Below are 72,089 nucleotides of genomic sequence, written 5' to 3' on the forward strand. Positions count from 1 at the left end.
GGATGGCCAGAGATGGAGTTGGGGCTGCATGCAGGAAGAGCCCCTGCTGGTCTTCTGGAAGAACGTGCGGAGGCGCGGGGGCTTGAGCTCAACGAAGGTGCTCGAGGCAGGGATCCAAGGGCGTGGTCCCGGAGGTGGTGAAGAACAGCGACGGGAGGAGGCCTAGGTTTTAGGGATTGGTCTAGGATTGTCCACTGTTTATGGTGAGTGGGTTAGGTTTAGGTTATTTGGACCCTCTGATTTAAATGGACGGACGATAAAAATAGGCTAGGGGAGTCCAAAGAAAAAACCAAAGATATTTGGAGGATGTTTGGGGATGATCCGGACCCATCGGTCATGACTGGACGGTTGGGGTTCGGTGAAGTTTTTGGACACGGGCGAGGGGTCCATGCACGGTGCATGGAAGGGTTAGGCAGACACGGTAAACTGTGTGGTTGGACTAAGAAAAGTCAACGGAGACCGCGAGGAGAAGCTCCAACTATGAATGGATGCAAGTTTTATGAAAATATGCAAATGATGCAATGATGTATGCAACAAATAAATAAATCACACGGCAAAACGTGAAATACATGGAAGGCCTCTGGAGCGTCGGTCTCGGGCTGTCACAGCTCCACCCACAAAGGGTCCACAAAGATCCAACCTTGTCTATCCCACCATGGCCATTGTCCACGAAGGACTTGCCTCACTCAGGTAGATCTTCACGAAGTAGGCGATCTTCTTGCCCTTACAAACTTCTTGGTTCAACTCCACATCATGTTGGTGGCTCCCAAGCGACACCTAACCAATCTAGGAGACACCACTCTCCAAAAGGTAATAGACGGTGTGATGATGATGAACTCCTTTGTCTTGTGCTTCAAATGATAGTCTCCCCAACACTCAACTCTCTCTCACAGATTTGGTTATGGTGGAAGAAGGATTTGAGTGGAAAACAACTTGGGGGAGGCTAGGCGTATTTCAGTTCTAGATACATCCAGTTTTATCCATTCCTGCGACATGTAATCCGAACAGAGGGAGTATGATGTAAGAGCTAGGGATACGATAGGACAATAGTGTAAAAAACACTACCTGAATGTAAAACTGTATGCTAGCGGAACACATTACGGGAAAACACTAAGGCAACATATGCGTGTATGATTGGGAAACTAAGATTGCATTGCAAGAGACCACTAGTACAAAACTTCAATGTAAAAAAAGAACATGGTATGGTAGACAGATGAAGTACATACTGATGAATAATAATGCATAAGATATTGAGAAGCATGATGTCCAAACTAAGCAGATGGCATTGCGATAGAGTAGAATGACAGTACTTGAATTTGAAAACATGTTATCATTAATGGAATAGGTATTGAAAAACAGGAAAGCATGCCATATTTACATGCATGATCAGCAGGCGAAGCACAAGGCATTGCAACATAGTAGATGCACTCCGGGACATTATATGCATGTTGTACCCATATCAAGGGCCAAGTTAGAGCAAGGACCTTATGGGGTGAATAGGGTTCGTCATCTTTCTGCAAGTCTTGTGAAGAACTGCCTTTACATGTTCCATCATATTGGGTATCATTGACATCAAGTTTGTTGGCCGTTACATTGCTCCGTGAGGTTCTTGTGGATAAATCAGTGTGTGCAATTATATCTGACATGCATGGAAGACAACTAGTAGTTAGATTTATGTAATTTGTGCCTGTAGGAGACAACATAAATAGTAGGATTGGGGTTAACTAGCAGCAACAGGTCTCAGAAACTAAAGGGAGAACACATATGAAAGCTACAGAATATGTATCATTTGTACTGGAGATTAACTAGATGGCACACAAAAGTATTAAGGAACAACATAGGTTATACTAGAAGTGGTATAATACTATAATCACCAGCCTGTGGGATAGCATTGGCTGATGGATGATAACTATGGAACAATGTTACCTAAAGAACAAGTCTCTTAGGTGACCTATGGAACAAAGTTAACTCCTGAACAAGACCCATAAGAGATCAGCATGAATATACAGTGAAATGTGATAATCTATTTTCAACGCTTAGATGAATAACAAAGCCATAAATGTTGCACACAAGTAAGATGAGGGTAAAACCTATCTGGCCTCCATCCTGCAGTTGTTGTGGTTGTCCATATCGGGCACGCGCATTCGATGTAGGGAACTGTTGAGTGGGGACTATAGCTCCCTTAGGGTGCATGCTTCACTTTTTGGAGCAGCTGTGGTTAGTCGGAAACGATGTGGCTGAAGATGTAGAAAACACATAATGTTAAGAACGACACATCTCTCTGATCTGAAGAAATACCCTAAGAGATCAACAGCAAGGTACAAGAGTGGTCACATGTTTGTTGACTGAAGACTAAATTGGCACGATTTTCTTTTCTTTTGGTACTGTCCGATCTACGCTGGACGGCTTGATGGCCATCTTGTGCCTCCTAGCTGACACTATACAAAATCTTCCCCGAAGAGCCAGCAACCACCGGCAGAGCAGCCTGCCTCCGCTATCCGTGGCCCCGACCAAAACCCCGCTCCCCGCCCCATCGCACTGTCGTGGTTGTGCCGCCCCCGGGCCAATCCACAAAGACTCGTCGTCATCCAGATCCGACGGCGGCAGTACCTTCAACCCATGCAACTCTAAGATAGCCATTTAAGCACTGCTTCCCCGACGAACTTGCGCCGCCGCACCCTTATGTTAGACACCAGCCAACCGGCAGCCTGGGAGTTCCGCTGGCTCGAGGTGTGCTGCTTCCCATTGGGAATTGGTTGGCCCAGAATAAAAATTCAGACAACTGACGCCTAAATAAAGTGATTTGGGATGAGGGTGCGACTTATCTAATGGCCCGGTGTAGTAGGCAGCTCCAGCTGCCTAGTCAGTGAGGCTGGCGCGGTTGCGGTGGCTACCGGCGGCAGGGAAGTAGAGATGTCGTGATGGTCGACGGCTTTCGGGAAGCAGCGTCGGGGCTCTAGACAGGTCCAAAGTTGGAGCCGCTCCGGTGCCATGAACAATGGTGGGGGTGAATGGGCACACGGCAGCTCCGGCAGCACAGAGTAAGAGGCACACGGCCCAGTGCACGACGGCAAATGGACAGTGTCTCTGGGATTAGAGAGGAGGGCGGCTGTGAACTTGGTGCGGTGGGGGTGCCGTGGAGGAGGGGCTGAGGTTTTGCTGCTCGGGAGAAGGGAGCTTCCGGGGAGAAGGTGGTTTGGCGTCCACGAGGTATGAATGGGGAATTGGGAGGGGGAACCATGTCTTACGGATGCATTCGTCTGAAATGTGGGGGGAGTTGCAGTTCTACCCCTGCCTTTAGGCTTCTCGACTTCGGTCTGTGTACTGAGGGTCGAGGATAGTAGAGTAACTTTGCTTCTCCCAAATAGTGGGCGCGAGCGATTTCGTGCGAGGAGGGCGTGTTTTGAAATATACTAGGCACGAGTGATTTCGGGCGTGTTTTGAAATATAGTGGGCAAGAGCGATTTCGGGCGAGGAGGGCGCGTTTTGAAATATAGTGGGTGCGAGCGATTTCGGCGAGGAGAGCGTGTTTTGAAATAGTGGGCGTGAGCTATTTTGGCCTAGGAGAGGGTGTTTTGCCAACCATGGTTTATGAATTATTCGGCATATGTCATTTCGCCCGAGGAGAAGGCGCGCTTGGATGAAGTTACGAACCTACCTTCGATGTTCAACGGGCCAATCGATGCGTGTCCCACATAGGCCGGTAATTTCGCGTCTCCCATTTATTTGCTGGGGCGAATTCCACTGAGCAGAGGGTGTTTAACGATTTGTTCAAATTTTGGGAGAACGAGCATCCACGTCTACCTTACCAAGTCGATTCAAATCAAATTTTGAAATATTAGCTTGCCACTTCTTTTTTAGATGGAGATATGATGCTCAGGAGTAATGTATTTTTACATGCTCGTTGCTAGCGATTTACTATATGACAAATAGTTGACCCACTCAAAAATGGGAATCAAACCCAAAATGAAATATCTTGATTCAATTAAATAGCTCATTCACCAGGTCAAAATAGTGAACTAAATCCAAAATTAAACACCTCAATCGAGTAGCGTGTTGTACAGTATTATAGTACTCCATGAACATGCTGAGAGTCAAATTAATGAACTTGTTTGATATACGCATATCTCCGTCCATGTGTGGATTGCGGACAACATGTTCTCCAATTTAAATATTTGAATGCAAGTTTATGTCGAAACATGGTTTATATCAGTCTTTGATGCATAAAATGTGACCACCCCTCTCCCGGACTCCTTCTCTCTCTCTCTCTCTCTCTCTCCGACAATTTCAATTCTGTCGCACGCATCCAGCACACAAACCTTGTTGTTCCCTCTCCCTCTCTCTCTGTCTCTATCTCTCTCTTTGTGTGTATGTGGGGGGGGGGGTCTTTCTAGTTCGCATGCATATATACTCCATCTATAGGTCTCTCTCGCACACTATGTATTCTCTAGTCCAAGCTAAATATCCTGGGTGCACTCATCATATGCACACAAATTCCTTGGCTTGTTCCTTGTAACTCTCTCACGCACCACTCTGTCATCTCAGAGCTCTTCCCTCTCTCTCTCTCTCTCTCAAACTCTCCATCTACCTGGGTCACACATACACATGTATATCTCACTCGTACTCGATAGACCCATCTAAAACTTTATTTCTCTCCCTCATTCTCTCTCCATCTCTCACACACACACACACACAATCTCATGCCTAGCCAAGTATGATGGTCTCTCACTCAAATGTAGGCACACGCAGTCCCCCCCTATATGTCTATGACTAGCTAATCTTAGTCTCCATCACAATCATTATGCATGGTCTATCTCGATTTCTCTCGGGGCATCTTTCTATCTCGCACGCACCTCCCTCGATTTCCCACCCATATAAGTCCCCTCACGATCTCTAGGGGATCTCTCTATCACAAACACACCCTCTCTCCCGCCCCATGCATCCATGTTCTCCATGTGTCCCTCTGGACCTTTGTTCCTTGTTGGCCAGACCTCTATTGGACATGTGCTATAGGGGTGTCTCTCTCCATTGCAAACAATCACGCACTAGCTATCTTTGTGTATCTCCTCACCTCTCTTTTCTATCTCGGAGATGCATGCGTGATATGTTTGCATAAGAAACGAAAAAACACACTCTCTCTAATTTATCATTTGTTGTCCCTTTCTCTTTCACACACATACTCTTTTTGCACACTCACTCATTCTCCTTCACACGCACTTCATATCTCTCGACTTAGGCACTCTCTTCGGTGCATAGCATATAGATTTATTGAAAAGTCAAACATAACAAAGTTTGACCATGTACGTGGAGAAAAACATTTACATCTAGAATTGCAAACATATACCATTAGATGCATCATGAGATGTAGTTTCATATGATGTATCTTTGGTATTGTAGATATAAATAACATTTGTGTAAACCTGATCAATGTGTCCAAAGTTCGACTTCTAAAAAAATATACATGCACTGCATTATCGATCCAATGGAATATCTCTTCCCCCCTCTCAGCTATCTGATGCACCACTCAGCCTTATTGGGGCTCCTCTATGTCTCTCAAACTTTATATCTCCCTGGTTCACACACACAAATGTCTCGCTCGCGCTACATATAGACCCATCCAACACTCTCCGCCCTTGTTCTCTCTCTATGCGACACGCACACCCCTAAGTAACATAATCCCTCACTCCATCATAGGCGCACACACTCCCCCCTAAGTATGATTATCTCTCACTAGCCATCAGGAACACACGTATTGTCTCCTTCCATCCATACGTCTATCTCAATATCTCTCGGGGTATCTTCTATCATGCACATACCTTGTCACTCGATCTCCCACCTATGTAGTACCATCACGATCTCCAAGGGATCTCTCTATCACAAACATACACTCTCTCCTCCCCATGTTTGCATTTTCTCCCTACGTCCCTCTCGACCTCTCTCCCTTGCTTGTCAGACCCCTATTAGCCACGTGCTAGGGGTCTTTCTATCTCGGTTGCAAACAACGACACACTATCTCCTCACCTTGCTTCCGTTGTCGAAGATGCATGTGTGATATGTTTGCATAAGACACAGACGCCTTTTCTCTACTTTTATCGTGTGTTGTCCATGTCTCTTTCACACACACACACATACTTTTTTCACTGACTCTTTCTATTTCACACACACACTCTCTCTCACTCTCTCTCTAGTTAGGGACTCTCTCACGTCCATAAGCATATGGATGTTTTGAAAAGTCAAACCTCGGAAAAGTTTGACCAGGTATTTGTGGAGAAAAACATTTACATCTGGAATGATCATTAGATTCATCACAACATGTACTTACTTCATACCAAGGTTGTCAGAATCGCGATTTTGAATTGGATCGGAGCTCTGATGGTAGAATCCTAAATCGTAGAATCTTCACTACCAATATCATAGAAATGTAGATTTTATGAACTAAAATCGTAGAATCAGATGGGTAAGTTTGAATCGTAAAGTCGTAGAATCGTATAACAGAATCGCGATTCTAACAACTATCATTTATCTTTGGTATTGTAGATATAAGTAATTTCTTTATAAACTTATTCAAATTTTCAAAAGTTTGACTTTAAAAAAAATGTTGGCACTACATTATCGAATGGAGGGAGTAGCTCTTTCTCTCCCTCTGCTATCTCTCATGGGCCATCCCTCTCACTCGAACTCTCTATACCAACAGATTATACGCTCACCATGTCAGCGTATAGCACCGTATATTGTTTAGTTGATCGGTCAACCAGTCCACATGCTGCCTTGTCAGCTCGTGTTCTCTATCTTCATGTGCTGGCCCATGTGGCAGTGGGTGAAAATATGTAAACTAGAGGCCCATCTGACATGCGGTGAAGTAAACAAAGTTGAAATCACTCGGGGTAGCACCCCGCACTGTAGTAAATTGAGGGAGCATTGAGGACACACTTCTTCCCCGTGAAGGACACACTCGCGCTCAATTCACCACTGCGCGGCGGCATGCACAGAAGGACGCACTTGCGCACACCTAGCAGGCCAGCACACAACACAGACCAGCACACATGTACACTAGCGTCACCGCTGGTTAAGATGGACGGTGAGGCAGCCAACAAGCGGAGGTGGCTGAAGCCAAAACCGCATCAGGTGAGCCCGGACTTCATCAGCAGCCTCCCCGACGACATTCTACTCGTCATCATCGGCCTCCTCCCGACCAAATCTGCCGTGCGGACCGCCCTGCTCTCCCGGTGGTGGCGCCCCCTCTGGCGCCACGTCCCCCTCAACCTCATCGTCGACAGCTCCCTTTGCGATGGGGGTTGCAAATGGATGGCCGCAGTCTCCAAGATCCTTTCATCGCACCATGGGCTAGCCAGACACCGTGACATCCGCATGTTTAGTACCAACTGCAAGGTCCAAGCCAAGTTCGATGAGTGGTTCTTATCCCCCTCCCTAGACCAGCTCAAGGAGCTCAGCTTTGAAGTTGGACGATGTCGCTCTCTGCCACGCTCTGCCTCACGCCAATGTTGTGCCGTGCCAGCTTCAACTCCTGTTGTCTTCCCCAGAGTAATGTCGTGCCTGCCCTTCTTCTCCCTCAACTCAAGCAGCTAGACCTCTTCGACATTGGCTTCTCGAAGCAGGCTATGGGGCACCTGCTCTACAGCTGTACTGCGCTCGAGTACCTTCGTCTTCAGGAGATCCACGGGTTCATTTGCCTCCACATCGCCTCGATGAATCTCCGATGGATTTTTGTGTCTTGCTGGCCCCGCAACAAGACATCAATTGGGAAGAGATCACTCTAGCTGTTCCATGTTATGGTCATTGAGGGTGCGCCTTTCCTTGAGAGATTGCTTGTATCTGATCTAGAAGGTCCAACAAAAATCATGGGCATTGATGCGCCGAAACTGACAGCATTGGTGTACTCGTCTGTCAGATTCTCCCAACTCTTTATTGGATCCGTAATCGTTCAGTTACAACACTCAACTTCTTATCCGTCTTCTTGAAATTCACATTTTTAAATTTCTTCTTGATGTATTTACGACCGTCGTCCAGAAAATGATTCCCACAAGCTTGACCCAGTCTATGCGCATAGTGAAGATCTTGGTAATAAAATCTATCGGCCCCAATCTGGATCAAGTTGTTGGATTCCTTGCATGCTTTTCGTGCACGGAGAATCTACTCATCAAGGTGAAACTTCTTTCATATTAGTAAACAGTAATCACAACGTAGCTCAATTTTTGAGTAATTTTCCCAAATTACGATGACAAGTGTAGTGTTCAAAATTGCATCTACGCACTGCACCGAAAGAAATGTTTTTAGTATTTTTTCTCACGTGATCACCTGCATCATTTTTTTCTTGTACTACTATAGTAGCCTAGGCTAGTCATAGTGGAAAGTAACTTAGACTAGTAACTCTATGGTTACCCTAAGAGCAAGTACTACCTCCGCCCTGTTTACTCTTCCTATTTTGTAGTATCAAAATTTGACCATGGATTTAACTGACAAAATGTTAATGCATGTCACTAAAAATTATATCGTTGTATTCATATTTGAACATAATTTCAAATGGTATAATTTTTGGTGACATGCATTGGCATTTTCATAGGTAAATATATGTTCAAAATTTTACACTAAATATGAGGTAGTACAAAAGTGGGCTATAACGACCCTCCACTATGTAGGACAAAACACGTGCCAAATTCACTTGTGATGCATTTGGCATCGATGCCCCTCCATTGCTCACCTGGTGCCCCAATTTGGGTCACCTACTTTGCTCCTGGTGCCAAATTAACTCACGCAATGAAAAAACACTTGCGTGGGATAGAGAGAGGACTGAGGCAATAAAAAAACTTGTTTGGGAGAGTGAGAGGCTGGTGTAGTTGGTTTGATTGATTTGTTTATACATGTGGGTCTGTGTGCACAGCGGTGACAACTCTCTTACATCGCGACAAATGCCCAAGCTCTTCATGTGCTCCTAGGTAAATGAGAGGAAGGAGAGAGAGAGAGAGAGAGAGAGGAGAGAGAGAGTGAAAAATATCACTAGCCAGCCAACCCATTCATATGAGCGAATGATATTGCACCTCTTGATGACATGGCAATCTTATACAGCCAGCTTCTCTAATATGTTCTCTTCTTTTGTAGATAAAAAAATACTTGAAAGTGAAAAATGTGCTCCACTATAACAATCTCATCGAATGACTTGACCTCCATCTCATAGAAATTGATTTGATCGACTACCGAGGTAGCACATCTGAGACTAAATTGGCCAGGTTATTTGTTCTGGAGGCAAGTGTGCTCAAGGTAATGAGGTTTGGCGTTCTCTGGCGCAACAATGAATGGCGTGCTGATCACCGCAAGCGTCTAAGCCTAAATGACAAAGTCTCCGCAGAAGCTGATTTTTTTTTTTTGAAACATCAAGTGGCCAGGGACTCAAAAATCTATTTGCCCATTAGTGACTTGTCAGGGCAGTGGATTTTAGTTTGTACGATAATGCTGCATCCACCTAAAGTAATGAAAGTTCTTACGTAAATTTCCTAGTAATTTCCTCTTCGTAGGTGCAGCATTACTCCTAACATTTGTAATATCAGTTTGAAACTTGTAATATTGTCGTGTCATATTCCTACGTTTTCAAAATCCTTCGAATCAAAGAGGTCCTGAGTTGGTGATGATGTTGTGCCTGCCATCTTTCACCAATTGCCGTCGGATCTATATCTGACGCATACAAACCAAACTTCTCCAGTTTTGCAAAAAGATGCCCGAACTTATTCCCTATTTACAAACAACTCCTTGTCTCTCACAATCAGCCTTATCTCCTCCCCACCACTTCTAGAAGGCCATGGAAAAATCTGGCGCGATGGCCGCTGTCGGCGCCGTCCACCCCCAATCTTGGTGTTCCGTGCAATGCACGGGCATCTACGCACAAGAAATTATGTCGAACACAGCTAGTTGTAAGCAGGCTAGCTCTACAGCCATGATGATAGTGACTGCGGATGGTGAGGCTGACTATGGTATGCCGAACATGGCGACCATACTCAGGTGTCATCTCTGGCGCAGGGTCTTGTCACTTCACTGTGAGGAGCAGCACGTAACAATTTGACCAACGGGCAGTATAGTGCTACTAGTACATTCGTAGTACTACTACTAGTACTAGCACCACCATATGGATTTAGTAGTATTACCACGTCCATCTGGATTTAGTATTTGACTAGCAATATATAGTAATGCATGTTACAAAAAATGTACTACTCCCTCTGTAAATAAATACATGGTGTATTGTTTTATTCCTATCAGCGAGATAACTTAATGTCTTTTTGCTAATTAATAGGATTACATGCAATGAACTAACCAGTTCATGTCATGTTTGGTAGTCTCATGTCATTGAAAGCATGCACGGCCCACAACTCTCATTGGTTGACATGTCACGAAATAAGAAATGAGGAGGGAGTTAATGTACCATGCCTAAGTGTTTTGGGATTACACAACATTTTTTGTTACATGCATTAACATTTTATTAGTTAAATCAATGGTCAAAACTTGGCGCAAAATGCAAATGGGACCAATAAACCAGTAAACATCAACGTTCTCGTGTGGCCCCAACTAGAGGTCCGATGAGATGACTCTACTGCACCGGCACTGAGGGGGACGTGGCTTCATTGACTTACTGCACCTGCCTTTGGTTGTATGACACGTGGGCCCAACAGGTGGCTGGCCCTCCTATCATGCAGCCAAAGGCAGGTGCAGTAGAGGGCCGAGAAGTAGATAGCCAACACGCATGTGAATTCAACATTGTCTGCACTTCTCATATAAAGGCTCCTCACCAGTCCAATCTACGAAATCCACCACACCTACGCACCCTAACCAAGGGCAAGAGTGATCACTCCAATCAGAAGATCAGTTGACTAGAAGTTAGACCCATGGAGGCGATGAGCGCGAGCATCAGCCGGCTACGCGAGATGGTCCATGACGCCGGCCTGCAGCCTAGCATCGAGGAACGTCTCTAGGTCGTGCTTGAGGCCACCAGGGTGAGAGGCCGCTTGGACGATAGCTTCGTCTCCTTGTTCGACAAGGTCCTCGTCGTCTTCCTCGACAAGTTCACCGTCGTCAAGAAGCTCACGGACGACCTTGACATACGCCTCCAGCCCACGCACCCAGGCTCTGTGATGCCCGCCACCCTCAATGGCCTCTATGGTGACAACCTCTTCGACGCACTGGTGGCCCTGCGACTGCCCGCCATCGCACCGGAGAATGTCCACCTCAAGGTCGCGCTCGCCACGCAGCGCCTGGCGCAGCAAGGCACCGTCGACATAATCACCCATGTCTACGCACAAATCGTCCACAAGTACTACTACGTGCCAGAGGAGGACGATTGGTCGCTAGCCTTCTTGACCCGCAGGGCAACTTTGGACGGCATTGTTTAGAAACACGTTGAGCTCGCCGCGAATGCCGCTGCTCCTCACACGTTGGTTGGTGACCCGACGCACTAGGGCATGAGGATGTCGTTGATGGATCCGTATGTATCTTTATCTTTCCGTGAAATCCATGTAGTAGTATATGGTACAACTATTAATTATCTTACCTTTCGCATCAACTTCATAATTTTTCTATGTACTCCATGCATGAACCGGGCCAGAATCTAACCTCTCATTAGTCTAGGGAAAATTGTTATTTCTATCTATCGGTCGCGCCATGGAGCAGAAACAAATTTTACAAGTAACAAGTTCAAAAGGAAAATCTTGCCGTGTTCGCGTCGCACCCCGCTGCCCACACGGTTGGTCTAGCATGCCGCTCAAGGGGGGATGCGTGTTGTGTTGCATTTTTACTTACAAGTGGGACCCCAGTTGAGAAAACCAACTATCAGCTAACCCCCAGCCCGCCAAGCGCGCGATGGCCGAGAAAACAGAAGGGAGAAGAGATGGTTGTAGCATGTACTCCAAGAAAATTGGTGTCGGATGGGACTCATGTGGGTGGCGTCTACCGTACTGCTAGACGTGAATGCTAGTTATGGCCCATGCCACCACACTATATCGAGCCTATGGCCCGGTTTGGATCCCTAAGTTAGAGTTAGTTCTAGTTAGTTGGGGCTCAAATAACCCAAAAGTATCCAAACATGATGGGTTAGTTTGTGTTAGTTGGATCTAAACCAACCAAAAAACTAGACCACACTAGAGGAGCTTATTTGGGTGAGTTCCCCTGGGCCCAGTAGAAAAAATAGTACAAAAAGTTACCCCTCCCATCCAAACAGGGTCCAAAGTAGTCAAATGATTGAGAAAGAATATTTATTATCAATCTAACCTTACCATCCAAACATCTCTTTGGTTAGAGTTAGTTCAGGGTTATTTCAGGGTTAGAATCTAACTCTAACTTCTAACTGAGTTAGAGTATGCAAACAGGGCCTATATCGAGGTGTTGGTTACGTACAACAAATTTCTTGGAGTCCATGCTCAGCCCTCCTCTATCTCTCTTCTCAGCCAGCTAGCAGACATGTGGAGCCCATTGTATGTTTACTCACATGCGGTCCCACATGTCAGTGAAAATGCAAGAGGACCTATTGAACCTGCACATCTTTCACCTCGACGTGCTGGGGATGAAGCACAAATCCAATAAAGATCTTCGGTGGCCACTTTTGGAGTTACTCAAGAGTAGTAAGATTCTATTAAAGTTTAACCCAAGATGCACATCACGTGGCTTCAACTAGCACTCCATTTTCTTGCATGACACGACCTGGATGCTGGATGTCCCACATGTCGGCAAAAGGAGGCATACCGGAGGAGTAGGAAACACGGCAAGCCGTGTGCGTAAATCATACTATGTACAAGCCCACCTCACGCAGTCACGCTATCACCATATTTCTCGTCCTCCATGCGACACCTAACCATTGGTTGGCTCTATGTGATGTGGCAACTTCATAGTACTACAAATGCTGGCTATACTACTACGGCACTAACACTCCAAGAAGTGAGTTGAAAACCATTTATAAATTGAGTTTATGACATGCATATGCAAATGTAGCATTCATTACATACAACAAGTCATCAACACACAACGACAACAAGGATACATGTTGGATTATAGATTAGTTCCAACAAAACATTCTAGTAAATACTAAAGTTTTCATCACACAACAAATAACAAGCAATGAAATGAACTTCAGCTCAACCACTCCTTGGCGTTGGAAACGCTTGCTTTGACCTAGAAGAGTTTGTCTCGGAAGGGCCAGCTACTGTCAATCTCGAGACCAACGCGGGACTGATCATCCAGGCTGAAGCGGCCTATTTCATGACCCATATTGTGATAGCCACGGTGGGGAAGCATAGAAATGTCCGAGGTATAGATACAATTGATTCTCATAAATGGTAGTAATGTTGTGTCAACAGCAGCTTGATCTCCTTTCACAATGATTGGATAGTTTTGTCCAAGGAAGAGTGAGTTCCCTCCAAGAGTATCAATACTAAACCAAGGAGAAGGTGTTGGCGCTAGCATAGTAGTATCCATCCCGAATACCCTGCAACGGATGTTGGAATAGGTCCGGAGAGTGCGACCATGGGAGACAAGACCTACTTCCTTAGTCACATCATCAGTGCCCTGTTTACAGACAAGAAGAGGTGATCCATTGGAATAAGTTGCCAGGCGCCACTGAGCATATGGGTCCTCATGCTCGTGATCATCATCGTCGTCATCTCCCCCTTGGTTATAAATTTTTTCAAGTATAAGTGGTGGAATGTTCACAGGACCATGGAAACACAAGAAGGTTAATTAGTAAAGGGAGACTAGCTAACCCACATGCACATGGATGGAACTGTCAGATTTCGGGTTACGGCAAAACCCTTGAGGTTCGAACTCTGGGGTGCTGTAACACCCCGTATGTAACTTGCCATATTTGTATTCCAACTCTTGCCATTTCCGGCACTAAGTTATTTCCTCGTTGTCGGGTTTTTGTCTTCGTGTTGTTTTGTCGTTGTCATGCATCTCATATCATGTCATCATGTGCATTGCATTTGCATACGTGTTTGTCTCTTGCATCCGAGCATTTTCCTCGTTGTCCGTTTTGCATTCCGGTGCTCCTATGTCCTCCGGTGCCCCTTTCTACCTGTTTTCGTGTGCGGGTATTAAACATTTTCGGATTGGACCGAGACTTGTCATGCGGCCTTGGTTTACTACCGGTAGAATGCCTATCAAGTTTCGTGCCATTTGGTCTTCGTTTGATACTCCAACGGTTAACCGAGGTACCGAAAAGGCCTCGTGAGTGTTGCAGCCCAACACCCCTCCAAAGTGGCCCAAAACCCACCTAAATCTCCTCCATCACATAGGCCGTTCGATCAAGATCACATGGCCGCAAACCATGCTCAATTTGGAGCCTCCTAGCTCCCACTACCTCTATATAAAGGTCCCTCTCCCCCGAAATCCGGATCCCTAACCTAGCTTCCCCCTACTCGCGTCGCCCGACGAAGTCCGCCAGGTCGGACATGACCGACCTGCCCCCGCCGCCGCCACATGTCGCGACACGACTCGCCCGCGCCCCGCGCCCACATCGCCAGCCCGAAGAGCCCTGGCCGGGCCCTCCCGAGGCCCATCCGGCCGAGCCCTGCGCCACTCCTCTCCATCGCATGTGCCGCCACCGAGCCGTCCACCGCACCTTCGCCGGCCACCGCACCTCCCCAACGCCGGAGACCGCCGCCGTCGTCTCCGGCTCGCCACGCGCCGCCCCGCGGACGTCTTCCCGGACGCCGACGCCACCGCCTTGCCGTCCGGCCTTCTCCTCGCTGCCCCTCGACGCCCTCGCCAAGTTTGGCAACCTCGGGTCTCCTCTCCGGTGAACAGTACCCCGGCGGCGAACCTCGAAGATCATGCTTGATCCAGATCTGGGATTCGGATCGGTTGACTTTTTGACCTAATCTCAGATAATTTTAGCATTTTTCCGCATATCATAACTATGCAACCGTTGCTCTGATTCGTACGTGTAGCATATCGAAATGTTCATCTCGACGAGTACTTCATTTCATCTCATTGCATCATATTCATTTGAGCTTATCTTGATGCCATAAATGCTGTTGAAAGACGGCTATGTGATGTTAGTTTCAGATCCGTATCAGCAAATGCACTTTTGTCATTTTTGCCATGATTAATGTGTGCCTCCTATGATCTTGAGCTCTACATGTGATTGGAAGTATGCCATGCCATCTTTACAGAGGTGTATGCCATGTATTTTTGTGATCTCTATGGTGACTAGCACAAGCATGCAAAGTAGCTCTAGTAATGTTGCTGATTTCAGGGACTCAGAAATATTCTAACTCATTGCCCTGTTTATATTTTTATGCCATGTATTCATGTTGCTACCGAGTGATTAGTGCCTCTTTTGAGCATGATCAGTAAGGATGTTTTCTAGACATTGTTGTGCTCTATCCATCCATGTCTTTGTTTGCAATTATGTAGCACCCTATCTTGAGTCAATCGAGCTCTACTTTTTCTATAAAATGTTCCTGGCAGAATGTTTACATGTTAAGCATTTTTGTCGAGCTTGTTGTAGTTCATCCTTGCATGATATGATGTTGTTCTTGCAATGTTTAGCTTCTATGCCATGTCTACTTGCTGGGTGTATGCTTATTTTATCATGCAATGCCTTGTGGTGAGGGCATCGAGCTCGTAAACATGCTTACTTGATATCTATTTTGCCATGTTCTAGTTTTCTACAAAGTCTGAATTTGTTAACGAAAATTGTGATGTTCACATTGTTGCCATTGTATTTTCTGATCCCTTTTGGCTTATGGTCAGTAAGGGACTTTTGTTGTATGTTTTGAGTAGCTTCATTCCATGCCCTGCTTTGCCATGATATGTTCCTGTAGCATGTAGTTGTCGTGCTCTAAACATTGCTTCCTGATGTTAAATTCCTGGCATGTTTGTTTGAACGTGTAATCTTTTGCACTTTTGCCATGCTTGTTTGAACCTGCTATTGAGTGAATTAGCCGTAGCTCAGTGTTCATCTTTTGTCAAGCCTCTTGAGTGGATCCCTGCCATGTATTTTGTTGCTATGTTAGAGTGTTTTAGCATGTTGTTCTTGATGCATTTAGATGGCCTCGTGCTGATAATCGCAGACTCGTGCCATATTTGTTTTGCTTATCATTTCCAAAAAGTGCATCCGTTTCTAGTGATCTTTATATCGATTTTGACCGAAATCAACTCCTCTTTCCAGTGGCACTCTTGGTTTTCCATGTTGAGGCCAGGTTCAATCATTCCTTTCTGAATCATGCATATGCATCGCATATCACATCTCGCATATCATGCCATGTTTTGCATCATGTTGTTTGTGCATTGCACGTGGTTGATTGTTGTCTTCCTTTGCTTGTTGTTCTTTCTTGGGTAGAGCCGGGAGACGAGTACGTGATCGAGGAGCCCGTTGAGTATGCTTACGAGGATCAAGCTAACGTCAACTCAGAGAACTTTGTAGGCAAGATGACCATAGCCTCGAAATCACTTCTATCTTTGCTTGCTAGATGCTCGCTCTTTTGCTATGCCTATGCTATGATACCTACCACTTGCTTATCATGCCTCCCATATTGCCATGTCAAACCTCTAACTCACCTTGTCCTAGCAAACTGTTGTTTGGCTACGTTACCGCTTTGCTCAGCCCCTCTTATAGCATTGCTAGTTGCAGGTGAAGAGCAAGAAACCAGGTCACTACATCAATGTCCTTCGCAACCTCTTCAACCGCTTCAAGAGAAACGACAATGAGAATGTTCATCTCGCGTTTGATCGCCTCACTAACATCACCAATGAGCTTCAAGCTCTCGGCGCCACTGAGATCACCAAGCATGAAATCGTCTAGACACCCCTGAGATCACTTGACAGCTTGTTTGACACCCTAGCCCTGATGATTCTAGACCGCCCTGACTTCAAGAGACTCGATCCGTCTGACATACTTGAAAGGCTCAACACACATGAGTTTCAGCTTTTTGAGAAAAGAGATATCTACGGTCCCAACTATGGCCAAACTCGTGCCTTGAAGGCAAAAGCTGTTTCCTCATCTAAAGAAGAATCTGACTGCAGTTCTGATGATCCTGAAGACATTGGAAAGGAGCTTGCTATGCTTGTGAAGAAGTTCCAAAAATTCACCAAGAAGAAAGGCTTCAGAAAGTCTTCACGATCCAGCTCAAGGAATGATGAAGCTTCTGCTCATGGCTACAAGAAGAGAACATGCCAAACGTGCAAGAAACCTGGTCACTACATCTCTGAGTGTCCGCAGTGGGACAATGAGAACAACAAGAAGCAGAAGAGCAAGGAATATGATTCTGACGACAAGAAGAAGAAGAATTACTCAAAGTCTTCTTCCAAGTATTCCTCAAAGTCTTCATCATACAAGAATAGCTCATCTGGCGTTGTTGGCAAGGAAATGGATTCAGAGGAGGAGTCTACTTCTGAGGAGGCGGAGGTGGAGTCTGAGGAGGAGTCTGATTCTGGCGTTGCAAGTCTGGCTACAGCCTACGTTGCCAAGTCCATCTTCAACACTGAAGGTAATGACTTCGTCACCGATGCTGACGCTGATGACACGGACAACTCCGCTCCCACCTATTGCTTCATGGCACGCGGCGCCAAGGTAAAATCACGCAATACTCACTATCAAACATCCAGTGAAGATGACTCTGATTGTGATTCCAAACCCAGCTACAATACACTTGCTAAAATTGCAACTGAACAACAGAAAGCTATGGAACATATTCAAAAACTATTAGACAAAACACTACAAAAGAAAGACACATCCATGACATTTTGGGCCGAACGAATTTTTTGTGTGTCATACATATGACACTTCTATGACGATAATTGTGACAAAACCCGGTATCATCATAGATGTGGTGGGATCTTACTTCTATCACAAAAAATCATGACAGAAAATGGGCTTTTCGTCCTGGGCGGGCCAGAGACGCAGCTGCATGACATTCTTTGGGCCGTCCATGACGGAAAAACCATGGTAGAAGCGAGGGGGAAGAAAATTTCAGGGAGTTCCCGGTTATGGTGGGAGGTCGGGGGCCGACCGATGCGCGTTTCTCTCGTACACGTACGCGCGTGTGTGCGAGGTGTTGGCTCTAACTGAACCGGAGCGAGGCGTTGGACTCTAACTGAACCCGAGCGATTGCACTGCAGGCTACGCGTTACTAAACCCGAGCGATCAATCGATGGCTGTTAACTGAACCCGATCGAGCGATTCCTTTGCTACTACTGCTAATTGAAGCCGATCGATGCTGCCTCTGGATGAACAGTGAGCGTTGCCAGGGGGGTTTGGATGAATAGTTCCCGGTGGGGGTGGATGAACAGGACCCCGTGGTGTTGCCTCTAGATGAATAGGACCCCGATTGATCGAGCCGGTTGGGGCTGGATGAACAGGACCCCGTGGAGGGCTGGATGAACAAGACCACCCCATGGAGGGCAGGATTAACAGTAGACGGTGGAGGGCAGGATGAAAGGAGCCCATGGAGGGGTGGTTGAACAGGAGCCCGTGGTGAGGGCTAGTTGAACAGTAACCGGTGGAGTAGCGCGCGGTGGAGGCTGGATGAACATGAGCCCGTGGATGAACAGTCGCAGGTGGAGGCTGGAGGAGGTCGACAGTGGATGAATAGTAGCTCGTGGAGGCTGGAGGGGGTCGATGGTGGAGACAGACAGTATCCCGTGGAGTCCCGTTTTGCGGTACGCCACACCCCTCCTGATGAACAGGACACCCGTTTCGACCGTAGGAGGTCCGTTTGCTCCGTTTTGCGGTACGCCAGACCCCTTCTGATGAACACGATCCTGTTTTGAACGTGGCCGGTCGAACACAAGGCCGTTTCCTCCGTTTTGCGGTACGTGAGGCATCGGTTCCATCGCCTGTTCCATCCAAGCCCTCCCGATGAACACGACGCATTCCATTGCCTCCCCATAAACATGACGCATTCCGTTGCCTCCCCATGAACACGACGCATTCCATTGCCTCCCCATGAACATGACGACAACGCTATTTCTCCGTTCCGACCAAGCCATGTACACGAGCCCTGGCCATACGTATACGCGAGTAGGCGTTCGAGACCCCGCCCGTATGTACACGTACGTGGCCGTATTTTCTTTCTTGCACCCTGGCCGTTGTACGTACGTGTACATGCTACGTGCGCGCCTCTACTACGACATGTGCGCGCCTCTACATCGACCAGTATATAGGTACGTACCCGTTCGCGACCAAAATGACAATGCTACGTACGCTTCGACTAGGTGGGTCCCGACTGTCAGGCACTTCCTTGCATGCAAAGATGTAGCTGGTGGGTCCCAGCAGTCAGGGGGGCGAATCGTTTTGTTTTTTTGCCCGGACGCACTTCCTTGCGTGCGAAGGTGTAGCTGGTGGGTCCCAGCAGTCATGGGGAAACGTTTTTTCACGAAATACGGTGGCCCGCCCAGTGGGTCCCCGCTGTTAGGTGGAGGAATAATTATTTTGCGCGTAATAAGGAGCACTTCCTCGCTGCGGCCGTGGACCCAGCTGTCAGCATCTCCACGGACAGTACTCTTCCGATGGAAGTCGGTCGTTGACCACATTGACCACGCCGCGCCGAGAGCACCACGGCGGTGGACGACTGTGAGGCCTAGGAAGGGGACGACGGGGAGCCGGGGAAGACGCGACAGTGGATGCCCACGCGTAGATGAGTACGAGGGTTCACTGGTTCGCTACGGTGTGAGGCTGCCGTCGCCGCAGAATAACAGGGGGTGTGGGTGAGTAGAGGGATGGCCTGGCCATCGGTGGGAGTAGTAGGGGTCGGTGAGGCCTCCGCCGCATCGCAGCCGGCCACGGGAGGCAGGAGCATGAGGCACGACCGGCGCTGGTTTGGGCGGCTGGAGCAAGAAGACCAGAGGTAGAAGAAGCACTACAGCCGTTGGATGGACATCGTACGGTCACTGGAGCTAGAATCGTGCATATTGACTAAGTTGACAAAGCCCTCCGTTCCCATCAACTTAGTAGGCCCACAAGTCAGCCTCTCACCGAGGTGGGTCCCAGCTAGCACGGGGTATTCATTTTTTTGTGTGTAATAAGGAGGCACTTCCGGTGGGTCCGAGCTAACAGCAGGGGAAACATTTTTTTTCACAAAATACGGTGGCCCGTCGGGTGGGTCCCAGCAGTCAGGGGTAAACATTTTTTTCGCGATATACTGGTGGGCGTCCAGTGGGTCCCTGCTGTAAGGAGGCACTTCCTTGCGGCTGCCGTGGACCCAGCTGTCAGCCTCTCCACGTATAGTATTCTTCTGATGGAATTCGGCCGTTGACCACATTGACCACGCCGCGCTGACAGCACCACGGCGGTGGACGACGGCGAGGCCTAGGAAGGGGACGACATGGAGCCGGGGAAGACGCGGCAGTGGATGCCCATGCGGAGAGGAGTATGAGGGTTCACTGGTTCGGCTGCACTGCCGTCGCCGCAGAATAATAGGGGGTGTGGGTGAGTGGAGTGTAGGGATGGCCTGGCCAGCGATGGGAGTAGTATGGAGGCGGTGAGGCCTCTGCGGCAGCACAGCTGGCCATGGGAGGAAGGAGCAGGCGGCACGACCGGTGCTGCTTTGGGCGGCTGGAGCAAGAAGACTAGAGGTTGAAGAAGCACTACGGCCGTCGGATGGACATCGTATGGTAGTCGAGCTAGAATCGAGCATATTGACTAAGTTGACAAAGCCCTTCGTCCCCGTCAACTTAGTAGGCCCACTATACTGGGTCCCAGCTAGCAGGGGGAGTATTCATTTTTTGTGCGTAATAAGGAGGCACTTCCTTGTGTGCGAAGATATAGCTAGTGGGTCCGAGCTGTCAGCGGCGGTAACGTTTTTTTCGTGAAATACAGAGGCCGTTTCGGTGGGTCCCAGATGTCAGGTGGAGGAAATCATTATTTTGCGTGAAATAAGGAGGCATTTCCTTGCATGCTGCCGTGGACCCAGCTGTCAGCTTCTCCACGTACAGTCCACTTCAGATGCATGTCGGTTGTTGACCACACTGACCACGCCATGCCGAGAGCACCAGGGCGGTGAACAACGGCGAGGCCTAGGAAGGGAACGACACAGAGGCAGGGAAGACTTGGCCGTTGTTTTTGTTTCCCACGTGGAGGGGAGTATGACTGTACGATGGTTTACTGGTTCGTCTGCCGTCGCCAGAGAATAACAACAGGTGTGGGTGAGTAGAGGGATGGCTAGGCCAGTGATGGGAGTATGGTGGGGCGGTGAGGCTTTCACGGCAGCACATCCGGCCGCGGGGAGGAGGGAGCAGGCAGTCCCGCCGGCGCTTGTTTGAGCGGCTAGAGCAGGAAGAGCAGAGATTGAAGAAGCAAAACAGCCGTTGGATGGACATCCAACAGTATACAGGCCATCTGTGGGAAGCCTCAAATCTGTGGAAAACAACATACAACCCATCTGCCATTATTTCAAATAATTTACAACCCATTTGCTAATTCTTATGGGTTTTTTGGAGCCCATATTCTTTATGTTACCATTAAAGCCCATATTGTGGCCACGATTAAAAAATTATACGAAATTTTGCATATGTCAGTGCGGTCTGAACTGTTTTTAATCCCGAAATTTCGAGTCACATTTAGACTGATTTTAAAAATAAATGTATATCAATATAAAATCCAATAAATTGTCCACGCATAAAAATCAATGCAATTTAAATTCTCGAAATGAAAAAAAGATATTTGAAAATAATTGCCGGTTTGATGTGTTTTAAAAATGTACAGCCATTTCTCATTACTGATAGGCCATTTTCTCGGCCAGCCGAATGAAGATCTCCTCGTCTTGAAAGATTTGCAGCCCAACAGGCCTGATAAAGCGACTTACTTGACAAATTACAAAAGAACTGGGCTAGCCATTTTCAGAAAGAAAAAAAAACTACTAGGCTGGTCTGTGGTAAACATTAAAGAAAAGGCTGTCTAGACATGCCAGAGTTTCCCGCACAGCCCAGTTGACACCTTGCTTCCGTCTCAATAACAAATTAGATAAATGCCACTCCAATTATGGCGATTCATAAAAATGCCACTGCAATTTCCAAACTTTGAAAAATGCCACTGTAATTTTTGCAAACTTTGAAAAACGCCACTGCAGTTTGCAAACTTTGAAGAACGCCACTCCAGACTTCGAAAAATGCCACTAGAAATGGCATGAAATGGCATTTTTCAAAGTTTGGAAATTGCAGTGGCATTTCTTGGATACACCAGATTTGGAGTGGCATTTATCAAATTAACCCAAAAGAAAAATAACTGGGCGAGCTACTGGGTCCCTGGTGTCAGCCGCTCGTTGTGCAATTCTCACGTTTATTGACTATGTTGACAATGGCATGGGACCCAGATGTCAGAAATCCACTAGGAGGAGCCATTTTTTATTGGCTTGAAATAAGGAGGCACTTGCTTGTGTACTGCCATGACCTTGGCGGGTCCCTGCTGTCATCCTCTCCATGTACAATCATCTCCTGATTGTGTACTCGTCAACTTGCTAGGCCCACAAGTCAGCCTCTAAACCGTGGAGGACAAATACAACCCATTTAAAAAAATAACAGCCCATTCCATACGTTCAAACAGAAAGTTCAACATTCAGACCAAAGTAACAGGTCTGATACACATATAGAGTACTGAACTTCCATGTTGACAACCATCATAGCCAAGTTAACTATCTACTCCCACTAACACTCTAGTAGCATACAAGTACTAACTTACTCTTAGCTAACTAGACGATGCCGGCCGCCATCTGCTGTCCATGCTAAACGCCGGCACCGGCGTCCTCCGCCTCGCCTCGGACTTGCCAGAGGTGCGATAGGGCGCGTTGCTCGCGCGCATTGGCCCTTTCCATGCTGGCGTGGTCCACCGAAGCTTTGGCTTCCCAGCGGGAAACCCACTTGACGAGTTGGTAGTAAAAATCAGCGTCGCGAACGCGTGCGTGCCCGACAGCCTCCAGGGCTTTTCCCGGGCGCCGACATCCACGTAGTCGGCCCAGTTGCGGGCGCTCTGCTCGCGACTCAGAGCGTCGGTGCGCTGCTGCTCCATCTCCCGCTGGCGGCGCAAATCGGTGATACGCTGCTCCTCCGCCAGGTGGTCGCGCTCCAACAACTCCTCCTCCTCCGCCATGCGGTCGCGCTCCAACAACTCCTTGATCTCTGCATTGCCATCTAAAGACAGATAGAATGCCTCCTCCCTACTTCTGCCTTTCGGTGAAAACCCGAACACTAGTTCCAGCGGTGACCGCCTCTGGCGTCGCCTACCGCGGACGGGCGGGGGCATGGCGGACGTGGCGAGCGACATCGCGCCGGTAGGGGCCTATGAGGATATGGTGAGTTGGGTCACGGTGGCACCTGAGAAGGCCGGGAAATAGTACTTATAGGCGGAAGGTAGCGTGACGGTCATCGGAATTCAACGCATAATGGCTTAGCGCGCCAGCTTGCCGTGGAAAACAAGAGAAACTGAAATTATGACTGTGTCGTCCCATCCCGCCTGGGTCGCACGTCGGCATGGCGGTCAAACGACTGCACTCGAATCATCTCCCTCCTTGTCAATGATGATTCCACGGATTTAAAGCATATCTTTTTTCGCATCAGTTAGGTGCCTTAATTACGGTCGGCTCCATGCAGGCACTCAGAATCGCTCGTAGGCAGTAGGCGAAGCAGCATGCAACGAGTCGCAGCCGAGGGCACGCATGCAGCCACTTAAATCGCTGGAATTAATCAGGCTTAAACTTCTGCATGCCGTTAATTATTGCCATGCCTTAGTCTTGTTTCTTTGCTCACGGGACTAATAAATCCCAGACGGAGCAAGTACCTTGGTTGGTGAGAGGTTTGAATTAAGCCCTACAAACCGGAAAGGAGGTACTCCGTCTGTTTTTATTTAGTTCGCATATTAGCTTTGGTCAAAGTCAAGCTTTACAAACTTTGACCAAGTTTATATACAAAAATATTAAGATATACAATAACAAATCAACAACAAAAATATTAAGATATACAATAACAGATCATATACAAATATGTAGCTCCAAAAGCAGAGATCTAGGAAAAACATCTGTTCTTCCTACTAACATGGATGCTTCTCTTGACCAACATTCAGTACAGACTGAAAGACAAATTTGTTTGTGAAGTATACAATTCCTCTTGAAAACGTAAGTGGTTTCACCAATAGCTGGAACCATGAGAATGAACCACACATGATGGAGGAACATCCATTGCAATATGATTTGGTCTTCTCTCGATCACACCGCGAGACTATTTTCGGAATACAAACATTAACTTAGGCAAAATGATGCCCATTGTAATCAGACCAAAGCAATGAAGCACCTAGTTTTGGCCAATAAATAGTACAGTACTACTTTTCTGCAGTCCATGAAGTGACTATCCAATCTTTCTGTGTCTATTTTCAAATGGCACTGCATGCAGTGACTATACTATTCTCTTGTGCAGTTCAACCAAAATTGCGGACACTTTGTTTGTTTGCCAAATAGCAACGGGCAGACATCTCTGTCTGCACAAATATCAAACAGCTAGTAAACATATACCACACCATGTATTTTCGGTTTAAACATGTCTCTTCCACTTAGCATCTGTCATGTTCTGCACTGGACAATCTGATACAGTTATGTTTTTCCTTGGACAATTTCATACTAAATTGATTTGCTGGTTCAGAGCAGAAACATAGCACCTATTCTTCATCAGACCAAGGATATCCATGTTCGCAGTGATGGAAGAGGTGAAATCAATACAACCGAAATTGAGCATCCAATCATTGAATCCTATCCTGCACCTCCAATGTAGGTCCACCCTGCCAATAAATTCACAAGCAAACCACTAGTATAACTATCTAATGACAGTACAAAAAGAGTAGCAAGATAGTAGCAAACCATGTACCTTCGTAATGAACAGCTCATAGTGCCACCAATTGGATATGAAGGTTTGGAAAAAAACATGCTCCTAATGTTGAACCAGTTGGACCTTTTGTGCGGTTCCACTAAAATCGAGCATCCCTGTTTGCATAGATATTGAAAGTGTGATTACTCTAAAAGTGGCACTAGTTGAAGCATAGACTCACAAATATAAGCATTCCAATTTCATAATGGGAAAAGGTAGCAAGACTGTTTCTAACCACATGTTTGAAGGAATAAATAAAGCAACAGTGGCTGATGTCAAGAAGGCATACGTAGTTTTTTTCTGAAAAACTAAGCCATTCTTGACCTTTCCTCTTCTTTTAAGAAATTTTGTGCAATTCTACTAAAATAAAATGCCATCACCGCCTTGACAATTTAGTGACACTGTACAAAAGGAAATGACTTAACATTACATCATGATGTCAGGTATGTAGTCGACAGGCATTAGAGGCAAACATACAGACCTCGTCCGATAACATAATGAACATTAATTTTAACAAAGGTGTGACTAGCTTTACCGGGATAATTTGAGTGAACTCTACACCCTTTGTTCCTTAATATAAGACGTTTTCGCGGTTCAATTTAAAGTACCCAAACGTCTAGTATTTAGAAAAACAGGTAGTAGTTTTCTTGAGCACATATCTGGGAAAGCTTGCCACACTTTATTTATGTCCATACGCTAATGCAACACCATTCGAATACTACAAATATACACTAATCCAGTGGCTAGTGCGACAGTAGAGTAGTTAGTTTATTACAGGGTATAGTGCAATGGTTTTACTGAACAGATTTCAATAAACTCTAGCACTGGAAGGTTTCTATAAGAATTAACAATACAAAATGTAAAGGTAACAAGTTTCAGCATTGGTATACTAGCTCTACATGAGCATTAAACCAAATACAAAAGTCTGAAGGTAACTAGCATTATTAACTAATGACAGTATAAAAAAATTGCAAACCATGTACCTCCAAGGTAAATATCATTTCGAACTCGGGGGGACCTTAAAAATTGCTATCCCAATCTTGATAATCGATCAAACATAAAAACTTGATCGAATGAATCAAGAAAATAGCTGGAGGAGGAGGTGCCCACTCTTGACCTTTCCTCTTGTCTTCATAATTGTCTGTGAAGTTTAACCAAAATAAAATGACATCAGCGCCTTGGCATTTTGGTGACACTGTACAAAAAAATTAACTTATCTCATGAAAGTGAGGTATGCAACAAGTTTCATCATTGGTATACTGGTTGTGCAACAGCATTAGAATGCCTTAGACTGCTGGCGTTGCTTAAATTTATCGGTGGCATTAGACTAAGAGCGGTATTAATTAAATGTGGCATCACTTTAGTAGTGGCATTGCTTGACTTGACTGTTGGCGTTATACTAACAGCAAAAAAAGTGGCAATAAGAGCATGGGAGGCCCATTCGGACAGTGGGCGCACCAGTACGATGTACCTCCATGGACGCAGAGTGGTGAGGGAGGAAGGTTGCCTAGAGCAACAAATATCCAGGCAGCATATGTGGATTACGTCCCATTTTTGCTCTCTTTAGCCACCTTTTTCCTATGCGAGGACAACAAACCGATCGACCTGGTCATTCTCTATTGCGTTGTCATGCCTTTCTATCCTTCTTCAACCAAGAGACATGAGACTCGTTCCTTAGCTACTGATTTTCCCCTTTTCAACCTAGATGCGGGTTCGATGCCTACTCTCCTGGACAGTACAGTCTCCCTTCCTTTCCTTATTCAACCCAGACATGGATTAGTCAGCAAGAAGTAGGGTTTCCTTTAATAGTGCAAATTATGGTTTTCGTCTGTGTGGCCAGCAGAGCAAAGGATAGCAAATTAGGAAGATGGTGGAGTGGAAAAAGATCCACATGCAACGACGTGGGAGATGGGGCAATAGAACAAGGTTATGGTTCGAAAAGAGGTAGCATACCTGAGGGTCGGCGGGAAGTTGCTTCGCTCGTGGTCGTCGTCCTCCGCACACACTACGGCAGTGAGCTTGGGCACGGAGGCCATCCCGCACAGGCGCTAGGTCTGAGAGGACGGCCTTGTCGTCAGTGCATGACCTCGCTCGCCGATGACGAGTGCGTCAACACTGCACGTCATTTTCATCCCCGGCGGATCTGTGACCACCGGTGAGGAGGGAGAGAGGGGCTGTCTTTTTTAGATCTGGAGAGAGGGTGGTAGTGTGAGAAACAAGTGGGCAGCCCTTAGCAAGAAAGCGCTCATGGTCCAGCCTATATATCTTTTTTATACTACTAGTATTGGAGGTGGAGTAGTGGTAGAGTAGTTTATATTTCCTCTGCGTACAGCACCAGTTAGTCGTGCTTCAAAACTGATCGGCACACCATTCAAAAAATAAAGGTCGATAACTAATGCGGCACCTCGGGCCAACGCGGCCAGATCACATTTTTTATGAGAAATTACACACCATGTTTCATTGACATGTGGTCCCATTCGAACATATCAGTGAGACGATGGCGAGTAGTAGGAGTATTTCCGAACGGAGGTGTAGGCTGGGGCGCCTCTTCGTGTACCGTGGCAAACTCACAACCGTCCACCGACTCTTCGCCTTTCCCTCTCGATTTGGAACTGCTGTCGCACGCTCTTCCTCTCCCTCCTCCATTTTCCTTCGTCCCTTCACCCTTTCTTCTGCCATTGTTCGATCGTCTTCTCCATGGAGGGAATAGGCCGGAAACGACCCCTTTATTCTTGCCCCGAACTGAAAGATGACGTGGTGGAGGAACTCATTGATCGGTGCGACGTCATCACCTCGGCTAGCATGGCAGGTTCGTTCAAGCCCATTCTCTACTCAACTAATAACATCATTGCAAACAACCCAAGTGTCAAGGAGTGGTTTGATCTCCCCAGTCTTCTTCGCCGTGACCCTGATGATGACTGGCGCCAGCACGACGGAGGCCTCGCCCTGTGCAAGTTTATGCCGCTTGATAATGATACGTATGATGTTAAGATGCCATCGCTCGAGGGCAAGGCTTGGGCGAGCGCAAATGGAGATTGGGTTGTTTACATTGGGTCCAACTATGAGTGGGAACTTGTGAATGTGTACACTCGTCACTGGGTTCCACTTCCAAAAATCTCAGCACACTGCCCAGAGGCTGAGCAAACTGGTAATGTACGCACGTTCAAATACGATCATGGTGACTGTATTCTATGGAAGATAGCAATTTGTCAAGTTCCCAACCGCTCTTGGAATTACAGTGACTATGATGCTGTTGCTATCTTCGACAAGCTTGTTGGTTTCACTCGATGGATATTGCTCAAAAATCAGTTTCTGTACACGGATGAGTACTGTGATGCAATTCAATACGAGTGCCTTGTGTTTGCTGCCACCACTCGTGGCACTGTTTTTGCATGGCATCCTCATAGCTTCGGTACGTTTGTCTTCCACCGTAATTATAATTGTTTCATCCACATGCATGCGAGTTAGCAAGTTTCCCTTTACTAATTAACCTTCTTCTTGTGTTTCCAAGGTCCTGTGAACATCCCACCACCTATACTTGAAAATTTTTATAACCAAGGGGGAGATGATGATGGTGATGATCACGAGCATGAGGACGAGCAGCGCCCATATACTCTGTGGCACCTGGCAACTAATTTCGATGGATCACCTCTTCTTGCGTGTATACAGCCCACTGATGATGTTACTGGTAAGGAAGCAGGTGTCTCCCATGGTCGCACTCTCCGGACCTATTCCAACACCCGTTGCATGGTATTCGGAATGGATACCAGTGTGCTAGCGCCACCTCCTTCTCCCTGGTACAAAATTGATAGTCTTGGAGAAAACTCTCTCTTCCTTGGACAAAACTATCTGATGATGGTGAACGGCGATCCAACCGTTGTTGACACATTTATGAGAAGCAATTGTGTCTATACCTCGGACATTTGTGTGGTTCCCTACCCTGGTAGGGATATAGTAGGCCGCTTCAGCCTGGATAATTAGTCCTGCATTGGTTTCCAGATCGACAATCGATGGCCCATCCCAGAGAATCACTTGTGGTTCAAAGCAAGCATTTCCAACACCGAGGAATGGTTGAGTTGAAGTTCATTTCATTGCTTGTTATTTGTTGTGTGGTGAAAACTTTAGTATTTATAATTTATCCTCGTTGTCGATGTGGGTTGATGACCTGTTGTATGTAATAAAATGATATGCGTGTGATAAACTTACTAAATTTATGAATGACTTTCGAGTCGCTTCTCTGAGTGAGTGGTGCGACGAGGCAAAAAAATATTTTCCGAATACATAATTGTACGTGCATTGCAACAGGTTATCGGATGAGGCCAATCAACAATAGTAGTACACTATTTGTACTAGCTTCAGATTCTTCGCGCGTCGGGCGGGTGTTTTTACTATAGCCATATGTTAATGTGTTCGTTGTACGTAACCAGCACCTCGAATCCTCGATACTAGTACTATATAGTAGGAGTAAGTAGTAGGGAGTAGTAGGGTGGCCTGGGCCAGAACAAGCATTCACGTCCAGGAGTACGGCACACGCCACCACCACAACGTCCATCTGACACCATATTATTTCTTGGAGTCCGTGCTAGAGCAATCTCTTCAACCTCATCGTTTCTCTAACTTCAGCCATCCCGCGGCGGGCGAGGTGGGGGTTTGCCGATAGTTGGTTTCCTTAACTATTGTCCCACTTGTAAGGCCAACTCCAACGCACGACCCCAAACACACCTCCACTTTGCACGGACTCCAACGATAATTTTGACTAGAAAAGCAAGACCAAAGAAAACAAGAACCACAATAATACATTTTACTACTCCTGTAAGTTGGATTAGTGCCTTCTCGATGCATTCATTGTTGATCTGCGGAGGCTCGATCTTGCGTCTGTGCTAGCTAAAAGTGATAGAACATCTACTAAATTGTGCTCTATCAATATATGGATGTACTCTTCTTCCCAATACAAAAACTTGCATCCATTCTACTCCCTCCGTTGCACAATACATGCCTTCTATTTGTCAAAATATATATGTATCTAGACATGTCTTAGTATATAGGTACATCCATTTTTGGACAAATGGAAGTCAAGTATTTTGGAACGGAGGGAGTACACAATAAAAATTTAAGTTAGCACAACTAGTCTAATCTGAGAGCAGAACCGAAGATTTGGTCGGGTTCTTCCTCCTTCTGCTGACACGTGGGACATCCAGCATCCAGGTCGTGTCATGAAAGAAAATAGAGTGGTAGTTGAAGCCACGAGATGTGCATCTTGGGTTAAATTGTAAATAGAATCTTACTACTCTTGAGTAACTCCAAAAGCAGCCACCGAAGATCTTTATTGGATTTGTTTTTCATCACCAGCACGTCGAGGTCAAAGATGTGCAGGTTTAGTGGGTCCTCTTGCGTTTTCACTAACATGTGGGGCCGCATGTGAGCAAACAGACGATGGGCTCCGCGTGTCCGCTGGCTGGCTGAGAAGAGAGATAGAGGAGGGCTGAGCACGGACTACAGGAAATTTGTTCTACGTACCTCGATATAGGCTCGATATAGTGGGGTGGCATGGGCCATAACTCAGTAGCATTCACGTCTAGCAGTACGGCACACGCCACCCAAACGAGTCCCATCCAACACCAATTTTCTTTTAGTTCATGCTACAGCCATCTCTTCTCCCTCCTGTTTTCTCAGCCATTGCACGGTGGGCGAGGTGGGGGTTTGTCGATAGTCGGTTTGCTCAACTTCGGTCCCACTTGTAAGTGAAAATGCAACACCACACGCATTCCCGCTTGAGCGGCGTGCTGGACCAACCGTGTGGGGGTGCGACGCGAACATGGAAGGCTTTTCCTTTTGAACTCGTAACTTGTAAATTTTGGTTCTGCTCCATGGCACGGCCGATAGAAAATAACGATTTTGCCTACAGTAATGAGAAGTTTGGTTCTGGCGCCGTTCATGCATGGAGTACATACGAAAATTATGAAGTTGATGCGAAAGGTAAGATAATTACTGTAGTATCATATACTACTACATGGATTTGACGGAAAGATAAAAATACATATGGATCCATCAACGTTCAACGACATCCTCACGCCCTAGTGCGCCTAGTCACCAACCGACGTGTGAGGAGCAGCCGCGTTGGCGGCGAGCTCAATGTGCTTCTGAACAGTGCCGTCCAAGGTTGCCCTGCGCTCCAAGAAGGCCAGCGTCCTATTGTCCTCCTCTTGCATGTAGTAGTCCTTATGGACGATTTGCGCGCAGACGTGGGTGATTATGTTGATGGTGTCTTGCTGCGCCAGGCGCTGCACGGCGAGCGTGACCTCGAGGTGGACATTCTCCGGCATGACGGCGGGCAGTCGCAGGGCCACCAGTGCGTCGAAGAGGTTGTTACCATAGTGGCCGTTGAGGGTGGCGGGCATCGCAGAGCCTGGGCGCGTCGGCTGGAGGCTTACGTCAAAGTTGTCCGCAAGCTTCTTGACGACGGTGAACTTGTCGAGGAAACCGACGAGGACCTCGTCGAACAAGGAGACGAAGCTGTCGTCCAAGCGGCCCCTCGCCCTGGCGGCCTCAAGCAATACTACCTGGAGACGTTCCTTGGTGCCGGGCCGCAGGTCGGCGTCGTGGACCATCTGGCACATCCGGTTGATGCTCGCGCTCATCGCCTCCATGGGTCTAGCATAGCTTCTAGTCAACTGATCTTGCGATTCGAGTGATCACTCAGCCCTTGGTTAGCGTGCGTAGGTGCGTAGGATTTCGTACTACTCCTCGGCCCTCTACTGCACCTGCCTTCGGATGTATGATAGGTGGGCCAGCCACCCCCTGGGGCCACGTGTCATTCACCCAAAGGTAGTTGCCGTAAGTCAATGAAGTTGCGTCCCACTCCGTGCCGGTGCAGTATAGTCATCTCACCGGACCTCTAGTTGGGGCCAAACGAGATAAGTTTGATGTTTACTGGTTTATTGGTCCCCTTTGCATTTTGCGCCAAGTTTTGACCTTTGATTTAACTATTAATGTTATTGCATGTAAACAAAAATGTTGTGTAAGTCACCTTACGAAAACCAAATAATCCCAAAATACTTAGGCACGGTTCATTAACTCCCTCCTTGTTTCTTCTTTCGTGACATATCAACCAATGAGAGATGTGGGTTGTGCATGCTTTCAATGACTTGAGACTACCAAACATGACATGCAGTGTTTAGTTCATTGCATGTAATCCTATTAGTACTCTAGTTAGGAGTAGCAAAAACCCCTGTTCAAGAATTCATCCGATTAACCAGTTAACTTGCCGATTAATCCCTACTCATAGGGTCCCCGAGTAGCCGATTACCCGATAAATCGTCCGATTAATTGATTAAATGGCCGATTAACTTGCCGATTAGCCTATTAATCCCCTACTCACCAGCCGACCGAGCAGCTACCAGTTAACGATTTCCTCAACAATGGCAAAAACATTAAGGTCTCTCGCTGATAGGAATAAAACACCATGTATTTATTTACAGAGGGAGTAGTACATTTTTGGTGACATGCATTACTAGATATTGCTAGTCAAATACTAAAATCCAGATGGACGTGGTAGTACTCCTAAATCCATACGGTGGTGCTACTAGTACTAGTAGTAGTACTACCAATGTAGTAGTAGGAGTGCTAGCACTGTACTATCCGTTGGTCAAATTATTACGTGCTGCTCCTCACAGTGAAGTGACAAGACCCTGCACCGGAGATGACACCTGAGTATAGGCACCGTGTTCGGCATACCATAGTCAGCTTCACCGTCTACATTAACTATCATCATGGCTGTAGAGCTAGCTTGCTTACAACTAGCCCTGTTTGACATAATTTCCCGTGCGTAGATGCCCGTGCATTGCACGGAATAGGCCTGGGCATTCGGTATTAACCGAAACTTCGGTTAGTAAATTTCGGCATTTTTCACATTTCGGTTGTCAAAATTGCTAACCGAAAATGACAGTTAAAAAGCAGAAACCGAATATTCGGTTAACCGCAACTTCGGTTCAGTATTCGGTTTACTGCCAAAGAATGAATATTTGTTTGGTGCGTTGGACGTCTCACACCCCTCCTCTTATATACCTCAGCTCCCCAACTCCTTTTGCGTAGCCGAGCGAGGTGGGACTAATCAAGAACGTCAACAGTCAAAACGGTGCATTGTTACGGCTACACGCTTTAGAAAATAGCCCACGTAAGTTTTGTCCTTGCACCATTTTACTAAGGGCCCTTGCACTCATTGCATGCACGTGGTTGCCTAGGCCCTAGGCCCATGTACCTGTCGCGTAGCGCAAGTGGCTCAAAAAAGAAAGTGGCACTGTGGAAGGATGGCACGGCGCTGGCTGCCTAGTTTCGGGTTGTGTGTTCACAGGTTCAGTTTAATCGGTTTTTGTTCGGCTAACCGATACATAAACCGGACCTACCGAATTGAGTTCGGTTAGTGGATGAACGAACCCATTTTTTCTGTGCTAATGTAAAAAACCGAAAATTCGGTTTATTCGGTTTCGGTATCGGTTCGGTCTTCGGTTCATCGGTTTTTATGCCCACCCCTAGCACGGAACACCAATATTGGGGGTGGACGGCTCCGGCAGCGGCCATCACGCCAGATTTTTCCACGGCCTTCTACTCCTAGATGTGTACATGTGTGCTGGTGTGTGTTGTGTGCTGGGTGTGCGCGAGTGCGTCCTTCTGTGCATGCCACCGCGCAGTGGTGAATTGTGCACGAGTGCGTCCTTCGCGCGTGAGAAGTTTGTCCTCAATGCGCCCTTAATTTACTAGTGTGCGGGGTGCTACCCCGAGTGGTTTCGACTTTGTTTACTTCACCGCGTGTCAGATGGGCCTCTAGTTTACTTATTTTCACCCACTGCCACATGGGCCAGCACACGAAGATACAGAACACGAGCTGACAAGGCATCATGTGGATTGGTTGACCGGTTAACTAAACAATATACGGAGCTATACGCTGACACAGTGAGCATATAATCCGTCGGTATAGAGAGTTCGAGTGAGAGGGGAGGCCTGTGAGAGATAGCAGAGAGAGAAAGAGCTACGCCCTCCATTCGATAATGTAGTTCCAACATTTTTTAAGTCAAACTTTTGAAACTTTGACCAATTTTATAAAGAAATTACTTATATCTACAATATCAAAGATAAATGATAGTATGAAGTAAGTACATGTTGTGATGAATCTAATGATCGTTCCAGATGTAAATGTTTCTCTCCACATATACCTAGTCAAACGTTTCTGAGGTTTGACTTTTCAAAACATCCATATGCTTATGGATGTGACAGAGTCCCTAACAAGAGAGAGAGAGAGAGAGAGAGAGTGAGTGAGTGAAAAAAGTGTGTGTGCGTGTGTGAAAGAGACATGGACAACACATGATAAAAGTTGAGAAAAAGCGTGTGTGTCTTATGCAAACATATCACACATGCATCTTCGACAACGGAGGCAAGGTGAGGAGATAGTGTGTGGTTGGTTGGAACCGAGAGAGCAAGACCCCTAAGCTAGCACGTGGCCAAGAGGGGTCTGACAAACAAGGGAGAGAGGTCGAGAGAGACGTACGGAGAAAATGCATACATGGGGAGGAGAGAGTGTATGTTTGTCATACAGAGATCCCCTGGAGATCGTGATGGGACTACATGGGTGGGAGATGGAGTGACAAGGTGTGTGCGCGATAGAAGATGCCCCGAGAGATATCGAGATAGATGTATGGATGGAAGGAGACAATATGTGTGTTCATGTTGGCTAGTAAGAGATAATCATACTTAGGAGGGGGGGAGTGCTTGCGCCTATGATGGATAGAGGGATTATGGTACTTAGGGGGGTGCGTGTCACATGGAGAGAGAACAAGGGTGGAGAGTGTTGGATGGGTCTATATGTATAGCGCGAGCCAGACATGTGAATGTGTGAACCAGGGAGATATAAGGCCAGTTTGGCTTGCGTCCTGAGCATCTTTTGCCTGGCCTGGGGTTGTGGCTGGATTTCATGCACGCTTGTTTGGTTGCTACCCTGTGAAAAAGAAAGCCCGCCTGGCCTGGGTTCCCTTGCACTTTAATTAGCCTGGCTGAACTCCAGACACTGCAAGTAGCCTGGCCTAGGCAACGGATTTCGAACGCCTGGTCGTGCCTGGTCGTGTGGCCATGAGGCTAACAGCAACATGGATGGATATTAGCATTAAATAATTAATGCATGGATTGATTGATGGGACGTTGATGCTTTGCCTGTCCCAAGAATGAACCAAACGCTTCAGCACCACACAAGCCTGGCCAGGCAGAAATATTTTACATCTCACGTCCACACCTGGCAGTACCGGCCATCAAGGCATGAGGGTCAGGTCACGAACCAAACTGACCAATAAAGTTTGAGAGAGATTGAGGAGCCCTGATAAGGCTGAGTGGTGCGTCAGATAGCTGAGAGGGGGAAAGAGATATTCCATCCGCTCGATAATGCAGTGCATGTAATTTTTTTAGGTGTCAAACTTTGGAAACTTTGATCAGGTTTACGCAAATGTTATTTATATCTACAATACCAAATATACATCATACAAAACTACATCTCATGGTGAATCTAATGGCATATGTTTGCCGTACTAGATGTAATTCTTTTTCTCCACGTACATGGTCAAACTTTGTGATGTTTGACTTTTCAATAAATCTATATGCTATGGACCGAGGAGAGTGCCTCAGTCGAGACAGATCAACTGCGTGTGAAGGAGAATGAGCAAGTGTGCAAAAAGAGTATGTGTGTGAAAGAGAAAGTGACAACAAACGATAAATTAGAGAGAGAGAGAGAGTGTGTTTTCTCGTTTCTTATGCGAACATATCACACATGCATCTTCGAGATGGAAAAGCGAGGCGAGGAGATACACGAAGATAGCTAGTGTGTGATTGTTTGCAACGGAGAGAGACACCACTGTAGCACATGTCCAATAGAGGTGTGGCCTACAAGGAACAAAGGTCGAGAGGGACACATGGATGGAATGGACACATGAGGAGGGAGAGAGGGTGTGTTTGTGATAGAGAGATCCCGTCGAGATCATGAGGGGACTATATGGGTGGGAGATCGAGGGAGTGCGTGCGTGATAGAAAGATGCCCCGAGAGAAACCGAGATAGACCATGCACCTGTTTGTGATGGAGACTAAGATTAGCTAGTCATATACATATAGGGGGGACTGTGTGTGCCTACAATTGAGTGAGAGACCATCATACTTGTCTAGCTGGGCATGAGATTGTGTGTGTGCGCGTGTGAGATGGGGAGAGATAGAGTTTTAGATGGGCGTATCGAGTGCGAGTGAGATATGCATGTGTATGTGTGACCTAGGTGGATGGAGAGTTTGAGAGGGGGGAAGTGCTCCGAGACGACATAGTGGTGCGTGAGAGAGTTACAGGCAAAGAGCCAAGGAATCTGTGTGCGTATGATGAGTGCACCCAAGATATCTAGCTTGGACTAGCTAGAGTATCATACATAGTGTGCGAGAGAGACCTATAGATGGTGTATATATGCATGCGAGCTAGAAAGACCCCCCCCCACACACACAAAGAGAGAGAGAGATGGAGAGAAAGGGAGAGGGACGAACAAGGTTTTTGTGTCGGATGCGTGCGACAGAATTGAAGATTTTCGGCGAGAGAGAGAGAGAGAGAGAGAGAGAGAGAGAGAACAGGAGTCCGGGAGAGGGGGAGGTCGCATTTTATGCATCAAAGACTGATATAAACCATGTTTCGATATAAACTTGCATTCAAATATTTAAATTGGAGAACATGTTGTCTGCAATCCACACATGAATGGATACATGCGTATATCAAACAAGTTCATTAATTTGACTTTCAACATGTTCATGGAGTACTATAATACTGTACAACATGCTACTCGATTGAGGTGTTCAATTTTGGATTTAGTTCACTATTTTGACCTACTGAACGAGCTATTTCATTGAATCGAGATATTTCATTTTGGGTTTGATTCACATTTTTGAGTGGGTCAACTATTTTTCATATAGTAAATCGCTAGCAACGAGCATGTAAAAGCACCTTACTCCCGAGCATCATCTCTCCATCTAAAAAAGAAGTGGCAAGCTAATATTTCAAAATTTGATCCGAATCGACTTGGTAAGGTAGACGTGGATGCCCGTTCTCCCAAAATTTGAACGAACCATTAAACATCCTCTCTGCCTGAGCAAATAAATGGGAGACGCAAAATTACCGTCCTATGTGGGACATGCATCAATTGGCCCGTTGTACATCGGGGGTAGGTTCGCAACTTCATCCAAGCGCGCCTTCTCCTCGGCCGAAATGACATGTGCCGAATAATTCATAAACCATGGTCGGCAAAACACGCTCTCTCGCCCGAAATAGCTCGCGCCCACTATTTCAAAACACGCTCTCCTCGCCCGAAATCGCCCGCGCCCACTATAGTTCAGAACACACCCTCCTTGCCCGAAATCGCTCCCGCCCAGAGAAGCAAAGTTACTCTACTATCCCCGACCCTCAGTACACAGACCCAAGCTGAGAAGCCTATAGGCAAGGGTAGAACTGTAACTTCCCCTCACATTTCAGACAAATGCGTCCGTAAGACATGGTTCCACTCCCCTCCCAATTTCCCCCGCCCGCCCCGATTCATACCTTGTGGGTGCCAAATCACCTTCTCCCCAGGAAGCTCCCTTCTCCCGAGCCGCGAAACCTCAGCCCCACCTCCATGGCGCCCCCACCGTACCAATTTCACAGCCGCCCTCCTCCCTAATGCCAGAGACGCTGTCCATTTGCCGTCGTGCACTGGGGCATGCGCCTCTTACTCCGTGCTACTGGTGCTGCCTCGACGACGGTCGCATGAACCATACTGGAGTCGATTCACCCCCGCCGTTGTTCACGGTGCCAGAGCGGCTCCAACTTTGGATCCGTCCAGAGTCCTGGCGCTGCTTCGGTGTAGCCGTCGACCGTTGCGACATCGCTCTTTCCCTACCGCCGGTCGCCACCACAACCGTGCCGGCCTCACCGACTCGGTAGCTGGACCTGCCTACTTCACCATGCCGCCAGATAGGTCGCACCCTCATCTCAAATCACTTTATTTAGGCGTCAGTTGTCTAAATTTTTATTTTGGGCCAATCGATTTGCAATGGGAAGTAGCACCCCTTGACGCGGCGGAGCTCCTAGGCTGCCGGTTGGCTGGTGTCTAACGTAAGGGTGCGGGGCTGCAAAGTTCGCCTCAGAAGCAGTGCTTAGATGGCTATCTTTTAGAGTTGTGTGGGTTGAAGGTACTGCCATCGCCGGATCTGGATGATGGGGAGTCTTTGTGGATTCGCCCGGGGGCGGCGCAACCACGGCAGTGCGGTGGGGCGGGGAGCGGTGTTTTGGCCGGGGCCACAGACGGCAGAGGCAGGCTGCTCTGCCTTTGGTCGCTGGCTCTTCGGGGAAGATTCCGAACAGTGTCAGTCGGGAGGCACAAGATGGCCAGCCATCTGGCGTAGATCGTACAGTACCAAAATAAAATAAAATCGTGTGACCCTAGTTTAGTCTTCAGTCAACAGACGTGTGACCACTCTTGTACCTTGCTGTTGATCTCTTAGTGTATTTCTTCAGATCAAAGAGATATGTCATTCTTAACATTATGTGTTATCTCAATCTTCAGACACACCGTCTTCCGACTCACCGCAGCTGCTCCAACAAGGGAAGCATACACCAGAAGGGAGCTATAGTCCCCACTCAACAGTTCCCTGCATCGAATGCGCGTGCCCGACATGCACAGCCACAACAACTACAGGGCCATCCACAAGTCAGCACATGATGCTCACTCCTATGGATGGCAGCCAGATAGGTTGTGCCCTCATCTTACTTGTGTGCAACATTTATGGCTTTGTTATTCATCTAAGCATGGAAGATAGATTATCAAATTTCACTGTATATTCATGCTGATCTCTTACGGGTCTTGTTCCGGAGTTAACGTTGTTCCATAGTTTAGCTAAGATACTTGTTCTTTAGGTAACACTATTCCATAGTTATCATCCATCAGCCAATGCTATCCCACAAGCTGGTGATTATAGTATTATACCACTTCTAGTATTTCCTATGTTGTTCTTTAATACTTTTGTGTGCCATCTAGTTAATCTCGAGTACAAACGATACATATTCTGTATCTTTCATCTGTATTCTCCCTTTAGTTTATGAGACATGTTGCTGCTAGTTAACCCCAGTCCTACTATTTATGTCGTCTCCTACAGGCACTCATTACATAAATCTAACTACTAGTTGTCTTCCATGCATGTCAGATATAATTGCACACACTGATATATCCACAAGAACCTCACAGAGCAATGTAAATGCCAATAAACTTGATGTCAATGATACCCGATATGATGGAGCATGTAAAGGCAATTCTTCAGAAGACTTGCAGAAAGATGATGAATCCTCTTCACCCCACAAGGTCCTTGCTCTAACTTGGCCTGTGATATGGGTACAACATGCATATAATGTCCTGGAGTGTATCTACTCTGTTACAATGCCATGTCCTGGAGTGTAAATATGTCATGCCTTCCTGTTTTTTCAGTACCTATTCCATTCATGATAACATGTTTTTAAATTTAAGTAATGTCATTCTACTCTATCGCAATGCCATCTACTTAATTTGGACATCATGCTTCTGAATATCTTATGCATTGTTATTCATCAGTATGTACTTCATCTGTCTACCATACCATGTTTTTTTTACATTGAAGTGCTGTTCTAGTGCTCTGTTGCAATGCCATCTTATTTTCCCAATCATACACGTGTATGTTGCCTTAGTTATTTTTGTATGTATTCCGCTAGCATACAGTTTTACATTCAACTAGTGTTTTTTGATGTGTTGTCCTATCGTATCCCTAGCTCTTACACCATACTCCCTCCGTCCGGATTACATGTTGCCGAAATGGATAAAAAAGGATGTATCTAGAACTGAAATACGCTTAGACCCATCCATTTTTTTCCGGATGGAGGGAATACATGTCAATATGTCATGCCTTTCTATTCTTCAGTACCTATTCCATCTCTCTGCTGCCGCATGTTTTATAATTAAAGCACCATTCTTCTATACAAGGCATGCAAGGGGAAGACGACTATGTTAGAATCTGGAGGGTTACAAACAAGGCCTTTGCAAAAGATCCAAACGCCAGAAGATAATAAACCAACTCCAGTTTTTAAAGATACTGCTCCAGCATAGAGAAACCCAACTCCTACTGATAATAAGCAGATTCCAGTGGCCAAAGAACTAGTCCACTCTAGTCCAGCAAAAATATGTCAACTCAACTCTAAGAAGCGTGTGCGTATCTGTCGTGGAATTGTCACGGCAGATGTCCTTAGTGTCAAGACTTAGTCGCGAGGCCAACGCATCTATGTGGTAGCTTGAGAGGGGTTGAGCGGGACGAGAGACGCGATGTTTTACCCAGGTTCGGCCCCTCACGGTGGAGGTAAAAGCCTACATCCTGCTTCACTGATATTGATGATGATGACCATGGTTACAAAAGTGCACTTATCTCGAGAGCTATTGTCTAAACCTAACTTGTCCAAGGTTGTGGAACTTGTGAATCTTCTCCCCTTTTGGGGAGCCCTGCCCCTCCTTATATATGTTGAAGGGGCGGTTTACATGTGAAGTCCTATTAGGATTAGGACTAGTCTATCTCTAATACAAACCGGATACAAGTCCAGGTCTTAGCTCCTTGTAAGATAATATTCCTCCTGCCTTTCCTCTTAAACCGGCCCACCATTAAACGTGAACTGGCCTTCTGGGCTTTGAGCCTTGTCATCCGTTGATCCCGCACGCCGGATCACTAGTGAGTCATAATGACCAGGTGGGTTGCTTGTGAACCGCCAGGTCAGGGCGGGTCGCCAGTAACTCGCCAAGTGTCAGCGGGGTCTTCAGATAAACCGCCAAGTCCAGCCGGGTTAACTTCCGGCCGGTTTACACCGCGGGGTATATCCCCGACAGTATCCTTGCATCATGAAATTTTATAGCATGCTGATCATATTTTCTACATGTTTCTTACCCATCTCTCTTTTAGAAAATAAGCTTAACAGATAGAAAAATTTCTGTACTGGTATCGTCTGTGAGGAAAGATTCTTGCAGGAATTCTCTGTACTCCAATGCAGATGTAAGTACCTGTTGTATATCACTATATTTTTACATAAGCATGTATTTTGTTAATCGGTGTGAATCCAACCTTTGTCTGATCTAAATTAAGTTGTAGCAAAATGTATGATTAAAGGCCACAATGTTTATTTTTGTAAGGAAAACTGCCTGGTAGTTTTGCATCCTGAGCGGCATGAGTGTACTATCACATATCAGTGGGTTTGATTACTTTGGTTCTGCAGTGGGTTTTCAGTGTTTTTTTACTGTGTTGTCCTGTCATATCCCTAGCTCTTACGTCATACTCCCTCCGCCCGGATTACATGTCGCAGAAATGGATAATACTGGATGTATCTAGAACTGAAATACGCCTAGACCCATCCATTTATTTCCGGATGGAGGGAATACATGTCAATATATCATGCCTTTCTATTCTTCAATACCTATTCCATCTCTGCTATAGCATGTTTTATAATTGAAGCACCATTCTTCTATATAAGGCATGCAAGGGGAAGACGGCTATGTTAGAATCTGAAGGGTTACAAACTAGGTCTTTGCAAAAGATCCAAATGCCAGGAGATAATAAACCAACTCCATTTTTCATAGATACTGCTCCAGCACAGAGAAACCCAACTCCCACTAATAATAAGTAGATTCCAGTGGCCAAAAAACTAGTCCGCTCCAGTCCAGCAAAAGAATGTCAACTCCATTCTAAGAAGTGTGTGCGTATCCTCGCATCATGAAATTTTATAGCATTCTGATCATATCTTCTACATGTTTCTTACCCGTCTCTCTTTTATAAAATAAGGTTAAACGATACAAGACTTCCTCCATTGGGATCGTATTCGAGGAAAATATCTTGCGGGAATTCTCTGTGTTCCAGTGCTGATGTAAGTACCTGTTGTATATCACTATATTTTTAGATGAGCATGTATTTTGTTAATCGACCTGAATCTAACCTTTATCTGATCTAAAATTAGTTGTAGCAAAATGTTAAAGGTGTCAATGTTGAATTTTGTAAGGAAAGCTGCCTGGTAGTTTTGCGTACTGAGCTGCATGAATGTGCTATCTCATATCATGCACATTACTGAATTGTAGCGCTTCTCTGGCTGCCCATTCATTCATTGTGTCAATGTTGCTTTCGTATTACCTTAGCTGGCTGATGATAGCTGTGCCATATTGTGTTAATTTGGTATAGGCTAGTTGCCCAAACGTTCGTTGTGTCAATGTTGCTTTCCTATTATCTGACTTGGCCAATGATAGCAATGCTAGTGTGTTAATTTTGTGTAGGCTGCTGAAGATAAGAAGACAAACTCTGAAAACAGCAAGGCAACCTCATTGTTTCTTTCCAGTAAATCTAGGCCAGGTAATATGGCAATAACTCATGATTAATCTGTTTGGTTCCCGTCCTAATTTATGTTATGATGTAGTGCTCAAGACACACCCCACTATCAATAATACAAGCCTGCCAAAATCGCCATCTGAATCTGTTCAGTATCCTCTGTCTCGAATGCGACGGAATAAATGTATGTTTTTGAACCAATTAATGGCTCAATCAATGATGGAAATGGTGGATGAATCAAAGGTGCAGAGTCGTGCGACACAACAACTGATCAATGTTTTCAGAGACAGTGTGGCAAAGAAGCAAGAACTTGCCCACATGCTTATGGGCGTCATCTTGCTGAGGTTGCAGATTGTGACGTTGTAGATGGTTAGGTTCTGCTCATTTATTTGCATTGGCATCAATCTTTGATTGCCCAGTGGATGTAATTTCCTGTAATATATTCTGGATGTGCAACGTTATTCCCTGTATGCCATACCTTTGCTCGTCATAATGGGCTCAAATTATCTAATTTGGCCTAAAGACATGAACGAACTTTAGTGGGCCCATTAAGTTAATGGGCCGTTAATAGGCCGAAAGTTAATGGTCGGCCCTCTTACCTCCCGGGTCGTTAACAGGCCGACATCCAAGCAGGCAACACGTGGCCCCAATTTATTTCACGGGCCGTTAACAGGCCGTTACTAAGTTTGGGCTACATATGGCACAACTATACTGTAGGCCTTTAGCAGGCCAAAAGAGATAACGGGCTTGTATTGGACCATGAAGAGCATGGGCCGCTAAGAGGCCGAAAGTCAGGTCGTATTGGAACCGGCCCAACTGTGTTGTGGGCCTTTAGCACGCCGAAAGAGAAACCGGGCTAGTATTGGACCATGAAGGGCATGGGCCGTTAAGAGGCCAAAACTAAGGTCCGACTACAAATGGACCAACTCATTTATGGTTCGTTAACAGGCCGAAAGGCACACATGGCCGGGAATTGGCCCAACACTTAAATGGTTCGCTAAAAGGCCAAAACTCAGGTCCGACTACAATTGGCCCAACTGATTTATGGGCCGTCAACAGGATGAATGTGACACCGGGCCAGAAATTGGCCCAACACTTAAATGGGCCGCTAAAAGGACGAAACTCATGTCCAACTACAAATGGCCCATTAGATTTATGGGACATCAATAGGCTGAAAGACACACCGGGCCGGAAATTAGCCCAACATTTAAATGGGTCGCTAAAAGGCAGAAAGATGTACATCCTGAAAATTGGCACATCCATTAAATGGGCCGTTAACAGGCCGAAATCTCATCGGGCCGATATTGAGCACAAATATATAGCGGCCTGTTAACGGGCTCGAACTGACGATGGGCTGCAATGGTTTCAAATCTTTAACAGGCCGAATTGGCACATCTTGTATGGGTCGTGGGTTTAAATGGACCTGACACAAGTAGGCCTTATATGGGTCGGCCTGCTAATTTTTACTGGGCCGGCCTTTTTCACCGAAATGGGCCACTGTTGGGTCGTGCCATGTGTCAACCTATCATAGGCGCCTCCTGTCCAATGAGTGGATGACATCTGTCCCAATGATGAGCCGACACGTGTTTCCTCTAGCCAATGATGATTTTACACATGGAAAATCCCCATTGGTTGGGGCTGTTAACGGGTTATCGGATCCAAAACCCGACCCGATAGCTTAACGGCGTTCCGTTAAGGTGGATGCCACGTGTCGGTCACCCTTGACGAAAGCACTTCTGTGACGCGTGATTTATCGTCATGGAAGTGGACACTTCCGTGATGATAATTTTGGCAATGTCATGGAACACTTCTACGATAGCACAGGTATGACTATCTTAATTCTGTCATAAATTTGTCATGGATGTACATGCATGACTAAAAAGCGACCTACTGTGACGAACACGTATCATCACGGAAGTGTATTTTTTTTGTAGCGAAAGCGATGACCTGTTGGACGCTGAAATGACTCGATCTCTGTCCTTAATTAAAGAGATAAAAAATCTTCATGTTAAGTATGCGGAACTTGAAAGTCGTCATGAAACACTCTCAACAACTCATGAAAAGCTTTCCTATGATTATCTTCAAAGGAAGCAAGAACTTGAGAAATTGAGAGCGGCTCATGAAGATCTTCAAAAGGAAAGCAAGTCACTTCGCGCCGAACAGATCAGTCCCACTCAGGAAGGACTTGAACCACCATGTCTTAAATGCTTTGAGCATGATAACGCTACTTCTATTATTGAATGTTCTACTACTGCTACTATTGAAATATCTTCAACCGTTTATGTTTCGGCCACGATGGTGGTCGTTGTGTCTTTGGTAGACACGTGGCCACCCAGGACTAAACCCAGAAGGGACGTTGGTCCGAGTGGCCAGGAGAGTGTCATGGCTGTAGATCGGTTTTGTCAGAACGCCATTGGTCCACCCGAATGGGAGTACGAGGCCATGGGTTCTGTGGTGTGGGTAAAGTGCGCTACCTCTGCAGAGTGTATTTGTTTAAACTATCGATAGCCGCGTCGTCGGTCATGGGCATGGGTTCGTACTAGGTCCCACCGTTCGATCAACACTCACATGACGGAATGACTTATAGGTGATATATATATGTTGATATTTGAGCAGTACAGATTGGTAGGATGTTGATGATGATGTTGGAGACCAAGTGTTGGTCGTGGTAGTGATCGCCGGAAAGATCACCGTTTAAGACCAAGTGTTGGTCATGGTAGTGATCACCGAAAAGATCACCGTTTGAGACCAAGTGTTGGTCATGGTAGTGATCACCGGAAAGATCATTGTTTGGATTTGATCACGAGGTGATCGAGATGGTATATTGCTTGGCCGGTTAGTCAAGAGTGATATGGTTATGGAGATCTGAGATGGTGATTTATTAGTATTGTATCAGTTTCATACCATGCTTAGTAGTTGTTTCATCATAATAGTTGTTAATTCAATTAACCTGTTAAATGCTATCTTATTGTCATGCCTTGATGTTTATGGTTGTTGTGAGCCTACAAGTACATTCAATGTACTGACCTGGCGTGTCATGCCAGATTGAAGGTGATGCCATGATTGCTTGCTTGCTTGTCGAGGTTGCCGTGCGTGCGAGCTAGAGCGTGTCCCAGCCAGAGTCCCTGCAGAGTGGAGTTCACCAGCTTCGTTGTTGTTCCACTACTAGAAGTATTCCGCTGCTACGAGTTGTTCCTCTGCTAGCATAGAGCTAGTGTAGTATCGCAGGCGTAGGGTCGCCGTGCTGATGTGCTTCGTTGTAACATCGGACCCTTGTATTATTATTCTTTTAATAAGAGCTAATTTGTTCTATGTCAAGCAGTGCTGTATTCCAGAGACTTTTCCTTGATCTCTGCGCTGGAATACGGGGCGTTCTGGTTTCTCTGAGCCTGGGTGCCACAGGTTTGGTATCAGAGCAGGTCTGGCTATAGTATGCCCTAGTCAGCGCGAGTGGTAGAAATCGGTAGTTTAAGGTCCAACTTGTTTATTGCATTTGGTTGCTGCATTTGTTTGTTGCATAGAATGCATATATCTTTATTATTTTGTTACTAACGGTTTAATCTGGTGAGTGTAGATGGCATCAGTCCGGATTCACTATAGCTCAGCTCCTGCATTTCTTCCAATTTATTTTCTTGCTTATTCTTCGGTGATTGGTGTCATTTCTGTCCCAGCAGAGTGATGCCAAGTGATCCTAACACTATTTGCAAAAATGGTGCTCAGGTGTCGCGCCGAATTATTTCCTTCCACCCCACCTTTTGTTTCGGTGGTACACATGCTTCTATCACGGATCTTCCTTTTTCTTGTCATTTTGGCAACCCTTAATGTTCGTAGTTATCAAGAAAGGGCAATGACAGCAGACTCAGTTTCTTCCTCGCTATCCTTATTTCTTGGACGAGTACGGATATTTTCCGCCCACTTGATAATAATGTGGTCGCGACATTTGCGTCCTGCTACATGGTATGTCCTCGCCTCCGAGCTAGTCCAGGTTGCTACCTGGCTAAGCTAGCAATTGGTGTAGCATTGTTTACACTGATTCTTCCACACATTTATTCGTCCTCGTGCACATCATCACAACATGCTATATCGTAGAACCGGAGATCCCGTGAAATTTGTGTGCTTAGGTAGGCATGCATATTGTGAGACTAGCAGTAATATGTGACACTGATTGTGTGTGAATTGATTGTTGTTGTGTGCTTTTGTTTAGTTGAGTTTTCTTTTGCTTCTTCCATTTTGGGCCCCGGAGTTACATTATTTTGCCCCTATAAAGAGTTTCTCATCATCTGACACCAGACTCGAAGAAGTAATAAGGAGTTCAATTATTTGGAAGCTCAGCTAAATGGAATGGAATTCTCAGCCGACCGCAGTAAAATGGGGAATATCTGATTGTGAGGCTGATAATCAAAGTTTGCATTAGTGTCCACTCCTCACGACAGTACTGATAACTCAAGCATGTATCAGTATAAAATCCTCACAGTAGTAATGATCAGCAGCAAGGCAAGTCAACTACAAGATCAACGGTATATTTTCAGTCAAAGGTATGGGTCATATACAACATTTTGGCTCAGCAATGCATGATGCTTGAAATATGTTATCATACGAAATAAAGTCAAAATGTGATATGCTCAAGGAAGACAGTTAAACAAATTTTCTCATGCAAATATTCAGCCACATAATATTATGGGTGTCTGTGGGTGTGGATTTCAGTCTGCATATCAGTATGAAGTTTTGGATATAAGAAACCCAGTATTATTCCACACGCTATAGGAAGAAATTCATGATGCAAGGCTCCTCAATTTTCCTCAGCATGATATGTGAAGAATTTCCGGTCCAAGAAATCCGGTCTTTCTCAGCAAGATACCTCTGGTAAAAGCTTCTGACCAACGGAAATGATTTTTTCTCAATAAGCAAACCCGAGGAGAAGCTTCTCAAGTACGGAACTCAGGCATCTCCAACCCAATAATCAGACCAAGCTTCATGTATAAGCTATAGAGCCTTCTTCGACAAGATACCCAGACAAAAGCTTTGAGTAGAAGCTAATGAGAATTCCCCGGCAAACTACATGAATGGCTTTTCTCTGCAGTTCAAGGAACAGATTCGCAATAATTTTGTCAGAAAAACAATGCAGTTAAAACATATGCCTACCGCAAGGATCGTGTGTTCGGTGGCATATTCTCCTTATACATATGGTGGGCATGCACCCCCAATCATATCAGTCACTCATATGAGATACGGATCCAACAGATATACTTAAAGGAAAGTACGGATCCCACAACCTCATGAATCATGCAAAGGAAGATAAGCAAAGATACATCTCACGAATTACAAGGATCAACAAGATCTGGGGATGACATCATAGAAACCACAGTGTTGACAATGTTCATCAATATCATTATTCCCGCACCAGACAAGGTGATATATGAACCCTTGTCACCTTCTTGTATGATTGGCCTCAGCAATGATCTCCGTATAGCTACAAACCCCGAGTACATGTCATATATGTGCGGACACAGGTCAGAAAAACAAGCACAAGGAATAATGTCAAAAATATTATTCACATCCATGGTCATAGGAAGAATCACGGACATGTGTGGCCAAGATATTTCAGTAAGGTATCCTGACAAAGAAACATCATGACCTTTAAGAGGTGAGACCGACAACAAAGGTATGATGATTTTGCACGATCATCAGGGTCTGGATACCCAAATCAGTTGGAGGCCACAATTCCATATGGATCCACAAAGGCATATTCTCACCAGCCTACTCTATTTACAAGGATTTTCATATCCGGCTGACCCGCTTGACATGGTTAGTGTGGAATATCCAAGTTTGTTCTGTCAGATCCAAGATTCCTTGGTAACCTCAACAGTTGACCTCAGCGGCAGTGTTAAAAACATATCACAACGTATTACCAAAGATGGGTATACTGACAAAATGAGAAAGTCAAAAGCCGAACAATTAGCTCAGACCCGGTATACTCACTGATGGAATCAAGTACATGGTCAGTCTGTCAGGAAAAGCATTTGTCCGCCAGCCCCCTGTCGAGCAAAGTCTGCAGATGTAAATATTTGAGGTATGACTCATACACCGTTATATTGCTCCTGACAAAAGGCAGTCAGATCTTTCGTACATATCTCACGCTCGAGCCAAAGAAATAAATCAAAATCAGTACCACCTTTGAGCAGTCAGACCCCGTCAGAAGGTGGCCATGATTAATTCTCAGCATTTATTGAACCCAGAAGGCCTGCATTTATTTGAAGCAAACCCGTGACAGAAGTATTAAGGTTTTCAGAACAAAAGGAAATTTGTGCTCAGATCCATTGGATATCACCACAGATATGAGAAAATTCACGTCAGCAAAAGGAAGTGGTATAGGAGCAAAAACCCGTCAGAATGTGGGGAAAGGTGAAGCAAGCCAACCCCAGAGCCAGGTAAGTTTGTCATCTAAAATTCTGGGGGGAACAATAAATAAAGGAAAAAGGATACTCGAGTTGGAAACGGTATCCTCAAGTCATACTTGTTCCCAAAGCAACTAAATCTCGAGGACGAGATTTCTTTAAGGGGGTAAGACTTGTAACAGTCTGGATTTTGGCCCTTTCCTTTTTCTTTTTGATTTATTTGGTTTTTGCTCTATTTTTTGTTTTTGAGTGGTTTTGTGGCCTTGTCACATGGGAAATCAGCTTCATTTCCTCTCCCAAGTGGCTCATCATTCTCAAAACCTTGCCAAGACCATGTCACTCCACTACTCGGCCAAATCCTAGTTCCTTTGTCTAGGGAAAATTCCTTTTTCTATTAAAGGAATAACCCTAATGGCCAGAGGTTGTGAAGCAACCTATATTTTTGTCCATCCAATAATTCCCAAATAATTCTCATAATTCCTTTGGGTCATATGTTGCTCAAATATGCCCAAACTTTCCTGTCCTAGCCCAAGAATAATTCTCCAAAATTCATTCTGCCATTCTGTCCAGACTGGCACTTTGTGAAGGAAGTGCCACCTACCCAATCTTGTTTTCTCCCAAACTTGTTGGGAATTCTTTTATGTCCAAATAATTGCCTCATGCCAAAATTCAAATTTATTTACCTAGCCAATCTTCCTCAGCAATTTTTCAAAGTTTCTATCAAACAAAAGGCCTTGTAAAGGAAGTACTAGCTAGGTTTATCCAAATGAGATGAAATTTGGCACACTACTTAATGTGCTTATATTAACCCCCTCCTCCAAGTTTCAGCTCCATCGAGTCATCTATGTGAGCACATGACCAAATCTTTTATTTTGGAAATATTTTCAGGTTGTGAAGCAAGTATAATTTTTATTTCTTCAAAAATCCTGATAAATTACCAGATTGTTCTCCTACACAAATAACTTCTCTCCACCAAATTCGGAACCTTTTCACTCAGCCAATATTTCTCCAAAATTATTGCAAGTTTCTGGTCAGCAAGGATGTTTGTGAAGCAAGTACCATTCTGGTGAATCCAATTGGTATGAAACTTATACATCATCTTTATATGATCAAATCATCAAGTCTTGCCAAATTTGAGCTCAAGTGGCCACACCATTTGAGTGCATCATCTTGATCCATTTTCTGGACCATTTGGGGCAGTCGCAAAGCAACTATGTTAAACCTTGATCCTAATCTTCTCAAAATTACTAGGATGAAAGTCTTTCTTTACCTCAACCTCGCAGACAAACTCAATGGCTCCAAGCCCTTTCCTGTTGATCACTAGTTCTCAACCAAGTTTACTGCTGTAAACTTAAGAGACTTCTTACCGTTTAACCAGATCACTTTTAATCGATCTACCACCACGTTTGCAACCTCCCCTGGATGGACTACGCCCTAGACAATGTTTGCCAACCCTTGGCATCTTCTCCTCGCCAGTCTGCGCGGTGACCACCGACTTGGCATGCAGTGCGCGCGTCTACAATGCCTTCTTGCTCGGGCCCCTCCTCTGCTTGGCGTCTCAACAAGCACGACCATGTCTAGCAGTTTTACCGCGTCGTCGCCGTGCTCCTAGACCTCCCTTCCTCTCCGTAAAACCCCTCACCGACGCTCGCCGCCGAACGCCCACGGGAGCACAGTGCCCCGACATGTTTTTATGGTGCTCGGCCTCTTCCTCTGCTCTCCAGCGTCGCCTACCCCTCCGTGAGCTCTGAATCAATAGCTCATCGTGTTCCCGCGCCCTCCCTTGCTCGCTCGCCGTGGCCAGAGTCTCGGCCGGGCATGCCCAGCGGCACCTGAGCCCATCTCCCTCGCCCGACTATAAATAGCCATCCCCGAGCCCTCCCGAGCACCTCACCAGCCTCCCCTCGCTTCACTACACCTCCCCAGCACCTTGTTTGAGCTCGAGGAGCTCTCCTGCCCTCCCCTCCCCGTCATGGCCGCCGTCGGTGCCCACTTAAATCCAAGGCAACCAAGCCCTCCCCCTCCCTCCTTACCTCACCATAGCTACCCCCAGACCCCGGCGGTCCTCCCCGTGTCCTCACCCGACCACCGGAGCCACCCTGGTCGCGTATCCCAAAGATCACCGCCGCCTCTGCCTCTTTCCTCCTCCAACCGTCGCCGCCTCCCCACTCCTCCACGGGGCTTGTTTTCTCCCTAGATGGATGAGGTGGGTTGCGCTGCGCTCGCCGGTGGCCTCCCCTTGGTCGGAGTTGGCCGGAGCCGTGAGGCCAGCGCCGGTGCCGGCGCCCCTCCCTCTGTTATGCGCCGCGTCGGGAAGAAGAGAAGGAGCGGGAGGAGAGAGAGGAGGGAGTTGACCCAGCTGGCCAGTGGGCCCGCGGCCCCACCTGTCGGCGGGTGGGTGTTGACTCTGTGTGCCCAGCTGGATAAGTGACGGGCCGCACAGCCCGTGGGACCCGCCAGTCAGCGACTCAGAGGCCGGCCCCGCCACCTGCTGACGTGGATAAGTGGACACGGCTTTTGCCGTGTACGCTTTCATCCATTGATAGCGTATTTCCCCGAGTGCGCGTTCTGTTTTTCTGTTAAGAGCTTGTTTGTGATGCTTTTTATTACAAAGAGGTCCCTGGCAGAAAAACAGCTATAACTTTTTGCTCATAAGTCCGCTTGAGGTGAATCCAAAGCCCACTTCTTTGTTTTGTCGAGCCCGTTCTGATGGAAACATTTTCACCACGTTTTGAGATTCTGAAAATGACCATTTTGCCCCTGCGCTTATTCAGCCCCCTCCGAGAGAGAACGCTTTCCGGTGATTCGTTCCGCGAGTTTCTTGCACTTTCTCCTGGTGTATTCTTCCACCCCAGGCAAGCCACACCCTCCATTTGCATGATTGGAATGCAGTGACATGGTTTATTCATTTGAACTTGTTTAAAACACTGCATTAGCTATGTATGATTTATTCATGGCATTTCCCGGAGTGTTGTTTATTGCTTGATATTGCCATGATATTGCTTGGAGTTCTAGGGTTAATATTTTGATGATTATGTGGATGACATGTGCCTTTGGATTCTTAGTGGCTGTTATGATTATTTCCGTGATGGTATCTGTTATTATATTTTGGAGTATTACCTTGGATATCATGCTGCCTTTGGATTATTAGTGGTTAGTATGATTATTTTCATGATGCTAGTTGATGTTCTGTTGCTTGGAGTATTATTTTCGGAAATGATGTTTACATGTGGATCTTAGCCGAATAGCTTTATTCTTGTTATTGGAGTAGTAGGATTATGGTTTTCGGATTCATCATGACAGTAGTGTAGTGCTACCCTTGGAGTATTTTGAGATGATGATATTATGCTTGGATTATTTGTTGGATATTGCTGTGACTTGGATTATAGTTTGATAGTTGATATTGGAGTATGAGTTATCACAGTTATATTCTGGGATAAATTCCGTCATTAAGTTAGTCAGGTGCCACCGAACCAGGCTCTTCAAGTGCAACCACATTTGCCATATGGGAAGGCCCTAATGCGGTCTATTGTCATGTCTCTCGCAAGTGCCTCCAACAAGGGAAAGTTATGGGCGTGCGCACCCTGGCCCGGTAAGCAGACATAACCTTGTGTGCCCGTAGTTGTTAGGTGCCTTTTTGTCCTTGTTGGGACACTTATGTTCTGGCCACGATGGTGGTCGTTGTGTCTTTGGTAGACACGGGGCCACCCAGGACAAAACCCAGAAGGGATGTTGGTCGGAGTGGCCGGGAAAGTGTCATGGCAGTAGATCGGTTTTGTCAGAACGCCGTTGGTCCACCCGAATGGGAGTATGAGGCCATGGGTTCTGTGGTGTGGGTAAAGTGTGCTACCTCTGCAGAGTGTATTTGTTTAAACTATCGATAGCCGCATCCTCGGTCATGGGCATGGGTTCTTACTAGATCCCATCTTTCGATCAACACTCACATGATGGAATGACTTATATGTGATATATATATATGTTGATATTTGAGCAGTACAGATTGGAAGGATGTTGATGATGATGTTGGAGACCAAGTGTTGGTCGTGGTAATGATCGCCGGAAAGATCACCGTTTGAGATCAAGTGTTGGTCATGGTAGTGATCGGTGGAAAGATCACCGTTTGAGACCAAGTGTTGGTCACGGTAGTGATCACTGGAAAGATCACCGTTTGAGACCAAGTGTTGGTCATGGAGTGACCGCCGGAAAGTCACTATTTGGATTTGATCACGAGGTGATCGAGATGGTATATTGCTTGGCCGGTTAGCCAAGAGTGATATGATTATGGAGATCTGAGATGGTGATTTATTAGTATTGTATCAGTTTCATACCATGCTTAGTAGCTGTTTCATCATAATAGTTGTTAATTTAATTAACCTGTTAAATGCTATGTTATTGTCTTGCCTTGATGTTTATTGTTGTTGTGAGCTTGCAAGTACATTCAATGTACTGACCTGGCATGTCATGCCAGATTGCAGGTGATGCCATGATTGCTTGCTTGCTTGTCGAGGTTGTCGTGCATGCGAGCTAGAGCGTGTCCCAGCTAGAGTCCCTGCAGAGTGGAGCTCACCATCTTCGTTGTTGTTCCGCTACTAGAAGTATTCCACTGCTACGAGTTGTTCCGCTGCTCGCATAGAGCAAGTGTAGTATCGCAGGCATAGTGTCGCCGTGCTGATGTGCTTCGTTGTAACATCAGACCCTTGTATTATTATTCTTGTAATAAGAGCTGATTTGGGGTGTAACAAGCAGTGTCGTATTCCAGAGACTTTTCCTCGATCTATGGGCTAGCATACGGGGCGTTCCGGTTTCTCTGAGCTGGGGTGCTACAACCCCTCACAATGTAAGAGAATTTTGGGGAGGGGGAGCCCCTCATGTAAATAGACTACCACTTTATTCCCTAGGCTAGGCTTAAAGCGCGCTTTTGTGTGCTCGCTACACCCCTTGTGGCCTTGCTGTCGTAACTTACTTTGGTTCAGTCGAGCTTCAAACTGATTTGGCAGTTGTGGATTTGCATTCTTTGTGAGGGGAGCCCCTCATGTGCTCGCGAGGTTTTGGTCTCCTGAGGGGTCCGCCGGTCCACCCGAGAGGGCCTCGTGAGAAGCGAGAACCAGTAATGGTGAGGTGCGTGTGTAGCACATGTATGTTGCTACCAGCCCCCGCTCGCGAGGTTTTCGGAAGTGGGGAGATGGCGGACGCAAATCTCAAACAAAACACGAATCCAGAAACTCATGAAATCAACATGAACGAGAAAGGATGCCCCCCATGATTTCCAATGGAAATACAACTTCAAATTCATGATCAAAAGCTGCAAGACCGAGCTGCAGAAAAGAGGTCAAATGCAGATGGCCGCTTCCGGCACCTAGCTAGTCTTCTTGTCTTCCCACCAGCGCGGAGCTAAGTGCTTCCACTAGGACGTGCGCGGGAGCCCCCGAGCCTCGAGGGCGGTACTCCGGAGACTCCGGGGCGTGTACAACCCCACTCATTATTATGTGGGAGTGTCACAAGTGGAGACATTCATACGCATGAGCCTTGCTTCATATCACCAGGCGAGGGCCCCGCCTTGCGCCAGCCTCAACCACAATTGGAGCGTCCGGAAACCAGGACGATGCCAAGGGGCAAAGGGGATGCTAGCAGCGCCCTCGGCGACCACGGGCCCTCTGCCAGGGGGAAGGCTCGCCAGTGCCTCCCCGACAGAGGGCGTACCGCCGGGCGACGCCTTGCTCCATGCAATGCGGGGAGGTGCCTTGCTCCCAGCTCATCCCACACAGCCCCCAGTGCGCTTCTCCTGGTGGAAAGGGGGCTGCCTTGCTGGGGCCGTCGTCCACCGCCGTGACCTGATTCACCTGCGACCCATGGTTAGCGTAAGTGTGCTCCTGAGAGTTTAGTGGTACCCTACAGCTGCTGTCGCTGGTGGGGTCGGCGAGGCTCCCGGGTGGCTCCTAGAAGGCCTCAACTTCCTGCGTCTCCTCTTCCCAACCCGGCTCGAGGAACAAGCCGGGGTCACCTTCCGACGTGTACTCCTGGTCCATCATGCGGGGAACATAGGCCTCCGAGCCGTCACCCCGGAAACTTCGCTGAAGCGCCCCGTGCTCCATGCCATAGGACCCAGCACACCGCCCCGAGGACGGAAGGATAGCATCCTGCCGGGACCGTAGGGGTCGATACCCATGACCGCGCCCACCGGGGGAGGCATATGTGTGGCTGGGCGCCCGGCTCCACTGGTTGTGTCGCTGCCGATGAACCCTCCTGATGCGCCTGGGAGCGTGCGGGCATGGCGAGGCCCACCATGTGACCCGACCATGACCTGAGGCGTAGGTAGGGAGCAGAAAGGCGGCATACCCCTGGTCGTAGCGTCTAGTAGCTCAGCGACATGTTCCAACAATGCATCGCAGCCATGCTCCTAGTCGGCACCGCAGCAGCTCCGTGCCACTATGAGTGCGGCCCTAATGTTTGCTTGCTCCCGTCGGGTGTGCAGCACCATCGCCATGGCGTAGCTCGAGGCCCTTGTGGCGGCCCGCACACACCGTGGGGTAAGGGTGGAAGGCGTCAGACCATGCCCCCCGCGCCCTGTGGCGTTTGGCGGTGCGCATGCCGCCTGGAGCACAGAGTTGAGGTCTTCTTCGGCGGACGATGCCGCCCGGGCTGGCCAAGCTTCCCAGTGGTCGGCGTTGACCGTTGGGTCGCCGGACATCGGTGCTGTAGAGCGTTGGCGGATCTGCTGATGGGGAGAGGCTTCGACACACCCCTACCTGGCGCACCAAATGTCGGATTTCAGGTTCCGGCAAAAGCCTTGAGGTTCGAACTCTGGGGTGCGCACGAATATCTCTCCTCCCCCTAGCTAACGCTCTCACCACAATCTCAAAGCTCAGCTCATCGAACTCGCAGAACAAAGGACACGGGGTTAATACTGGTTCGGGCCACCGATGTGGTGTAATACCCTAGTCGAGTATGGTGTGGTGGATTGCCTCTTGGGCTAAGGATGAACAAGTACAAGGGAAGAGCAGCCTCCTGACAAGAGGTGTCCTTGAGCTCGGTGAGCTTGTTTGGTTGAGGATGATCTGAATGGTCCAAGACCCGTTCCTCTCCTCTTCCTACTGTGGTGGCTAGTCCTATTTATAGAGGCCCTGGTCCTTCTCCCAAATGTAGGCGGGAAGGGATCCAACAACGACCAAATTTGAAGGGAGACAACTAGTACAAGTTATCCTGACAAAAGGTGGTCTTCGCCTGCCAAAGGCTCTGGTGGTGATGTCATCCTTGGCTCCATGGTGACCTCTCTCCTGCCGTCCTGCTAGTCTTGGTCTTGTTGCACCGATATGGAAACATTTTGCCGATGCCTCGGGACTCCTCGGCAGCATTGCCTCTTTAGCACCAAAGAGGAAACGAGTACACTACACGCACTGGCGCCCGCCTGGCCTTCGTCGTCATGGCTTGCATCACAGGGACCTCGCGAGGTGCCCCTCGCCTTGATCTCTCCGCCCCTCGCAAGCCAGCCTGGTGAGGACGCTCCCGAGGAGGTCTTGTTTCATCCGCCTCGCGAGGCTTGGCCCCTCGCGAGGTTCTTGATTGTTCGTTGATGAGGATGGGCCATACAGGGCCGCCGGTGGATCCATGCAGGCAGGCAAGTCTGGGGACCCCCATTCCCAAGACGCCGAGAGAAACAATTATAATTACGGTGGAAGACAAATGTACCGAAAGCATAAGGATTCCATGAAAAAACAGTGCCACGAGTGCTGGTAGCAAACACAAGACCCTCGTATTGAATTGCATCACAATACTCATCCTTATATAGAAACTGATTTTTGGGCAATATCCATCTAGTCAAACTATGAAGGAAGGCAACAAGCTTGTCGAAGATAGCAACAACTACATATTCCATTAAATCCCAAGAGCGGTCGGGAACTTGACAAATTGCTATCTTCTGTATATGACAGTCACCATGATCATAGTTTAAAGTATGGTCATAACCAGTGTGCTCAACCTTTGGGCGGTCTGAGATTTTTAGAAGTGGAACCCGGTGACGAGTGTACGCATTCGCAAGTTCCCACTCGTAGTTGGACCCAATATAAACAACCCAATCTCCATTTGCGTCTGCCCAAGCCTTAACCTCAAGCGATGACATCTTAACATCACACATATCATTATCAAGAGGCACCAACTTGCACGAGGTGAGGCCTCCGTCATCTGCGCGCCAGTGAGTAGGGTCACGGTGAAGAAGATAGGGGATATCAAACCGCTCCTGGACCCTTAGGCTTATTGTAATGATGTTATTAGTTGAGTCGAGAATGGTCTTGAACGAACCTGCCATGCTAGCTGAGGTGATGACGTCGCACTGATCAGTGAGTTCCTCCATCACGTCATCATTCAGATCGGGGCAAGAATAGCGGGGTCGTTTCCGGTCTGTTCCCTCCATGGGAAGACGATCAAACAATGGCAGAAGGAACGGTGAAGGAAAATGGAGGAGGGAGGAAGAGCGTGCGATAACAGTTCCAAATCAAGAGGGAAAGGCGAAGAGTCAGTTAAAGGTTGCCATGGTACACGAAGAGGCGCCCCGGCCTACATAGACATCAGTTCAGAAATTGTACAAAAGGACTAGCCGTCGTCTCACTAACATGTTGGAACGGGACCACATGTCAATGAAGAGGCTAGTGTGGAGTGGACGGTTGCCACAAATGTCACACATTGATGACAAGGCCGTCCTGTCAGACCTAGCACCCGCGCGGGATGGCTTCCGTCCCCCACACGAGCGAAGCCACTTGGCACCCCCACACGATTGGTCCGCCACGCCGCTAGGCAAACTCCAGCATGTGCAGCTCGGATGCTCGCTCGCTCAGCCCCCTTTCCCTCGACGCCCCAGAGCTACCCAACCACAGCTACATGTTTTGCGCACCCGGTGGACAAATTTGGAGCGGATCCGGTCAGGTTTGAGCTCGCCCGGCTATGGGAGGCCGCGCCGCGCCATGTACTGGCCGGGCACCGGGCCAGAAGGCCCTGGGAAGGCCGCAAGGCAGCATGCAGGTACTGACTCCTCCTCTAGCCGCTCGGATCTACACCGTCGACGGTCCGCCGGCAAATACATGAATGGCGGTCGACCGGGCTTGGTGCTGGCCCAAAAGCTCGTCGGCGCACCATTGCCACTCATTACATGCGATGACTTCCCAAAGAAGGTCTTGCGCCGTGTGTCTAGAACGCCGGAACACCCCGGATGGGTGTTCATCAAGTGCTCAACCGATGGGGTATGTGCTACTTTAGCTTCGGTTGTGCTCTCGGATAAGACTTGTTGTGCTAACTAAAAATATTATTGTGTAGAATGGATGCAAGTTTGGGTATTGGGAAGAAGAGTACATCGATATATTGATAGAGCGCAATTTAGTAGATGTTGTAGCACTTTTAGCTAGCATAGAGGCTAGAGATGAGACTTGTGTACTTGTTGATAGAATAGAGAATAGACATGGGACTAGATGTGAGGAAGCAATGTCTACTTCTTTACACTCGAAGAAGAAAGAAGCATGCAAGATCGAGCCTCCGCAGATAAATAATGAATGCATCGAGAAGGCACTAATCCAACTTACAGGAGCAGTTATAGAAGTTGGATAACTTCTAAAATGTATTCTTGTGGTTCTTGTTTTCTTTGGTCTTGCTTTTCTAGTCAAATTTTGGTGATGTATTTCCATGCACCAAAAATCAATGATGAAAAAAGTTATGTGTTTGCAAAGAAAAATGTACGCAACCGGGATGCGTCCGCGCGTTGGGCGCACGACCACAGCATCCGAAAAATGGCCCGGACATGACCCCATTTCCCTACCCAAACAGACAGAATCCGAGAAAAACGGAGGTCCATCTGGGGTCGTGCGTTGGAGTTGGCCTTACAAGTGGGAACACAGTTGAGGAAACTGACTATCGGCAAACCCCCACCTCGCCCGCTGTGCGATGGTTGAGTTAGAGAAACGACGAGGTTGAAGAGATAGTTGTAGCATGAACTCCAACAAATATGGTGTCAGATGGAAGTCTTGCTGGTGGCGTGTGTCCTACTCCGGGACGTGAATGCTTGTTCGGGTCCATGCCACCCTACTACTATATAGTACTAGTAGTATCGAGGATTCAAGGTGATGGTTACGTACAGCAAACACATTAACATATGGCCCACCTAACACTGTGGCCAAATTTCCTGGAGTCTATGCTAGGTTAGAAAGTGTTCTTTGTGAGGGTGGGTGGCTGGTCTCAAGTTTAAAACTTGTTGTATTACATACGTAGACGTAGAGATAGTGTAGCATGTGAAGCTAGTACAAATAGTGTACTATTGTTGATTGGCCTCATCCGATAACCTGTTGGAATGCACTACAATTATGTATTCAGAAAATATATTTTTGCCTCGTCGCAGCACCCACCCAGAGAAGCAACTTGAAAGCCATTCATAAATTTAGTAAGTTTATCATAGGCATATCATTTTATTACATAAAATAGGTCATCGCCCCACAACGACAATGAGGATACATTATAAATACTAAAGTTTTCATCACACAACAAATAACAAGTAATGAAATGAACTTCAACTCAACCAATCATCGGCATTGGAAACGCTTGCTTTGAACCACAAGTGATTCTCTGGGAAGGGCCAGCTACTGTCAATCTCGAGACCAACACAGGACTGATCATCCAGGCTGAAGCGGCCTACTATATCACGACCAGGGTAGGGCACCACCGCAATCTCCGAGGTATAGATGCAGTTGCTTCTCATAATGGTAGTAAGATTTTGTTAACAACAGTTGGATCACCTTTCACCATCATTGGATAGTTTTGTCCAAGGAAGAGTGAGTTTTCTCCAAGACTATCAATGTTGTACCAGTGAGAAGGTGTTGACGCTAGCACACTAGTATCCATCCCGAATACCATGCAACGGGTGTTGGAATAGGTCCGGAGAGTGCGACCCTGGGAGACAACACCTGCTTCCTTAGTAGTAACATCAGAAGTGGGCTGTATATAGACAAGAAGGGGTCATTCATCGGAATTAGTTGCCAGGCGCCACTGAGTATATGGGCCTTCCTCGTCCTCATGTTCGTGATCATCACCATCGTCATCTCCCCCTTGGTTATAAAATTTTTCCAGTATAGGTGGTGGAATGTTCACAAGACCTTGAAAACACAAGAAGAAGGTTAATTAGTAAAGGGAATCTTGCTAACCCGCATGCATGTGGATGAAACAATTATAATTACGGTGGAAGACAAACGTACCGAAACTACAAGGATCCCATGCTAAAACAATGCCACGAGTGGTGGCAGGAAACACAAGACCCTCGTATTAAATTGCATCATAGTACACATCCGTGTATAGAAACTGATTTTTGAGCAATATCCATCCAGTCGAACCACGAAGGAAGGCAACAAGCTTGTCGAAGATAGCAACAACTCCATAGTTCTTGTAATGCCAAGAGCGGTTGGGAACTGGACAAATTGCTATCTTCCGTAGAAGACAATCACCATGATCGTATTTGAACGTGCGTAGAATACCGGTGTGCTCAACCTCTGGGCAGTCTGAGATTTTTGGAAGTGGAACCCGGTGACGAGTGTACACGTTCATTAGTTCCCACTCGCAGTTGTACCCAATATAAACAACCCAATCTCCATTGGCCCCTGCCCAAGCCTTTCCCTCAAGTGATGGCATCTTAACATCATACATATCATTATCAAGCGGCATCAACTTGCACAAGGCGAGGCTTCCCTCGTCCCCGCGCCAGTCAGCAGGGTCACGGCGAAGAAGATAGGGGAGATCAAACCGCTCCTAGACCCTTGGGTTCCTTGTAATGATGTTATTAGTTGAGTCGATAATGGTCTTGAACAAACCTGCCATGCTAGCCGAGGTGATGCGTCGCACCGATCAATGAGTTCTTCCACCACGCCATCTTTTAGATTAGGGCAAGAATAATGGGGTCGTTTCTAGCCTGTTCCCTCCATGGAGAAGACGATCTAACAATGGCAGAAGGAAGGGTGAAGGAAAATGGAGGATGGAGGAAGAGCATGCGATAGTAGTTCCAAATCGAGAGGGAAAGGCGAAGAGTCGATGGACGGTTGCTAGTTTGCCACGGTACATGAAGAGGCCCCCGGCCTACACGTCCATTCGGAAATTGTAGAAAAGGACTCGCCGTCGTCACAAAGACATGTTGGAACGGGACCACTTGTCGACGAAACATGGTGTAGACGCTCGACCGCGAGGTTTGTTGCTCCCTCTCGCTCGTCGGGAATCTATGTTCTTCCACTCTTTCATTTAAGACATGAGCTTTGTTCATCCTTTTGCCGACGCGCGGGACATCTATATGCCTCCATTTTAAAAATAATACTATATGCCTCCATGACACGCGGGACATCTAGCATCAAGGTGGCGTGTCATGCAAGAAAATGGAGATATGCAGTGCGTAAGTGAGTCATGCACTTTGATGGCACCTAGTACTATGCAATATTTTTTTCCTTGATGGCACGTGAATAGTGCACGTACTCAATGACAGACCACGAGATGGTAGCCATGGACATGGTCAGCCCTTTTTGAAGAGAGTACTAATAAATAACTTTGATGTGTCCCATCAACTCACAGAACGACGAGAAGCTTGCTTAGTATGCCTTCTCCCTCGCCAACGCGTGCGTGGTGGCTCACAGCACGAGGAGAAACATTGGATTACAAGCGGTGGACGTGCAACAGTTCATTTGGTGTCAGATTGCCAAAAGTACTATTGTAGTACCATCATTATTGTTTGACTTCCGAAAGAGGAGAAGAGCCAAGCGCAAGGTCACCTACTATCCTAGTACAGTACTACTATAGCCAAAGCTGGTCCACCTTTTTAGAGTATGCTTAATTAATATAGGCGGCTCTTGCAGCGGCACATCATTTAGAGCAAGTGCTTGATACGTCTCCAACATATATTTTTTTTATTGTTCCATGCTATTATATTATCTATTTTGGATATTTAATGGGCTTTAATATACCTTTTTATATTGGTTTTGGGACTAACCTACTACCCAAGGGCCCAGTGCAAATTGATGTTTCTTGCCTATTTTAGTGCTTCGCAGAAAAGGAATATCAAATGGAATCCAAACGGAATGAAACCTTCGGGAGAGTTATTTTTGGAACAAACATGATCCAGGAGACTTGGAGTTGACGTCCAGAAAGAAGCGAGGAGGCCACGAGGCAGGAAGGCGCGCCCAGGGGGGTAGGCGCGCCCCCGCACCCTCGTGGGCCCCTCGCAGCTCCACCGACGTACTTCTTCCTCCTATATCTACCCATATACCTCGAAAACATCCAAGAGCACCACAAAACCCTATTTCCACCGCCGCAACCTTTTGTTCCCGTGAGATCCCATCTTGGGGCCTTTTCCGGTGCTCTGACGGAGGGGGAATCGATCATGGAGGGCTTCTACATCAACACCATAGCCTCTCCGATTATGTGTGAGTAGTTTACCACAGACCTTCGGGTCCATAGTTACTAGCTAGATGGCTTTTTCTCTCTCTTTGGATCTCAATACAAAGTTCTCCTCGATTCTCTTGGAGATCTATTCGATGTAATTCTTTTTGCGGTGTGTTTGTCGAGATCCGATGAATTGTGGGTTTATGATCAAGATTATCTATGAACAATATTTGATTCTTCTTCAAAATCTCTTATGCATGATTTAAATATCTTTGCAAGTCTCTTCGAATTATCAGTTCGGTTTGTTCTACTAGATTGATCTTTCTTGCCATGGGAGAAGTGCTTAGCTTTGGGTTCAATCTTGTGGTGTCCCTTCCCAATGACAGCAAGGGCAGCAAGGCACGTATTGTATTGTTGCCATCGAGGATAAAAAGATGGGGTTTATATAATATTTCTTGAGTTTATCCCTCTACATGATGTCATCTTGCCTAATGCGTTACTCTGTTCTTATGAACTTAATACTCTAGATGCATGCTGGATAGCATTGATGTGTGGAGTTATAGTATTAGATGCAGAATCGTTTCGGTCTAGTTGTTACGGACGTGATGCCTATATACACGATCATGGCTAGATATGCTCATAACTATGCGCTTTTCTAACAATTGCTCGACAGTAATTTGTTCACCCATCGTAGAATTTGCTATCTCAAGAGAAGCCACTAGTGAAACCTATTTCCCCCGGTCAATCTTCCATCATGTTATTTCCTATCAATTTGCTATTTCTATTTTGCAATCTTTATTTTACAATCTATACAACAAAAATACCAAAAATACTTATCTATTTATCTTTATCAGATCTCACTTTCGTAAGTGACCGTGAAGGGATTGACAATCCCTTTATCGCGTTGGTTGCGAGGTTCTTGTTTGTTTGTGCAGGTATGAGGGACTTGTGTGTAGTCTCCTACTGGATTGATACCTTGGTTCTCAAAACTGAGGGAAATACTTACACTACTGTGCTGCATCACCGTTTCCTCTTCAAGGGAAAACCAACACAAGCTCAAGATGTAGGAGTACTCTCTTCATAGGAACAAAGGAGATTTCCAATTAAAACATGATTACATAGGGAAAAAATCCTATAGAATTCAATCCTATGAATCAAACGACCAATGTAGGAAAATTATGAGGGGGGTCTCTCCAATAGTGTTCCTCGGATCGCACCTAGCATCACGGTGGTCGAACTTGGAGTCATTCATCTGGTACACGTGGCATCTCAGATCTAGACTCAAGGTGACGCCACCTCTCACTTCATCCGCCATTTGAAGCGGCCCGCCAGTGGAGGGCTAGCATACTCCAATATTAGGTTGGCTCTATGTGATGTGGCACCTTCATATACTAACCGTATGCTGGCTATACTAATACGGTACTCACACTCCAAGAAGTGACTTGAAAACCATTCATAAATTGAGTCTATGACATGCATTTGCAAATGTACCATTCATTACATACAACAAGCACTACAAAAAAATATGCTTCTGTGATGATACGTGTTTGTCACAGTAGGTCATGTTTTCTGTCACTAGCAAACCGCGGAAAAAGAACTGCACTGACTACAATAAAACAAATAAACAAGACAATAAGGAAATAAATTAGCAAGCAACTTACGCTAGGCTATCATGGATAATACAGAGATTACATCCACTGGGCACCAAAGTTCGTTACCAGTGCAAATATAGGGAACAAAGTAGCATATAAACGCTGCAGCAAAACAAGTCCAAAACTAAAACCACTTTAGAAGAGCTCAAGAAACAATATCCTGGGTACCCATAATGCTGGCAAGATGCTTAGCAAGCTTATTAACTTTCTCTTGTTTGGTGCTTAAATCCTCCAACACTTGTTGTTGCACCAGAAAGTATGAATCTAAATTCTGCAAGGACTTCCTCAGTCCTTCGGCATCCTGTCGCATAACATCCGATCGATGTATTTCAACTTGAAGTTGAGACTCAAGAAGCCGAACTGATTCAGGGAGCGAGTTCGAAGAGCTGGTGCCAGCAATAGTAGCCAGTAACTCGAACACTACATCAAGACAGGACTTTGGGGTTGTCTTAGTGTCTTCAATGTAGTTTTTATCAGCTTTCTTGGAGACCAACAGGGATGTCTCACTATCTTGAACCTTATCTGCATTACTTCCTTTACCATTGCATAATAGGGTACTCTTCTCCAATATTTTATCTACGTTCTAAAAGAGAAACAAACAAACACTTCACAGGTTTAAAATCTAGTATATGAAACTCATTTTGGTAAACCAGTTCAGTAGTAAGGTGGACAGGATAACAACATGAAACAAACATATCTCTATGTAGTATGGTCACTGTATGGTCTGTATTATTCTAGTTTATGTTGCCAAATCAAGATAGATACAGTTCGAATCATATCTATTTAAGACAATGCAACATAGACAGAATATAAGTGTGGGAAATTACACAGCAATAACAACACTTGTAATGTGCATGGCATGAGAACATAAATGTTTATTCAATTGAAACTGAAATCAACATAGAGCAAGTTACAACAGCAAACACGTTAAAGAAATAGGTTTAGAACATACCTCTTCGCCATTGGAGTTTCAATTGCATCCTTCAAATTTGAAATTAGTTGGTATGAGTAAATAAAGTGATGCAAGAGCAAAGTAGTATGAACCATAGCTACGGAACCTGACCTGAGAACAATTCTTGTTCTTCTTTAAGCGTTGACTTGGGGTTTAGAGTGCTGGTCCTCGTTCTTTGGGCCCTGCAGTTGCCTTACTAACTACTCGTGTTTGGGTGCTCTGTGGTGGAGACGGTGATGTGTCAACGGAAATAGGGTTACTATCTACTGGGGTTGGGTTTAGAAGAGGTGTAGCTGGTTCTCTGTCCAACTGGGTAGGGGTACAATCTGCGTGATTGTGGGTTATGTGTGGTGGGGCTGGTTCTTGGGCAAGTGCAACCGTGGTTCTATCTCCATCGACAGGTAGCACGATCTTTTCTAAAGACTGTGTTTTTACTTCCACAGATACTGCCATCACCCCCTCCAATTGAAATGGTGGATAAACAACAAAAGTAATTGAACGTACAGACACTGTAAGATAGACATGTGCAATGGGTAGTAGGGAAGAAAATAGGGCATGAAATAATTCACATTTATGTGGTCTAACCAAACAGAATAGCAGGACATAATTTCACATATATGATGGCTAATTAAACAGGATAGCATGACACAATTTCACATGTATGATGGCTAACTAAACATGATAGAATGACATACTTCAAAATATGATGACTATTTAAACAGGATGACATGATATAACTATATGATGTGTCTATTAAAGTGGTTGGCATGCCATAAATCGCAAACATGTCGTCGATGGAAACATGATGGCATGATATAATTCATGGATAGAATGACGTTATTCAAAATATGATGACTATGTAAACAGGATGAGATGATATAACTATATTATGTCATTAGAAAATGGGTTGGCATGCCATAATTTAGATACATGTTGTCTATGTAAACATCATGGCATGATATAATTCAAATATATGATTTATATACTATGGAAGTGAGAAGAGGGTAATCGCATATATGATGTGTCAGCTAAGGAGATGGCATTCAATATTGTGTATATGATGTCAAAACTAAGCATTGCAATACAACATATGCATGATATGAGTAATATAACCCTGCCAAGTTTGAGCATACACCTCAGGGCGATAATAGGACTGGTCATCTGCCTCTGAATCCTCCTCTGCAGAGCTATCTGTAACCAGCAAGATATCTGCTTCAGCAGGTAGCATTCTCTGCTCTGAAGACCTTGTTTTCACTCCAGATTTCTCCATCACCAATTCAAATGGTGATGCACAGGAAGAGCAGTTGAATATACAAAGATTGTCGACAAAAGCAATGAGAAATACAAAAAAGGACGGCGTGATATAATTCACATATATGACGCTTCGCTAAACAGCATGGCATTGCATAATTCACATATATAATGCCTTGCAACAAGATAGCATTGCATAATTCACATATATAATGTCTTGCAACAAGATGGCATTGCATAACTCACATATATGGTAATTAGACACTAAACAGGTGGCATTCACACAAAGCATGTCTAAACTAAGCAAATGACATAGCAATGCAAGATACCATATGCACGATATGAGCAACATAACCCTGCAAAGTTAAAGCATGCACCTTGGGGGGCGAATAGGACTGGTCATATGTCTCTGAATCCCCCTCTGAGGAGCTATCTATAACCAACAAGACATGCACTTCGTCAGATAGCATTGTCTTCTCTGAAGACCTTGTTTCCACTCCAGATTTTCCCATGACCGTGCCGAATGGCTGATACACAGGAAGAGTAATTGAATGTAGTAAAATTGTTGACAAATTTAACACGTAATAAAAAAATTATGTCAAGATATAATTCACATATAAGATGACTGGCTAACCAGGGTGGCATTGCAAAATTCACATATATGATGCCTGGCTAAACAAGATGGCATTGCATGATTCACATATACGATAAAGAAACTAAACAAATGGCATTGACACAAAGCATGTCCAAACTAAGCAGATGACATCTTTGATGTAGACAGTAAGCAATGCAAGGCACCATATGCATGATATTACCAACATCAGCATGCCAAGTTAGAGCGAGGACCTCATGGGGTAAATAGGAGTGGTCTCCTGCTTCGGAATCCCCCTCGGAACAGTTATCTTCCTCTTGATTATGATCCGAAATGGGTGGAGGGGGGCTGCCTTTGCACCCACCATGGAGCGACGTTTGCATGAAATTTTATTGCCACGCAAGGCTCGTCTCTTTTTCTCTACATGTTCAGTTCCATTGTGTACACTAACTGACATGCAAAGGAATAAAACATAGTGAGATTATGTAAGGAGTGCATGCACAAATCCAGAGTGATGGTAGCAAACTGTGGATAGACCCAACACTACTAGAAAAAGGGCTATAGATGGGATTGACACTAATGGCGCACCAGACAAGCGGTGCTCCATTAGTATATACTAATGGCGCACCACCTTTTGATACGCCATTAGAGCTGAAACTACTAATGGCGCACCTGGCCCAGGGTGCGCCATTAGTATCAATTTTTTTTGAACTAGTGCGCCTGTCCAAACATACTAATGGCGCATCCAGACACAGTGCGCCATTACTAGTTGTAACTAGTAATGGCGCACCTGTCGGAAAGTGCGCCACTAATGTTGTTTTTTTATTATATTTTTTATTCCTTTTTTTGCAAAACTACTAATGGCGCACTGTTCGACCGTGCACCATTACTAGTTTAAACTAGTAATGGCGCATTGTGGAACAGTGCGCCATTAGTATGTTTTTTTTTGCAAAACTACTAATGGCGCACCACCAGAAGGTGCGCCATTAGTAACCTGGATTACTAATGGCGCATTTAGAGTTGGTGCGCCATTAGTAAGTGGGAAGCAACAAGATATTTTGGACAGCCTCTCCTACCCACACTCACTTTCTCCCCACTTCATTCTCTCCACCTCCTCCTTTTCTCGGGTGCCTCCTCTTTTTCACCTCATTTCCACCATAGATTCATTCAATTTAAGTGGTTAAATTACCTTATTTTGGCAGGTAAGTAAGGGGGGAAGCTATATTTATGTTGTTCTCCCTACAACAATGTGCACATGCACTTTTTATGGCCTAGCTAGATCTATGTATGTTCGTGGTGTTGCATATGTTTGTGGTGTTGCATATGTGTTTGTGTTTGGAGGTGTACCGGTATTTGAAATGCGATAGTTGCCAATATTTTGCCGGAATGTTGATTCATTTCCGTTTCGGCGAGAATTTTGGCATTAAGCATTCTTTTTGGTCCTATTTTTAGGGAAAGTCATGCCAAATTTTTTCTTGGTTCTAAAATATCGTTTTGCTCTACCCCGCAGGTGACCATGGTCCGCACGATGACCGAAGGCATCGTGAATAGGTTCATGAGGTCCGCGAAGGCCGAGATGCTTCAAAAGAACGAGACGGAGATAAGATGTACGTGTCGAAGATGCAAGCTGAAGAGCCTTATTGCGGACCCGGAATCCGGGCAGGTGCGGGACCACCTGCTCTTGCGTGGTTTCATGGATGGCTATCGGTGGCAAGGTGATGAAGATGACTACGAAGTCGTCCATGGGGGCCGGGCAAGAAATGAGGAAGGGCAGCAAGACAACCACCGCGGCTCGGGCGGGCAAGAAGACAAAGAATCCCCAGGAGATGATCACGACGGTGATGCTGTACACAGTCATCATGTAGAAGATGCACGAGATGATGATGCCGACGCAGTAGACGATGCTGGACCATCAATGGGCTAGGTGCAGGACCCTCATATTCAAGAGCTGCTTCTCAAGCAGACGGATAACGCAAGAGCTGCCGCCCGAGAGAAAGCCAAGATGGATCAACTTGAGTTAGACGCGGTTACTCCATTGTATGAAGGATGCAGGCCCGAGGATACCCGCCTGAAAGTAACGCTCATGGCTCTGGAGATGAAGGTAAAACACAAAATGACTGAAGCATTCTTCGACGAGAACATGTCATTCTGGCACGAACGTCTTCCCAAGGGGAACAAGTGCCCGACCAGTTTGGAGGAGGCGAAGAAAATCGTGTGTCCTCTGGATTTACCGCAGGTGAAATACCATGTGTGCATGAACAATTGCATCATTTATCGGGACGAGCACGCGGAGTCTACCATATGTCCGGTGTGCGGCGTCACTCGATACAAGAAGAGGAATAAAGCTCCTCGAAAAGTGGTGTGGTACTTTCCAATCACTCCTCGTCTGTAGCGGTATTTCGCGGACCCTAAGGTAGCAAAGCTCCTGCGTTGGCACGCGGATAGGGAGGAGAAGAAGCGAGAAGATGACGCAAATGATCCGGAGATAGATAAAAAAGACAAGATGCTGAGTCACCCTAAGGATGCGAGCCAGTGGCAAGCGTTGAACTTAGAAGACCCAGAATTTGGGAACGATCCAAGGAACATCATGCTAGGCGCGAGCACCGATGGAGTCAATCCATTTGGCTGCCAGAGAAGCACACATAGCACCTGGCCTGTGTTTGTGTGGATGTACAACCTTCCCCCCTGGTTGTGCATGAAGAGGAAGTACATTCATATGAGTATGCTAATTGAAGGACCGAAACAACCAGGGAAGGACATCAATCTGTATCTGGGGCTGCTGAAAGAGGAGCTTGACACGCTGTGGAAAACGCCAGCCAATACGTGGGATGCCGCAGAGAAAGAATATTTCCCTATGAGAGCCGCGCTGCTCACGACGGTGCACGACTATCTCGGTTACGGATATGTCGCGTGCAGGTGGTCCACGGATTTTCTGGATGCGTCAGGTGCATGGATGACACAACGTATCGCCAGCTAGATAGAGATCCCGGGTCTTCGAAAACCGTGTTCATGGGACATCGAAGGTGGCTTCGCGACGATGACCCGTGGAGAAAACGCAAGGATCTGCTCGATGGTGAAACCGAACCCCGAGGATGCCCGCGTACGAGGAGCGGCGAGGAAATAGACGAGCTGTTGAAAAATTGGAAAGACTGCCCACTGCCGGGAAAGAAGCAAAAGGCGCCAGAGCCGGGAAAGAAGCGAAAGGCGCCAGAGCCGCTGCTGAAGGTATGGAAAACGAGGTCTGTTTTCTGGGACTTGCCGTACTGGAAGATCCACCGTGTGCCTCACAGCCTTGGTGTCATGCATATCATGAAGAACATGTGCGAGAGTCTGCTTGGAACCCTGCTCAACATGCCAGAGAGGACCAAAGATGGGCCGAAAGCAAGGGCAGACTTGAAATCAATGGGCATCAGGCAGGAGCTTCACGCTATATGATGATGATGATGATGATGATGATGATGATGATGATGATGATGATGATGATGATGATGATGAGGCGAAGCAGGACACGGAAAGTCGTCGCAAAGACAAAAAGGCCAAGAAGACCGGAAATGACTACCCTCCCGCGTGCTTCACTCTAAGTCAGGAGGAGATCGAGAAGTTTTTCACCTGCCTCGTAGGAGTAAAACTTCCTTACGGTTACGCGGGGAAGATAAGCAGATACCTAGACCCAGCGAAGCTGAAGTTCGGCGGGATGAAGTCTCACGACTGTCACATGCTGATGACGCAGATACTTCTAGTTGCAATCCGTGGGATCATGGACGCGCACGTCCGTGAAACCCTATTTGGCCTATGCAAAGTTTTCGACGTCATCTCTCGGAAGCCTGTTGGCGTGAGGCAACTCAGAAGGCTACAGGAAGAGATCGTGGTGATACTATGCGAGCTTGAGATGTACTTCCTGCCCGCATTCTTCGACGTTATGATGCATCTGCTGGTCCATATCATGGACGATATCATCCAACTCGGGCCGACGTTCCTGCACAGCATGATGCCGTTCGAAATGATGAATGGTGTCATCAAAGGATACGTTCGCAACATGTCACGTCCAGAGGGAAGCATAGCCAGGGGCTTTCTGACCGAAGAGTGCATCTCCTACTGCACGAATTATTTAGGCATCGAGAACCCCGTTGGTCTGCCCGTCAACAGGCACCTCGGCAGGCTCGCTGGATGGGTTCACCGTGAGGGTCGCCGCGAAATGCTTGTCGACTTCGAGGGTCGACTCGCCGACTTTGAAAGAGCAAACCTAGTCGCGCTACAACACATAGACGTGGTCGATCCTTGGGTGGTAGAGCACAAAACCTTTATTAAGAAGATGTACAATGACCGAGGCCAACAGAGGACGGACGGAGATATACTCAAAGAGCACTACTCATGTTTCACGCGTTGGTTCAAGCAGAAGCTTCTGTCGTACCCTTTACATGAGGATTCTTCCGCGGAAGAACAACTCATATTCGCCTTGTCACAGGGCGCCGAGCACAACCTGATGACCTATGAGGCGTACGATATCAACGGCTACACATTCTACACCGAGGCCAAGGACATGAAGAGCGATGGTTATCAGAACTCTGGGGTAACAATGGAATCCTACACCGGTAATGACAAGGACAGATACTATGGAAGGATCGAGGAGATCTGGGAGCTGAGCTACGCTGGAGAGAAGGTCCCGATGTTCCGTGTCAGATGGGCCAAGAGCGTCCTAAAAGAAGACCGGTATTTCACCACCATGGTTATACCCGAAGCCAAATCCAAGACCGCGGGCGCAAACGTCACCACGAAAAATGAGCCATGGGTACTGGCTTCCCAAGTGGACCAATGCTTCTTCATTACCGACCCGTCAAAGCCCAGTCGTGTTGTCGTGAGGAGAGGCAAAAGGAAGATCATCGGAATGGATGGAGTAGCCAATGAGCAAGACTTCGAGAAGTACGGCGACCCGAGGATCGAACATGACGACGATGATGAAGTAGCAGCATACACCACAAGAAGAAGCAGGACCACCCTACCTAAAGGACGTCCGTTCCACAGAAGAACTCCATTTGCGAAAAAGAAGGGCAAGAAGATTGTGAACAGATAGCTAGCTAAGATCGATTGTATTTAAATTGTAGCCTTCATTTCTCGATTGTATTTCATGGGCACTTTTTGAACTATCATGAATATTTTTAAATTTCATGGACACTCGATCTCGATCCCCCTCCATCTCGATCGCTATCCCACCTCGCTAGATCCGGTCCCCCTCGCCGCCGAGCACCCCCCGGTCCACCGGCCGCCGCCGCCGACCCCCCGCACCCTCGATTCCCCTACTCAACCGCCGCCGCGGACCCCCCGCACCCCGCGCACCCTCCCCCGCTCCACCGGCATTACTGTTTGATGATATTTTTTAAAAAATTATTACTGTCTTATAAAAAAATTATTGTTATGATTTAAACAAGTTTGAACATATTTAAACACAAATAAGTATCAAACAACATTTTAAATGCATAAAAAAATTGTGGAGCCTGGGAATCAATCCCAGGACCTCCTGGTGTGAGAACTGGCTGCTGACCAGTCGAGCTAGTATAGGGAACTTGGTGTGGATCAGGTCAGGTGGAAGATAACATGTCGGCTCGAGCAGAAAT

This window comes from Triticum aestivum, chromosome 4A (assembly GCF_018294505.1).
Source record: "Triticum aestivum cultivar Chinese Spring chromosome 4A, IWGSC CS RefSeq v2.1, whole genome shotgun sequence".
Classification (NCBI taxonomy): Eukaryota; Viridiplantae; Streptophyta; class Magnoliopsida; order Poales; family Poaceae; genus Triticum; species Triticum aestivum.